The sequence below is a fragment of the Staurois parvus genome, unplaced genomic scaffold, assembly GCF_062004578.1.
Source record: "Staurois parvus isolate SC_StPar_1 unplaced genomic scaffold, SC_StPar_1.0 ptg002875l, whole genome shotgun sequence".
Lineage (NCBI taxonomy): Eukaryota > Metazoa > Chordata > Amphibia > Anura > Ranidae > Staurois > Staurois parvus.
The window spans coordinates 1-59,274 of record NW_028320671.1 but is presented as its reverse complement, the minus strand read 5'-3'; the positions used below and the strand labels follow the sequence as shown (position 1 = coordinate 59,274).

The window sequence follows — 59,274 nt, the reverse complement described above, 5'->3', positions numbered from 1 at the left end:
CTGATGAAGAGGCACTGATAGACACTGATGAGGAGGCACTGATGGACACTGATTAGGTATTGATGAGGAGGCACTGATGGACACTGATTAGGTATTGATGAGGAGGCACTGATGGACACTGATGAGGAGGCACTGATAAACACTGATGAGGAGGCACTGATAGACACTGATGAGGAGGCACTGATGGGCACTGATGAGGAGGCACTGATGGGCACTGATAAGGATGCACTGATGGGCACTGATTAGGTATTGATGAGGAGGCACTGATGGACACTGATTAGGTATTGATGAGGAGGCACTGATGGACACTGATGAGGAGGCACTGATGGACACTGATGAGGATGCACTGATGGGTACTGATTAGGTATTGGTGAGGAGGCACTGATGGACACTGATGAGGAGGCACTGATGAACGCTGATTAGGTATTGATGAGGAGACACTGATGGACACTGATGAGGAGGCACTGATGTACACTCAGGAAATGCTAAAATAAAGCGAGCGCTCATACAAGCAGCAGCTAGAACACTAAAGGAATCACATGATCCTCGTATCATAATAAATAACAGTGCAGCGCTATCATTAGTATTATAATAATAGGATTCATCAATGCCTTGAAGTTCATATAGTGGATCTCAGAAGCAGCATCGATGGTAAATAAATGAGTTAATAATGAAAGATATAAAAGTTCATGTAATACATCTAATGTGCGGACCAGTAAAACCTCCTCTGCTGGAATACGCTTGTGACTGGTAAAATAGCAGAAATGCGCAATCACCGCCCGTGCATTAGGAATGCGCATATACAGTTGTGTCCAAAATTATTCAACCCCCAATGCTGTAAAGGGGTTTAGGGACTATAGTGTACATTTGGAATTGTATTCAGAATCAAATCCTACAAGGACGTTGTAACTACCCAAATGCAACTAAAATGACATCAATTGTTTATGTAATACAGTAGTAAATGGTTCTTATGTGGTTTCTTCATTGCCACAATTATTCAACCCCTTAAAGACTACCACTCTGAAGAACAGAGGTTCATACAGGTGCTTTCCATCAGGTATTGAAAACACCTGTGGATGTCACCGAGCAGCAATCAAGCATAATAAGCACCAATTAGGCAGCTTTAAAATGACTGTGATACTCAGCTCCTTCTAGACATTTACTGGTGTGGTTACAAACATGGTGAAGGCAAGAGAATGGTCCAGGAAGACAAGAGAAGAGGTGATTTCTCTTCACAGGAAGGGCAATGGCTATAAGAAGATTGCAAAGATGTTAAACATACCAAGAGACACCTTAGGAAGCATCATTCGCAAATTCAAGGCAAAGGGCACTGTTGAAACGCTACCTGGTCGTGGCAGAAAGAAGATGCTGACTTCGACTGCTGTGCGCTACCTGAAGCGTAGAGTGGAGAGAAGTCCCCGTGTGACTGCTGAGGAACTGAGAAAAGATTTGTCAGATGTGGGTACAGAAGTTTCAGCCCAGACAATAAGACGCACACTGCGTAATGAAGGCCTCCGTGCCAGAACTCCCAGGCGTACCCCCTTGCTGTCTCCAAAGAATAAGAAGAGTCGACTGCAGTATGCCAAAAGCCATGTGGACAAACCACAAAAGTTGTGGGATAGTGTTCTGTGGACTGATGAAACAAAATTAGAACTGTTTGGGCCCATGGATCAACGCTATGTTTGGAGGAGGAAGAACAAGGCCTATGATGAAAAGAACACCTTGCCTACTGTGAAGCATGGTGGAGGGTCAATCATGCTTTGGGGCTGTTTTGCTTCTGCAGGTACAGGGAAGCTTCAGCGTGTGCAAGGTACCATGAATTCTCTTCAGTACCAGGAGATATTGGATGGAAACGTGATGCAGTCCGTCACACACCTGAGGCTTGGGAGACGTTGGACCTTTCAACAGGACAATGATCCCAAGCATACCTCCAAGTCCACTAGAGCATGGTTGCAGAGGAAAGGCTGGAACATTTTGGAGTGGCCATCGCAGTCACCAGACTTAAATCCGATTGAGAACCTCTGGTGGGACTTAAAGAAAGCAGTTGCAGTGCGCAAGCCTAAGAATGTGACTGAACTGGAGGCCTTTGCCCATGAAGAATGGGCGAAGATACCCGTAGATCGCTGCAAGACACTTGTGTCAAGCTATGCTTCACGTTTAAAAGCTGTTATAACTGTAAAAGGATGCTGTACTAAGTACTAAGATTGAATGTCACTTGGGGGTTGAATAAAACTGATAATGCTGTGAGCACAGAAAAGACATTTGTGGTTATTTCATTATAACTGTTATGTTATATTTGTCTGACCTACAAGTGCCTCTTTAATGTAAATGTAAGCAAGATGACTGAATGATCAAAAGCAATGTCAAACTGGCCAAAACACTCAATTTCAGTGGGGGTTGAATAATTTTGGACACAACTGTAATAATCATCAACTGAGGTGGAGAACACGGGATAGATAGCAGGACATCCCTCTAGGATATGGATCATCCAACTTGGGTGAAGTGATGTACAGCAGGGCTCAGAGGTCGCCTTAATGTCGGATCAACAGCCTGGATAGACGGATTCTTTCCTCTGGATAAAAAATGCTGCTGTGGATCTGAAACCCTCAATAAAGGGTTAAAAACAAAGAGGGAGCGCCCATAGTGTAGTAGGTAATGCTTTATTCCAGCATAAAAATGTAGAATGGGTACAAGTACAGGTAGATGTCAAAATTGAATAGACAGGGATAGTGTACTGACCCTAGAGTAAAATGGCCGCCGGACCTCCTTGCGGTCGTGGCAGTGTATGACGTCACACGTGCTGTCGGCTCCTCCTGAGGCCTTTCGTGCTACGGCACTTCATCAGAGGGGAGGCCAACAGCCCTGTGACAGATATCGGTGCATAAATAGCCGCGTCCGCGCATGCACGTCGGATCGCCGCCATCTTCCCGAAGGATGGGGAAATGCGCATGCGCGCCCATCGAGACACCATTTTGCCGTGGATATTTCTCTTAGGACTAGATCAGGGGTTCTCAACCTTCCTAATGCCGCGACCCTTTAATACAGTTCCTCATGTTGTGGTGACCCCCAACCATAAAATTATTTACCCAGTAATTATAATTCATGAGTGTCGTTTTACCTCCAATACTGCTGCTTTCAACACAGTAGCTGCTTTCAACACAGTAGCTGCTTTCAACACAGTAGCTGCTTTCTACACAGTAGCTGCTTTCAACACAGTAGCTGCTTTCAACAGAGTAGCTGCTTTCAACAGAGTAGCTGCTTTCAACACAGCAGCTGCTTTCAACACAGTAGCTGCTTTCAACACAGTAGCTGCTTTCTACACAGTAGCTGCTTTCAACACAGTAGCTGCTTTCAACACAGTAGTTGCTTTCAACACAGCAGCTGCTTTCTACACAGTAGCTTCTTTTAACAGAGTAGCTGCTTTCAACACAGCAGCTGCTTTCTACACAGTAGCTGCTCTTTACACATCGGAAATATGTGTTTTCTGATGGTCTTAGGGGACCCCTGTGAAAGGGTCGATCGACCCCCAAAGGGGTCGCGACCCACAGGTTGAGAACCACTGGACTAGAGGCTCCACAAACTGCTGTCCATACAAGAAGGATGAGACTTCAGAGTACACAAAGAGTGTGACAGAACCCAGGGGGGAAAAAGATGAACCTAGATGACGGTGAAAGTGATCATTATCATCAATTAAGGGGATGATAAAAATACCAAACCACCCCTCAAGATACATGTACATACGGTATTAACTGTTTGTGATAGTCAGACATGTTACTGTATGGATGTTTCTTCTTACACGGCATAAAAGTTGCTCTGTAGTACATATTAAAAACAAATAGAATACATTAATAAAATATAGATGCCATAAAATAATGATAATGTAAAAGTGAACAAAACATATATAAAATCAAAAAGAAAAAATTATAAAAATAAAAGGTTAAAAAACACAATAAGATACCCTAAAATATAGAATAATAACAAAAGATGATAATTCATAAAAAATATGTATATCATAAAATCTATCCATCTCACATCGGAAGGGATGGGATAAAAGTAAAGACCTAATATGGAATGAGCGAAATACCACAGTCTAGGAGACTAATAATTGGACTCTGTATATAAATGGCCAGAAACTATATAAATAAACATAGGCCAATAGAATAGGTATTAATAAATAGATAAATAAATGAATAAATAAATGAATAAATAAATAGAGGTCGACTTGAATTAACTGTTAGCAATAAAGCAGGTAATATCAAGCTCTATATTATGACCCGTCTATTCAGTTTTGACATCTACCTGTACTTGTACCCATTCTACATTTTTACGCTGGAATAAAGCATTACCTACCACACTATGGGCGCTCCCTCTTTGTTTTTAACCCTTTATTGAGGGTTTCAGATCCACAGCAGCATTTATTATCCAGAGGAAAGAATCCGTCTATCCAGGCTGTTCATCCGACATTAAGGCGACCTCTGAGCCCTGCTGTACATCACTTCACCCAAGTTGGATGATCCATATCCTAGAGGGATGTCCTGCTATCTGTCCCGTGTTCTCCACCTCAGTTGATGATTATTATATGCGCATTCCTAATGCACGGGCGGTGATTGCGCATTTCTGCTATTTTTACCAGTCACAAGCGTATTCCAGCAGAGGAGGTTTTACTGGTCCGCACATTAGATGTATTACATGAACTTTTATATCTTTCATTATTAACTCATTTATTTACCATCGATGCTGCTTCTGAGATCCACTATATGAACTTCAATGCATTGATGAATCCTATTATTTTAATACTAATGATAGCGCTGCACTGTTATTTTATTTACACTGATGAGGCACTGATGAGGAGGCACTGATGGGTGGCACAGATGGGCATGGATGAGGAGGCACTGATGGGTACTGATAGGTGGCACTGATGGGCATAGATAGGCAGCATTGATGGGCATGGATGAGGAGGCACTGATGGGAATTGATGAGGAGGCACTGATGGGCACTGTTGAGGAAGCACTGATGGGTGGCACAGATGGGCATGGATGAGGAGGCACTGATGGGTACTGATAGGTGGCACTGATGGGCATTGATAGGCAGTGTAACGGAACCGGAACCCAGACCGCACTGGGTTTTCCGTTATAGCACAACTTCCCCTGTCCGAACACCATCCACGGACCACACCCTCGAAATCCCTCAGGAAAAAGACAGCACCCAGCTCTTAAAACAGGAAGCCAACTGCTCTTTATTTTACACAAAACACAGAATATATACAGAGGGCGGGGAAACACAACCAGGAACAGGAAATACATCATCACCCCTCCCCATCCCACCCAGACACAGAACAATGGGATGAAGCACATGGTAAAGGACATTGACCAACCCCCACACCAATACACAAAGAGTACATCCCATAATAGTTGGCTGGACAGGAAGACACAGCACAATGGGGGGTAGCACATGGCAAACAGACAATGGACAGCCATGTGGCCTAGACAAAGGAACACACACTATACACAAGACTGGGACATTCACATACACACCCTGTACCCCTAACAGGCACAGGGTGGGTTAAACATAATGATTTGGGGAGATGATACAGAGGTCCCCCCCACCCCCAAAAGTCACTCCCGTCACACGCCAAATATAAGCATTTCTCATCCAGTGTTTTTCTAGCGGTTTCTGTGTTTCTAGTGTGCATGGAACCTCATGGAGATACCCGCCACCACTGAATGTCCTCCATTTCTCTTTGTGGTAGGGAAACTGCACCAAGAAGTATCATAGAACAACACCCGGCATGTATGAGGAAGCACTGATGGGTGGCACAGATTGGCATGGATGAGGAGGCACTGATGGGTACTGATAGGTGGCACTGATGGGCATTGATGGGCATGTATGAGGAGGCACTGATGGGCATGGATGAGGAGGCACTGATGGGAATTGATGAGGAGGCACTGATGGGCACTGTTGAGGAAACACTGATGAGGAGGCACTGATGGGTGGCACAGATGGGCATGGATGAGGAGGCACTGATGGGTACTGATAGGTGGCACTGATGGGCATAGATAGGCAGCATTGATGGGCATGGATGAGGAGGCACTGATGGGAATTGATGAGGAGGCACTGATGGGCACTGTTGAGGAAGCACTGATGGGTGGCACAGATGGGCATGGATGAGGAGGCACTGATGGGTACTGATAGGTGGCACTGATGGGCATTGATAGGCAGTGTAACGGAACCGGAACCCAGACCGCACTGAGTTTTCCGTTATAGCACAGCTTCCCCTGTCCGAACACCATCCACGGACCACACCCTGAAATCCCTCAGGAAAAAGACAGCACCCAGCTCTTAAAACAGGAAGCCAACTACTCTTTATTTTACACAAAACACAGAATATATACAGAGGGCGGGGAAACACAACCAGGAATAGGAAATACATCATAACCCCTCCCCATCCCACCCAGACACAGAACAATGGGATGAAACACATGGTAAAGGACATTGACCAACCCCCACACCAATACACAAAGAGTACATCCCATAATAGTTGGCTGGACAGGAAGACACAGCACAATGGGGGGAGCACATGGCAAACAGACAATGGACAACCATGTGGCCTAGACAAAGGAACACACACTATACACAGGACTCAGACATTCACATACACACCCTGTACCCCTAACAGGCACAGGGTGGGTTAAACATAATGATTTGGGGAGATGATACAGAGGTCCCCCCCACCCCCAAAAGTCACTCCCGTCACACGCCAAATATAAGCATTTCTCATCCAGTGTTTTTCTAGCGGTTTCTGTGTTTCTAGTGTGCATGGAACCTCATGGAGATACCCGCCACCACTGAATGTCCTCCATTTCTCTTTGTGGTAGGGAAACTGCACCAAGAAGTATCATAGAACAACACCCGGCATGTATGAGGAAGCACTGATGGGTGGCACAGATTGGCATGGATGAGGAGGCACTGATGGGTACTGATAGGTGGCACTGATGGGCATTGATAGGCAGCATTGATGGGTATGTATGAGGAGGCACTGATGGGCATGGATGAGGAGGCACTGATGGGCACTGTTGAGGAAACACTGATGAGGAGGCACTGATGGGTGGCACAGATGGGCATGGATGAGGAGGCACTGATGGGTACTGATAGGTGGCACTGATGGGCATTGATAGGCAGCATTGATGGGCATGTATGAGAAGGCACTGATGGGCATGGATGAGGAGGCACTGATGGGCACTGTTGAGGAAACACTGATGAGGAGGCACTGATGGGTGGCACAGATGGGCATGGATGAGGAGGCACTGATGGGTACTGATAGGTGGCACTGATGCGCATTGATAGGCAGCATTGATGGGCATATATGAGGAGGCACTGATGGGTACTGACAGTCGCACTGATGGGGCTGCACTGATTATCAGCACATGAGGAAAAGACTGCCGATAACCGCCTTGACTGTTTACCATGTGATCAGTTGTGATTGGCTCTGTACTGCGATCTCTGATCATCTATATCCGAAAGACACAGCGGTCACAGAATGCACCCATTGTGCACTGCAGGAGGCTCACAGGGGGCGGGGTCTGGGGGGACATCCTCCCAGAACTAGCCAACCACGCTGTAGGCATCTTTTGGCCATAGCACAGCTGGCAAATGGTTATAGAGGAGGGGGAGGATGGGAAAAAGGCAGAACATTCCCTTTGGCGCGGAGTTCCTCTGTAAGCTGTTCACACCAAATTCTGTACACAATATACTACTTTTCCCCCGCGGTGTGCGATGTGCGCCATTGCTGACCTACACTGAGAAGGGGGTGCTGATTATGATATTGATCTATTTATTGATGTTTGTATTATTATTTATTATTGCCACGTCGGGACGCAGCAGGGCTCTGCTCTATGGCTGCATACACACTAAGCAACTGCTTGTGGCCCCGGAATGCCAGCCACCATAGTACCGGGGGGGGGTGATGATTTTTTTTTTTTCAACACTGATTGCTTTTCCAGCCTTTATGGGTGTAAAAGCAATCATTTCTCTTTCTCTCTGGCTGCATCCCTGCAGCCACTAAGAAATACTGTGTGAGCTGTGATTGGTCACAGCTTGTCACATGGTACAAGGCTGTTGTGAATGGCCCTGTACCATGTGATCTCTGTGATCATTCACAGATTTCACACGTAGTAAGCAATGATGTCAGGAAGTGACATCTTGCTTACTACTATTCATGTGATCACTGATTAGCCAATCAGTGATCACATGCATCAGGACCTCACACAGAGATCCAGTATAGCGATCAGTGTTCCACTGTGTCCAGAGCACACAGTGGGCATCGGATCGCATTGCCGTGCACTCCTAGCGAGCGCACAGGCTGAAAATGCGGGCGCCATTTATGAATGGCAACCCGCTGCTGCACTGCTCCCATCTGGCTGTTTATATACATGGACCGGACGGGAAGGGGTTAATTACACAAGCTGAAGTTAGAAGCTGATTGGCTGCCATGTACAGCTGCACCAGATTTCGTTTTTTTTTTTGTTTTCCATTGTTATTGAATATATAAGTATAATATTGTGATATATTGATTGTATCGTAGATTCATATTTATTTCGCTATACATTGTAAATTCTTCTGTTGGCGAGGATCCTGATGAAGCCGCGGTAGCGAAACGCGTAGATCCTGTACGCCTTCCTCCTTTCATCCATCATCAGCACAGATACATCTTCACATGTTGCATACATACCAGCATGTAATATGTCCGATGATATACTGCACATTGCTCGAAGATTGATGTTTGAACATGGTTATGGAGTGGTATTTGGAATAAATTGGTCGATATATTTTTTATCTATCAATTTGTGGTTATATATATTACATTTTGGTCCCTTTTTTATGTTCCACTCTTTACCTTGTTTGGAAGATGGAATAATTTGGTTCTTATGGACCAGCTTTTGTACTCTTCAGTTTTAGTAAATCTACCCCAAAGTGTGCATGGGGGGGGGGGGGGGGGCAGTATTAATGCATGGGCAAACCTGGGCAATGCCAAGGGGCCTCAAGTGCATGGGGGCCCCATAACAATCTTGCATTACATCATAGTTGCCAACTGTCCCAGACTGGTCAGGATAGTCCCGCTTTTTACCAAGGTGTCCCGGGATGGCCTGGGCAGCATCCCAGAATCTGTACTATGCCCTACTGATCTCAATATTGTGCCCTTTTGCCACCACCCTCCCTTTCCCCATGCCGTGCCCTTCTGCCCCCTCCTTTTCCCCAGACCATGCCCTACTGATCCCAATATTGTGCCCTTTTGCCCCCCCTCCCTTTGCCCATGCCGTGCACTTCTGTCCCCCCCCTTTCCCCGCACCGTGCCCTACTGATCCCAATATTGTGCCCTTCTTCCCCCCCCCCCCCCTTTCCTCACACCATGCCCTATTGATCCCAATATTGTGCCCTTCTGCCCCCCCTCCTTTCCCCACACTGTGCCCTTCTGCCCCCCCCTCTTTTCCCCACACTGGGCCCTACTGATTCCAATATTGTGCCCTTCTGCCCCCCCCCCCCCTCCTTTCCCAGCACTGTACCCTACTGATTCCAATATTGTGCCCTTCTGCCCCCCCTCCTTTCCCCACACTGTGCCCTTCTGCCCCCTCTTTTCCCCACACTGGGCCCTACTGATTCCAATATTGTGCCCTTCTGCCCCCCCTCCTTTCCCAGCACTGTACCCTACTGATCCCAATATTGTGCCCTTCTGCCCCCCCGTGACAGGAGTCACTTTGGGTGGGGGGCCCATAGAACCCAGCTCACTTTGGAGAGGTGGGGAGACCCGTCTCAGCTCCCCATATCCCTCTTATGTGTAAGTGCCCCTGTGCCTGTGAGGGGTACAGGGTGATCTGTCCTAATATTGGGGGGGGCTTTGTCTTAGACTGTGTAGACATGTATAGGAGATAGGTGGGGTGGGGGGTTGTGGATTGTTTAATGCCATGTGGTTGCATCCCATTGTTCTATTGTTTGTTTGGCTTGGGAGCAAACGATTATGGGATGTATGTGTTTATGTGTATTAGCTTAGTGAGGGGGTGTCTCCAGCAGCCCTCCCTCCTGATGGGACTGTCTGCTGGTGTGCCTCTTGTTACTAAATGTAGATTGCCCCGCCCTGTGTCATTATGCAGGGAGGGGGGATTGTCCCGCCCTGTGTCATTATGCAGGAAGGGGGGACTGTTCCCTGAGTGTATGTGTATCTGTGTTCAAATAAAGTAGTCTCCCTCCTGGTTTACTTCAAGACTGGTGTTGTCTGGTCTTGTATGGTCAGCGGTGGTGTCTGTTGTCGGTGCTCGGACGGGGAAGCGGTATTCTAACGGAAGTACTCAGCGCAGTCTGGATCAGTTCTGTTACACCCCTATTTCCCCGTACTGTGCCCTACTGATCCCAATATTGTGCCCTTCTGCCCCCCCCCTTTTCCCCACACCGTGCCCTACTGATCCCAGTATTGTGCCCTTCTGTTCCCCCCCTTTCCCGCACCCTACTGATCCCAATATTGTGCCCTTCTCTGTCCCCCCCCCTTTCCCCTTTTCCGCACCCTACTAATCCCAATATTGTGCCCCCCCCTTTCCCGCACCCTACTGATCCCAATATTGTGAACCCCCCCCCCCTACTGATCCCAATATTGTGCCCCGCCCCCCCCCTTTCCTGCACCCTACTGATCCCAATATTGTGCCCTTCTGTCACCCCTCCCCTTTCCCCGCACCGTGCCCTACTGATCCCAATATTGTGCCCTTCTCCTTTCCCCGCACCGTGCCCTACTGATCCCAATATTGTGCCCTTCTGTTGCCCCCCCCCCTTTCCCCCACTGTGCCCTACTGATCCCACAATTGTGGCATTCTGTCACCCCCCCCCCTTTCCCTGCACCGTGCCCTACTGATCCCAATATTGCGTCCTTCTGTCCCCCCCCCCTTTCCCTGCACCGTGCCCTACTGATCCCAATATTGCGTCCTTCTGTCCCCCCCCCCCTTTCCCTGCACCGTGCCCTACTGATCCCAATATTGTGGCATTCTGTCACCCCCCCCCTTTCCCTGCACCGTGCCCTACTGATCCCAATATTGTGCGCTTCTGTCCCCCCCCCCTTTCCCCGCACTGTGCCCTTTGTGTTGAATAGACTTTTATTTATGACACGTTTTCTTAGTACTTTCAATAAAATTTAACAATAATACATATATGTTTAATTCTATCAGCTATTTACACTAATTCTTGGGAGTAGCAGTGTAAATTGGGGCAGGCTGGTGGGGGCCCCCGTGCATTACTTTGGCCAGGGGCCTATGATGCTATTAAGGGGGTACGGGGGGGGGGGGGCAGAAGGGCTGCTGATTCTGCAGAGACGCTACTCGCTCCTGTAGATGAACCCTTAAGGCTCCATGTACACTGCGTCTGATAAAGTGACATTCAGGAGCTTTTCTGTGTTCCCCCCCAGCAGCCCCTGAACTCCCCCTAATGTTCTCCTGTCCATGTACACATCGCCGTTTACAGTCATTTACAGGCAGTTGAGTTTACAGTCATTTTTTGGAACGCACAAAACTTGAGTTCAGGAGTAGATTTTATCAGTGTTTCAAATGCCAAACACTTGTAATCGCGGCTAATCGCATTTATAAGCATTTGGAAAATTTGTTTAACTCTTCCATTTCCAGATGCTGTCCAGAGCCTTTTTTTCTTCATGAAAAATGCATGCAAAGCGTTTTCCCGGCGCTCAAATGGACCCGGAACACCATACTCTGAGGTTTCACATGAAAGAAAATATGTTAGACACGACTGCAATAATTTCTGCACAGAAATGAGCCGGAACATCCAACCACCACAAAAAATAAAAAAAAATAAATAATATAGCTAATCTCAACAAATACTGCTCTCCCTGCTTTTGCTCTCCCCACTTCTCTCAAAATGTCTGAAATAGTTCATTTTTTACTGGTTTTCAGTGCTTTCTGGGCATTTTGGAAGGTCTCCTGAGGTTATCTTTAAAAAACACTTCTAAACGCAAACGCTCATAAACGCGCTATGCAAATGTGGCTAAACAGACATTTTTTAACCTCCGTTTTCCAGCAGTCAGTTTCCATCGTTCAGAAGTGTCCCGTGTACATGGAGCCTAAGTGTCCAGAAGCCGACATGTGAACATGAAATGAAATGATCAGAAAAACAAAACAACTTTGTAAACATTTTATTTCCTCACAATGATCTTGTTACATTGTAGCAGACTGAGGGGCCATATATGGGAAGATCCATTTCAGACAACTCATGGCAACCAAATCAAATTCAGACTGATCCTTGGAAAATGAAAGTTGTAACTTGATTCATAGGAGCGGATTCCATTTTCCCAACAACAGTTTTACAAATGCCAATGAATACAAAAAGATGTGTGGCAGCGTGGAGACATCAGATTGTTTCTGTGGCCTCGTCCACCCCAGCACATGGAGGTAAGGCAGAAGTGGCCTTTTTAGTGGCACCCCAATACATCTTTAGCAGGGAACACAGGAAACGAATGCAGCGTGTTCCGTATATTGTGTTGGATAACGAATCATTATAAATGGCTGCCACAACCTGCTGCAATAACTCTCACAACGTGCGCTGTGGTGAAGTTCATCCTAAAGGTCACAAACAATAATTCTTCCCTGAGATTCCAAGAAAATATTAATTCAAATATCACTTGTTTTGAACTGCAAAAAATGTGGTACTTTATATTTATGGTGTTTGTGTCTAGAGTGGGTCTTGCCCCAAAGAGCTTACAGTCTAAAGAGAAGAAAAAGTGTTGTGTCTGCAGTGTGCAGGATGGATATATCTCAGTAGATCGGATACATGGAGGAGAAGATTAGAGTCAGCTGGGAGAGGCTTGAGTGGAGTCACTGGTTTTCCAAATGGTATGTGGAGCTGAGAGGGTGAAAGAACCTCCAGAGCCTCATCTATTGGGCCCCTGGAGCAATGTGTGGTCACTGGCGGCACAAACCAACTACAGTACATGGCACTTTATCTGTTGTCACCGTACATTGGGGAACCGTTTTGTCACAGATATGGTTTGAATTTTCTGGGAGAAGAGACAACCCCAACCATGACTATTCCATGGAAGACTGATGGACTCATCATTATTGGCAACATGGAGTTGGTTCTGTGTAGTTACATGGTGTCTGATGGAAGATGAAGTTCTGCTGAAACCACCATGTCACCTATAATACACTATTATTGGAAACGTGCAACTGGTGATGCCGCAGGGGACAACTTTGATTGCTCTCCACTCCACCCTTCCCCCACCCCAGCCAGAAGCAGCCAGCTTTTTCCCATCTGAGGCACAGTGAGTGAAGATTGGAGTCCCAGAGAATGAGTGCAGCACATGAGGAGTTGTGGAGCAATGAGCCACGGAGATCCCAGAGAATATATACAATGGGAAGCTAGGACCTTCACCTCCTCGTCACTCTCTGGTCCTTCACAATGGAGTTCATGTGTGCTGGTTTCCTCTGGAATGGAGTCCCTGTGTGCTGGTTGCCTCTGGAATGGAGTCCCTGTGTGCTGGTTGCCTCTGGAATGGAGTCCCTGTGTGCTGGTTGCCTCTGGAATGGAGTCCCTGTGTGCTGGTTGCCTCTGGAATGGAGTCCCTGTGTGCTGGTTGCCTCTGGAATGGAGTCCCTGTGTGCTGGTTTCCTCTGGAATGGAGTCCCTGTGTGCTGGTTGCCTCTGGAATGGAGTCCCTGTGTGCTGGTTGCCTCTGGAATGGAGTCCCTGTGTGCTGGTTGCCTCTGGAATGGAGTCCCTGTGTGCTGGTTGCCTCTGGAATGGAGTCCCTGTGTGCTGGTTGCCTCTGGAATGGAGTCCCTGTGTGCTGGTTGCCTCTGGAATGGAGTCCCTGTGTGCTGGTTGCCTCTGGAATGGAGTCCCTGTGTGCTGGTTGCCTCTGGAATGGAGTCCCTGTGTGCAGGTTGCCTCTGGAATGGAGTCCCTGTGTGCTGGTTGCCTCTGGAATGGAGTCCCTGTGTGCTGGTTGCCTCTGGAATGGAGTCCCTGTGTGCTGGTTTCCTCTGGAATGGAGTCCCTGTGTGCTGGTTGCCTCTGGAATGGAGTCCCTGTGTGCTGGTTTCCTCTGGAATGGAGTCCCTGTGTGCTGGTTTCCTCTGGAATGGAGTCCCTGTGTGCTGGTTTCCTCTGGAATGGAGTCCCTGTGTGCTGGTTTCCTCTGGAATGGAGTCCCTGTGTGCTGGTTTCCTCTGGTATCAATGTTTGATGCTTGCTGTAGACAAGTGATGACGCCACACTCTGACAATATTATATCCCGATCAGACCAAGTGACACTAAAATGGGCATTTCATGAGTCGCTGTCCTGGAGATTTGTGTGATCCTCGGACACAGTCATAGGTCATCACTGGAAGATGATGTGATATTCGGGGTAGGCCTGGATGTCATTAAATATCACAAACATTGAAGGGTTCTGGACGTCATCCGTCACGCTGTCATAGCAGTCGGTGGGGTTGGCTGCATTTTTGGCTGGAGGGGTTATTATCCCACGGCTTCCAACACAGTAGAGTCCGGTGAGAACGCGGGCCAGGTACATGTGTCTCTGTCTATTTCCATCAGGTTTGGAGTATGTGACATCAGCAGAGTAACGTGCATTTACTGCAAAATAAGTTCCATTTCCATAAACAGCAGCTGTTTAAAAGAAAGACACGTCACAGGTTAATATGGGAGAATTCCAGAGGAGAGGTGCAGCAGGAGAGAAGGTCTGGAGGTGAAAATGAAGTAAGCCAGCATTAACCGCATGCCGCCCAGCCACTGTATATATATGGCGGCAGGGCGGCACTCGCAGGCAAAACCACATTTTAAAACGTGTGTTTTGTAAACAAATAGGGGGCGTGTGCGAGGCGCGCAGCCGCCCTATCTGTCCCACCAATCAAAACCGCAGATGTGAGTCGCCGGGTCACAGCCGGTCCTTAGCGGCTATCTCCTGGCGATCGGCGGCAAACAGCGACAGACAGCACAGCTGCAGTAGCTGTGCTGTCTGTCACTTCCCTGTCAGCTCGAGGATGAGCTGATCGAGAAAGAACAGTTTCTCTCTTTCTCGATCAGCCTTGTCCCGCCCAGTACACACCCCGCCCCGCCCCCTAGTAAAACACTCCCCCTCACTCCTATAACCCTTCCCTGCTAAATAAAGTTAACCCCTCCCTCCCCAGTGCCATTAGTACAGTGTCAGTGTTTTGTTTTGTTGCACTGATCACTGTATTAGTGTTTTTGGGGATGTCAGTGACCCCAAGTCAGTACCCCCCAATGTCAGAATGTCCGCCGCAGTCCCGCCATAAGTCACTGATCGCCTCCATTATTAGTATAAAAAAAAAAAACTAAAAATCCCAGTATCTTTCCCGCCATTTGTAAATGCTTTAACTTTCACGTAAACCAATTAATTTACACGTATTGGGTTTTTTTTTTTAGCAAAGACATGTCCCAGAATGCATTTTGGCAGAAATTTATGACTAAATTAGATTTTTGCATTTTTTTTTACTGGACATGTTTTATAGCAAAAAGTCCAAAATATAGTTTTTTTTTTCCTCGAAATTGTCAGCCTTTTTTTTTGTAGCGCAAAAAATAAAAACCGCACAGGCGATCAAATACCATCGAAAGAAAGGTCTATTTGTGGGGAAAAAAAGGATGTAAATTTCATTTATGTACCGTATTGCATGACCGCGCAATTGTCCGTTAAACTAGCGCAGCGCTGTATAGCAGAAAAATGACGTAAATTGCAGTATCTCTCCCATACTTTGTAGACGCTATAACTTCACACAAAGCAATCAATATACACTTAGTGGGATTTTTTTTACCAAAAACATGGAGCAGAATACATTTTGGACTAAATTTATAACCAACTTTGAGTTTACTGTATATTTTTTATAGCTGAAAGTAAAAAATATTGTTTTTCTTCAAAATGTTTAGCCTTTTTTTGTTTATAGCATGAAAAATAAAAAGCGCACAGGTGATCAAATTACACCGAAAGAAAGCTCTATTTGTGTGAAAAAAAGGACGTAAATTCCGTTTGGGTGCAGCGTTGCATGACCGCGCAATTGTCAGTTGAATTAGTGCAGCGCCGAGTAGCAAAAAGAGGCGTGGTCATTAAGGGGGGTAAATCCTCAGGAGGGCGAGAGGTTAAGAAACAACAAACCTGATGCAGCAAAGAAGAGCCCGGCTGTACTGGGGTTGATGCTGTAGATTTTTAAAGCCCAGCTTTGTTCTGGATGCAATGGGGGGGGGGGGGTTACATAATTTGTCAGGTTTTAGTACCTGCTGCAGTAACTGGGTTGTAAGGCTCTAGATTCTGTTGTAGGCAGATATACCAGTTCATTGTATTGGTCCTTATTGAATTCAGGCAATACACTGGTCATGGCACCAGTTGAAAGTATGTTAAATCTCAAGGCACCCCAGTGTAAAATGGGGGTCTCCCCTTACATCAGAGTCCCCCCTTCTCTTAACAGTCTCCTATCACATCAGAAGGCTCCCCTTTCATATTAGAGTATTCAGTCTACCCCCCTCTTTCTTATCAAGAGTCCTCATCCCCTCTCTTCATATCAGACTCCTCAGTCCACCCTTTCTCATCAGAGTCTTCGGTCCGCCTCCCCTTCACTTCAACATCCTCAGTATCCGTTCCACATCACATAAGAGTCCTTAGGCCTCCCCCCTTCACATCAGAGTTTTCAATCCCCTCCTTTTCACAGTCTTCAGTCATCTCCCTCCCCTCTTACATGAGATTCTATGAAACCACCCTAACCTCTAACCCAACGCCAACCCCTAACCCTCTAACCCCAACACCAACCCCTAACCCCAACGCTAACCCCTAACGCTAACCCCTAAGCCCAACCCTCTAACCTCCTAACCATAAGCCCTATCCCCAACCCTCAAACCCTAACACCTAATCCCCTAACACCTAATCCCTAAACCCTAACCCCCAACCCTCTAACCCTAACACCTAATCCCTAACCCCCAACCCTCTAACCCTAACACCTAATCCCTAATCCCTAACCCCCAACCCTCTAACCCTAACACCTAATCCCTAACCCCCAACCCTCTAACCCTAACACCTAATCCCTAACCCCCAACCCTCTAACCCTAACACCTAATCCCTAACCCCCAACCCTCTAACCCTAACACCTAATCCCTAACCCCCAACCCTCTAACCCTAACACCTAATCCCTAACCCCCAACCCTCTAACCCTAACACCTAATCCCCTAACCTCTACTCCCCAACCCTCTAACCCTAACACCTAATCCCTAACCCCCAACCCTCTAACCCTAACACCTAATCCCTAATCCCTAACCCCCAACCCTCTAACCCTAACACCTAATCCCTAACCCCCAACCCTCTAACCCTAACACCTAATCCCTAACCCCCAACCCTCTAACCCTAACACCTAATCCCTAACCCCCAACCCTCTAACCCTAACACCTAATCCCCTAACCTCTACTCCCCAACCCTCTAACCCTAATCTCCAACCCTAACACCTACTCCCCTAAACCCTATCCCCAACCCCTATCCCTAACTCCAAACCCCCCAATCCTAATTTGGAACTGGAGTAGGGAGGAGGATTTGTGCTCGGATAAGAAATTTGAGGGGTAGAGCATTTGTGCTAGGGGGATTTTCTTTTTTTTTTTTATGGGGGGAGGGGTGATTTGTGCTGGGGGAATATGGGGAGAGATAGGATTTGAGCTGGGGGGGAAGGGGGTACAAAGATTTGAGCACTGGGAGGGGGATTTCAGTAGGGGGGGTAGATTTGTAAAGTGAGGATGGGGGAATTTATGCTTAGCGGGGTAAACTTGCAAATTCATGATTTTTTTTTGGAAAGGGGGGGATTTTTGCTGACACAATGCTCATAATTTTTGGGGGAGGGGGGTGCTAAATTTGGCATGTTCGCCCTGGGCTATAGATGGCCTTGTCCCGGCACTGACTGGAGGTGAGAGGAAATTTCCCCAACGTGGACACAGGCAGATACAAACACCTGGGAGATATGGTCTGGTATGTGTATAGAAGAGTCAGCTCTGCTGGCCAGTATGAAATCCTCAGATAATCCAAAGGAAGGTACAAACCTTTATACAATGGGATCCAATTTGCTGCAACAATCAACATGCATACAATGATACAAACACATCCACATCTTTTCTTGTCAACATTACAGAGCTGGCTATTAAGCTGTAATTGTTCCTCTGAGATCTCTCACCATGTCTCCCTGCGAAGCTCCGGTTGAATCCATTTCTATTGACATGTTGGATGGAGTCAAAGTCGGTCCCATGGAAAAGCTCTCTCTCGTTGTTGGTGGAACCGTTCTTGGAGTCGATGCTCTGCTTCTTGATCTGGTAGGTGAGCCAGTAAGTTGGGTTCTGTACACGCAGAATCTGGGAGGACATACAAAGGCTCAGATGTATATAATGTTCTACCAGCTAGTAGACAGGAGAGGACCTCTTCTATGAAGAAAACATGGACAGGTCAAGTATCAAACAGCTCCAACATGGAGGTATGGGTGGAATATTCTATTGAAGGTCTATATCTTCCCATTCCATGCCAGTCGTTCATTTGAATGTCCAGTTCTTTACACTGTACTGCCAAACCTGAACCTAAACTCCCGGTGAACCATTTCAGCCCCGTACGCTCCCCCCCCCCCCCCTTTCCTGACCAGGCCATTTTTTGCTATTCAGCACTGCGCTATTTCAACTGGTAATTGTGCGGTCATGCAACGCTGTAACCAAATGAAATTGATGGCCTTTTTTTTTCCACACAAATAGAGCTTTATTTTGGTGGTATTTGGTCACCATTGGGGTTTTTATTTTTTGTGATATAAATAAAAAAAAAGGTCAAAATTGTATAATTGTAACCACCGGGTAGTGCCGTGGATACAGTTGAATAACTCAGTGCCACTTCCTATAACTTAGAGTAGTGGTCTTTAAACTACACACACAGCCCCCCCCCCCCCCGTGTTAGTACGGCCAGAGCGACATACCCATAGGTCATTCTGCCGGTACCAGTACATTGCTCTGCCTGTAGCTGCCGCCACCATGACAAGTATGACGGATGGTTGGATTTTTCATCCTCGGTTTGCCCTTTGCTGGAGAATCTTCATACTCTATGCAGTAGACTACAAGTAGTGGACATGGCCTTCACATCTGGCTACGAAGTTGGAAATTTACCTCCAGCCTGATCACAATTACTCTTTGGCTAAGCTTTGGAATCCTGAGATGAGCTTTGCCTGATAACTGACCATCAGACTGCGCATGCTGTTCTGTTGCAGTATTTTCTACTGTTGCCCTAGGAGATCCTTGAAGGGTCCTGCATCCCTATATCTGTTATATGCTGCCTTTCTAGAATTTTGGCCCGCTTCCAACAGATCGGCACTTTACATCAGTCAAGCCTATATGAGAAGTTACCAGAGGAGCCTCTACCAGAGGATTTATCTGGTGTCACCCAGTAGCAGTGTTAGCTTGCTTCTCCAGGCAAGTCAAACATTTCTCCCTGGTGACATAGAGGGTCATGGCACATACTCAGCACCAGTCGCCAGTGTCATGTTGGTGTGTCCAGTCCCTACATATTGTTACCCAGAATTCTATCACTGACAGCTGACATCATTTGTCACAATGTATTGGGAGACGTTACCTTCAGTATTTGCTTCGTGCAGCTTTTTTTTAATTTCTGTTGTACGGCAGAGTATTCAGGAGTTCCTGGAAGGACTACTTCTTCCATCTTACCCGTCCAGTGTGATGGTAATCCAGGAGTGTGCTCATCTGAAAGATAAGATGTGCAGCCAGGAGCCAAAGAAAAACAAAACAAGTAAAACCCTGGTGCTCAACCTCACTGAAAGCATTGACATGGAAGCCAATAAGAATAGCTGAATGTAGAGAAGATATTTCTGAGGTGCCCTCATACCCTCAGGTCTCTGGAAGCTGATAAAGCCACCAAATCCTACCAGAAGATCAGATCGTCCACCTTATCCCAGATGGTTATCTTTATCCTGCCACATTCCCTCCATGTCTCTGCAATGTAGGAAATGGTAACTAGCCATAGACAGGTAGATGCGCCACCAGAAGTGATGGAAGGTGAGATATCTGGCTGCCACTGAATTTATTGAGCTCATCTTCTGGGCGTCTGAGCAAAGGACCAAAAAATCCAAGCTGGCTTGCGTTAAGGCCTGGAGGATCAGGTTAAGTTCAGGCTGGAGGGCTCTGCAGACCAGGCCTACCACCTCCCCCTGGTTCTGGAGGTCCATGGAAACTTCCAGAAACTAGTGGGCGGAGATACAGAGGAAGGAATCTGATTGTTTATGGGAATCTGACAAATTCTCAGGCAGGAGGCCTAGCAGGGTGGTTGGGTCAGCGCATAAATATTGAGGAGCCTGGCCAGCAAGGGTTGTTGTCAGTAAAAGGCCTGAAAGAAGTCTCATCCAAAGCAGCAGGATAAAAAAAAGGGACAGTGTGAGTACCTCTACAGCCCCAAGGCCTACAAGGGAGAGGTCTGCCAGATGCAATATCCAGCAAGCTTTCATTAGGACAGTTTCACAGCTAACACAAATCCTTTACTCTGGCACACTCTTCAATGAGGACAGGTGGGCTGGTAGTTACTGCAAACTTGGGGCTTTGAGAGTTTCATCCAGGGGACATAGTGCTCCTGAAAAAGTAACACTGCTGGAGTAATGTTACTGCAGGAACAGTCAAAGGGCAAACATTTTTAAACCGACTACATGACAATTTTATAGTACAGTTCAGAAGGGTCCCAACTAGGAATGGTGCTCTGTTGGACCTGGTAATCTCAAAACATGCGGAGCTTATTACAAATGTCCATATAAAAGAACATCTGGGTAGCAGTGACCATAACATGATTTCATTTATTGTTAGCTGTAAACAGCGAGCACAGGAAAAATAAAAATGCTAAATTTTAAGAGAGCTAAGTTTCCAAGGCTGAGAGCTGCTCTCCAAGACTTAGACTGGGAATATTGGCATCGATGAACAAAACACAGAAATGGGAGTTCTTCAAAAAAGACTGTATGTGACCACACTGCAAAATATATTCCCATGGGCAACAAGTATAAAAGGCTAAAAATCAAACCTATGTGGCTTACGGCCAAAGTTACAAAGGCGATAGATAAGAAAAGAACTTTTATTAAATATAAAAATGAAGGAACGCGATCATCATTTACACCTTACAAAGAATAGGACAGAATATGCAGAAAGGAACCCAAAACATTCTTCCAATATATTAATAGTAGAAAGGTCCGGTCCCAGCATGTAGGCCCTTTACAGAACCATCTGGGGGGGGGGGGTGGACAAAGAGAAGGCCAATGTATGAAATCCCTTCTTCTGCTCTGTGTATACAAAGGAGCATGGGGGGGCTCTTGGTCCATAATGGGCGTGGTACTGACACCCCCCAGATGATTCACATTGGCTCACAATTGATATGATCCAGAAATATTATAGAATAGAATAAAGGTGAATAAAGCCCGTGGACCGGATGGCAGACACCCACGGGGCCTTACAGATTTCAGCTCTGTCATCTCACAGCCATTGTTTCTCATTGTTAGGGACTCTTTAATGACTGGCATAGTACCACTGGATTGGTGTAAGGCCAATGTTGGGCCAATATTTATAAAGGGGTCAAAATCTTTACCAAGTAATTATAGACCTGTTAGTGTCACTTCTATAGTTGGGAAGATACTGGAGAGTTTAATAAAAGACCACAGAGAGGAGTTCTTGCTGGAAACAAATATTGTAAGCCACGGACAGCGTGGATTCATGAAAGACAGAAGTTGTCACACAAATCTGATTTCTATTTATGAGGCGGTGAGCAAAATATTGGACAGACGGGTGGTGGTGGCGGTGGTATACTTGGACAGAGGGGTGGCGGTGGTATACTTGGACAGAGGGGTGGCGGTGGTATACTTGGACAGAGGGGTGGCGGTGGTATACGTGGACAGAGGGGTGGCGGTGGACGTGGTATACGTGGACAGAGGGGTGGCCGTGGACGTGGTATACGTGGACAGAGGGGTGGCCGTGGACGTGGTATACGTGGACAGAGGGGTGGCCGTGGACGTGGTATACGTGGACAGAGGGGTGGCCGTGGACGTGGTATACGTGGACAGGGGGGTGGCCGTGGACGTGGTATACGTGGACAGAGGGGTGGCCGTGGATGTGGTATACGTGGACAGAGGGGTGGCCGTGGATGTGGTATACTTGGACAGAGGGGTGGCTGTGGACATGGTATACTTGGACAGAGGGGTGGTGGTGGACGTGGTATACTTGGATTTTGCAAAAGCTTTTGACACAGCTCCCCACACACAGCTAATGTGTAAGGTAAAGTCTACAGGATGCAAAAATCCGAATGTAAATGGATAGAAAACTGGCTAAAAGATCGTATTCAGAAAGTAGTGGTTAATGATTCATACTCTGAATGGTCTAGGGGTGTCAGTGGGGGACCCCACGGTTCAGTGTGATTAGTGGGGGACCCCAAGGTTCAGTGTGATTAGTGGGGGACCCCAAGGTTCAGTGTGATTAGTGGGGGACCCCAAGGTTCAGTGTGATTAGTGGGGGACCCCAAGGTTCAGTGTGATTAGTGGGGGACCCCAAGGTTCAGTGTGATTAGTGGGGGACCCCAAGGTTCAGTGTGATTAGTGGGGGACCCCAAGGTTCAGTGTGATTAGTGGGGGACCCCAAGGTTCAGTGTGATTAGTGGGGGACCCCAAGGTTCAGTGTGATTAGTGGGGGACCCCAAGGTTCAGTGTGATTAGTGGGGGACCCCAAGGTTCAGTGTGATTAGTGGGGGACCCCAAGGTTCAGTGTTATTAGTGGGGGACCCCAAGGTTCAGTGTTATTAGTGGGGGACCCCAAGGTTCAGTGTTATTAGTGGGGTACCCCAAGGTGCAGTGTTATTAGTGGGGGACCCCAAGGTTCAGTGTGATTAGTGGGGGACCCCAGGGTGCAGTGTTGGGACCTTTACCTTTTAATATATTTATAACCATTATCGGGTGTGAGATTATAAATCCCATTCCAGTCTTTGCAGATGACACCAAGCTGTGCCGGGAATAACGTCCTTACAGGATGTATCCAACTTACAAGCCGACCTCAATGCTCTGTGTAATTGGGGGACTATGGGGCCAATGAGGGCTAATGGTGATAAATGTAAGGTTCTGCACTTGGGGGCTAAGAATATGCATCATACATACTAGGAGGGGGTCAATGGTGGAGAAGGATCTGGGGAGGGGGGGGTCAATGGTGGAGAAGGATCTGGGGAGGGGGGGGGTCAATGGTGGAGAAGGATCTGGGGGGGGGGTCAATGGTGGAGAAGGATCTGAAGGGGGGGGGTCAATGGTGGAGAAGGATCTGGGGGGGGGTCAATGGTGGAGAAGGATCTGGGGGTTCTGGTAGATCACAAGCTTAATAATGGCAGCAATGCCAAGCTGTGGGTTCTACAGCGAGCAAAATCTTGTGTTAGTAGAAGTATAGACTCCAGACTGAAAAATGACCCCCCTCCCCCCAGGTACAAATCATTACTAAAACCTCATCTGGAATATGCAGTTCAGTTTTGGGCTCCAATTCACAAAAAGTGAAGAAAGTACAGAGAAGGGCAACCAAACTGATACGAGGCATGGAGGAGATCAGCTATGAGGAGAGATTAGAGGAACTGAATGTATTCTCTACTGAGAAGAGGAGATTAAGGGGGGATATGATCTCCATGTATAATACATAAGGGGGGATATGATCTCCATGTATAATACATAAGGGGGGATATGATCTCCATGTATAATACATAAGGGGGGATATGATCTCCATGTATAATACATAAGGGGGATATGATCTCCATGTATAATACATAAGGGGGATATGATCTCCATGTATAATACATAAGGGGGAATATGATCTCCATGTATAATACATAAGGGGGGGGATATGATCTCCATGTATAATACATAAGGGGGGGGGATATGATCTCCATGTATAATACATAAGGGGGGGGGGATATGATCTCCATGTATAATATATAAGGGGGGGATATGATCTCCATGTATAATACATAAGGGGGGATATGATCTCCATGTATAATACATAAGGGGGGATATGATCTCCATGTATAATACATAAGGGGGGATATGATCTCCATGTATAATACATAAGGGGGGATATGATCTCCATGTATAATACATAAGGGGGGGGGGGATATGATCTCCATGTATAATACATAAGGGGGGTTATGATCTCCATGTATAATACATAAGGGGGGGATATGATCTCCATGTATAATACATAAGGGGGGATATGATCTCCATGTATAATACATAAGGGGGGATATGATCTCCATGTATAATACATAAGGGGGGATATGATCTCCATGTATAATACATAAGGGGGGATATGATCTCCATGTATAATACATAAGGGGGATATGATCTCCGTGTATAATACATAAGGGGGGATATGATCTCCATGTATAATACATAAGGGGGGATATGATCTCCATGTATAATACATAAGGGGGATATGATCTCCATGTATAATACATAAGGGGGGGATATGATCTCCATGTATAATACATAAGGGGGGGATATGATCTCCATGTATAATACATAAGGGGGGATATGATCTCCATGTATAATACATAAGGGGGGGATATGATCTCCATGTATAATACATAAGGGGGGATATGATCTCCATGTATAATACATAAGGGGGGATATGATCTCCATGTATAATACATAAGGGGGGATATGATCTCCATGTATAATACATAAGGGGGATATGATCTCCATGTATAATACATAAGGGGGATATGATCTCCATGTATAATACATAAGGGGGGATATGATCTCCATGTATAATACATAAGGGGGGGGGGGATATGATCTCCATGTATAATACATAAGGGGGGGGGATATGATCTCCATGTATAATACATAAGGGGGGATATGATCTCCATGTATAATACATAAGGGGGGATATGATCTCCATGTATAATACATAAGGGGGGATATGATCTCCATGTATAATACATAAGGGGGGATATGATCTCCATGTATAATACATAAGGGGGGATATGATCTCCATGTATAATACATAAGGGGGGATATGATCTCCATGTATAATACATAAGGGGGGTATGATCTCCATGTATAATACATAAGGGGGGATATGATCTCCATGTATAATACATAAGGGGGATATGATCTCCATGTATAATACATAAGGGGGGATATGATCACCATGTATAATACATAAGGGGGGATATGATCTCCATGTATAATACATAAGGGGGGGATATGATCTCCATGTATAATACATAAGGGGGGATATGATCTCCGTGTATAATACATAAGGGGGGATATGATCTCCATGTATAATACATAAGGGGGGGATATGATCACCATGTATAATACATAAGGGGGGATATGATCTCCATGTATAATACATAAGGGGGGGATATAATCTCCATGTATAATACATAAGGGGGGATATGATCTCCATGTATAATACATAAGGGGGGATATGATCTCCATGTATAATACATAAGGGGGGGGGGATATGATCTCCATGTATAATACATAAGGGGGGATATGATCTCCATGTATAATACATAAGGGGGGGATATGATCTCCATGTATAATACATAAGGGGGGGGATATGATCTCCATGTATAATACATAAGGGGGGGGGGATATGATCTCCATGTATAATACATAAGGGGGGGGGGATATGATCTCCATGTATAATACATAAGGGGGGGATATGATCTCCATGTATAATACATAAGGGGGGATATGATCTCCATGTATAATACATAAGGGGGGATATGATCTCCATGTATAATACATAAGGGGGGATATGATCTCCATGTATAATACATAAGGGGGGATATGATCTCCATGTATAATACATAAGGGGGATATGATCTCCATGTATAATACATAAGGGGGATATGATCTCCATGTATAATACATAAGGGGGAATATGATCTCCATGTATAATACATAAGGGGGGGGATATGATCTCCATGTATAATACATAAGGGGGGGGGATATGATCTCCATGTATAATACATAAGGGGGGGGGATATGATCTCCATGTATAATATATAAGGGGGGGATATGATCTCCATGTATAATACATAAGGGGGGATATGATCTCCATGTATAATACATAAGGGGGGATATGATCTCCATGTATAATACATAAGGGGGGATATGATCTCCATGTATAATACATAAGGGGGGATATGATCTCCATGTATAATACATAAGGGGGGGGGGGATATGATCTCCATGTATAATACATAAGGGGGGTTATGATCTCCATGTATAATACATAAGGGGGGGATATGATCTCCATGTATAATACATAAGGGGGGATATGATCTCCATGTATAATACATAAGGGGGGGATATGATCTCCATGTATAATACATAAGGGGGGATATGATCTCCATGTATAATACATAAGGGGGATATGATCTCCGTGTATAATACATAAGGGGGGATATGATCTCCATGTATAATACATAAGGGGGGATATGATCTCCATGTATAATACATAAGGGGGATATGATCTCCATGTATAATACATAAGGGGGGATATGATCTCCATGTATAATACATAAGGGGGATATGATCTCCGTGTATAATACATAAGGGGGGGATATGATCTCCATGTATAATACATCAGTGGTTCATATAGAGAACTCGGTGTAGTTATTCCCCCTGAGGTCATCGCAGAGGACAAGGGGGCGCTCTTTACATCTGGAGGAAAAGAAATGTAATCTCCAAACACGGAAAGGTTTCTTCACAGTAAGAGCTGTGAGAATGTGGAATAGACTCCCTCCAGAGTTGGGTGTGGCCAGCTCAGTGGATTGCTGTAGGAAAGTCCTGGATTCTTTCTTGGATACACAGAATATAACTGGATATAACATTTATAGGGAAAGTTGATCCCGGGAATATCCGATTGCCTCTCGGGGGATCAGGAAGGAATTTTTTCCCTGCAGGAGCACATTGAATCATGCTTTGATGGGTTTTTTTTGCCTTCCTCTGGATCAACTGTGGGTGTAGGATAAGTTTTTTTTTTTTTTAAATGGATGAATTGGATGGACTTTTGTCTTTTTTCAGCCAGACTAACTATGTAACTATGTACTGATCCACAAGGGACTGATGCCACTCCACAGGGAGTACTGTCCAGGATCCAATTTTTGTGTACCTAGCGAAGGACGTTTGTTCTCAAGATGTTCATACCAAGTCAAGTTGGGCATCCCATAATCTGCCTTTCCTATCCAAGTTGTTTTCTCTCAATAAAACAACAAAAACAAGCCCACGGACTGGTCATTGTCTCTGTAAGAAAGTTGGAAAGTGTGTGTTGCCTGGCTGTGCAGGAATAGGGGGGCCCAAAAACTCAGCAGCTCCTAAGGGGGTAGCACTACAATAAAAATGACTGAAACCTATAGATCAGCCATGGTGTGCCATTGGGTATAGCTATAGGAAAGGCAGGACAGCCCAGGACAATGTACTATCTCCTGTGGAAGGAATGCTCCAGCTGTCTTGGTTGAGGTGACTCTTCCCAGCAATTCCAGTTGGGTTTATATAATACAATGGAAAAATTAACATGAAGAGACATATTACCATGTTTCATAACACGTTGGATCTGAATTTGGTTTCCATACTTGTCTGTGGCCTTTTCTGCTTGTACACTGACAGTATATTGGTGTCCTTGGATCTGGATTGGGATCTGGACCTTGTTGTCATTTTTTGCCTCTTCCAGCTCCAGGTTTGTCATCTTGTCGAAGGGAACCATAGCTCCTCCATTGTTATATCTCCATTCCACCAGATTACTGGTGAACTCTGCTTTCCGCTCCTTGTTCTTCCTGTCTTTTTCCTGGTTTAAAATCATTTCAATCTCCCCGGACACAAGCAGGACGTCCCGGATGAGGCCCACAATCCGGATGGAGGGGTCGGGTGGCTTGTAGATGACAGAGACCTGAAACTTTTTCTGGAGGTCGGAGATCTTCTGCACCTCAACTTCTTCTAATTCGGAGATACATTCCTCTCTGATCACCTTCTCAGCATGTTCATTGTCGATCAGCTGCTGTAGCCAAGCCTTCGTCTTGTCCACACTCCTTTTATCTTCAGCACACAAGCTGAACACCACAGGCTCAATGGCGTCCATCAACCGGAGGGCGGTGAGCTTCTGAACTTGCTTTGGTACTTTTGGTGGCCTAATATATTCTACAGGAGGAAGAAAAGAAACAATGGCGTCACAAACTGCTCTGAAAGTGGAAATATACATTGTGAACAAATAGTTTATGAAAGGGATGTAGACCAGGATTGGGTAACATGGATTTCTGCTGAGGAGCTGTGAGGATGTTCTGTATAAAGTTCATTTGATATTTAATGCTTCACCCATTACAGTAGATGGAAACTTAATCCCTAGAAGACCAATCTGTGAAAGGGATTTCCGGCAAGAAGAATCGCAATCGGGAACGCGCATGCGCATAGGAATTCCCGCAGAAGAATTGAGTGTTTGCAAAGCCAAAATGTTTCAGGGGCTGCAACTCCTTCATCAGGGCTTAGGAGAATAAAGCAAAGATTATGTATGTATGTATGTATGTATGTATGTATGTATGTATGTATGTATGTATGTATGTGGACTCAGTCATCAGTATACAGTTGGACGTTGTTGGAAGTTAGCAGTTGATTCATTACTGACTGAGCTGTGTATCCAGCATGGTGGGCAGTGTGCCCCTCCTCCCCATATCGCTGTTCAACCACACTGCTCTGTAGGAGATGAATAATTATCATTGGTTGACAGCGCCGGTCTCTGCCACCAGGCACTTACCTGAGACCAGTGCATGTTAACACATATGCCTGGAAAAGCTCTACACCCTACACTAGCTCCCAGGAGAGGGGGCAGGAACAACAGCGCAGCCTAGATCAGAGATGGTGATATCAATGTTCCGGGCATGCTCAGTAGCATCATTGGGGGTGGAAGCAACAGAGAATACTAGACCAATGATGGTGGAATCACCCAAGATGCATGGTGACAGCAGAGGGGGCAGGAGCAACTGAGCACACTAGATCAGTGTAGATCAGGGGTTCTCAACCTTCCTAATGCCGCGACCCTTTAATACAGTTCCTCATGTTGTGGTGACCCCCAACCATAAAATTATTTATCCAGTAATTATAATTCATGAGTGTAGTTTTACCTCCAATACTGCTGCTTTCTACACAGCAGCTGCTCTTTACACATTGGAAATATGTGTTTTCTGATGGTCTTTGGGGGTCGAACGACCCTTTCACAGGGGTTCCCTAAGGGGTCGAGACCCACAGGTTGAGAACCACTGGTGTAGATGATGTCAGGTTGTCTGATAGGTGCACCCAAACTTCATGGTGACAGCACATGGGGTGGGAGCAACAGAGCACTGCAGACCAATGCGGATTACTTCAGCATGCCTGACTGGTAAACCCAAGATGCATTATGGCCACAGAGGGGGCAGGAGAAACAGAGCACACAAGACCAGTGTCAATGACATCAATGTGTTCAACAAGCATGCCTGAGATGCCCAGTCACAGCAGAGGGGGCAGGAGCAACACCACAGCCTAAATCAGAGATGATGATGTCAATGTTCCAGGCAGGTGTACCTGACATGCTCAGTGGCATCACTGGGGGTGGAAGCAACAGAGAACACTAGACCAATGATGGTGGAATCAGCATGCCCGGCAGATACACCCAAGATGCATGATGACAGCAGAGGGGGCAGGAGCAACAGAGCAGGATCAATGATGTTGACATCAGCATGAACAAAAAACATACCCGAGATGGACTGTGACAGCGGTGGGTGCAGGAGCAACTGAGCACGCTAGATCATTGAAGATGATATCAGGATGCCTGATAGGTGCACCCAAACTTCATGGTGAGAGCACAAGGGGTGGGAGAAAGAGCACACAAGACCAGTGTCAATGACATCAATGTGTTCAACAAGCATGCCTGAGATGCTCAGTCACAGCAGAGGGGCAGGAGCAACAGAGCTGTGCTTGATCTACCAATCAGGGACACAAATTGGGCTTCCGGCAGGGGAGGAGCTGATAGGCAGCAATAGCAGAGATTTACTGCACAATCGTTCAGCATTCAGGGATTAGCATCTCTACATTAATCATCAGACCAGCAGTAGCCCAGATGAAGGGGGTGGAGCTAAAGCCCCCAAAATGCTTTTGATTCTTAATTTCTCATTGTAATAAATTTGTGTTCGGACAAGAATATCGGGTTTTGTCATTTCAGTTGGTGGCTCTTCCAAGATCCTGAGCTCCTCCTACACACAGACATGTTTCTTCCCGATTCTTGTTCTGTTGGCCGCCCTGAACTCTCACCCCACTCACCGCAGACTCTAGTGAAGAGGGATTTGGTTTCGGGCACTTCAGGCAGGGCGGTCCCCTCTCTCTTCTTCATGCTCATGTAGAAATCGCTCAGCAACTGTTGCTGGAATAGAACCACTTTCACCGTCCGAAGAGAACGGACCGATTTAGATTTGATGAACTCCTCCAAACCATCCAGGATTGAGGCGGCCGCTGTGGAGGCGGCTAATCCCCCCGCACCTGTATCAACGAGACGAAACGTTCACCATAGATATCTACTGACCACAAAATGTAACTTTTCTTTCATTAAACGTAACGGTAAAAAACATTACAGAGAGGAATCGGACCTCCGGAGTCTCTGCTGCACATCGGATGAGGCATAGCTCCCAACTGTCCCCGATTTCGAGGGACTGTCCTTCATTCACAAGTCCTCCTTTCCTCCCCATTTGTCCCTCATTTTGGTCTGATCCATATAGTTGTATATAAAACACACTATTTATCTATCAAAAAGTGTTTCCCAGCGCCAAACCTTTCATCCAATTTCTAAATTGCTGCATTTGTAAATTCCAACAGCCAATATAAAAAGGAATAGTAGTGGTAAAAAAAAGCACTAGTGGGTTTAACCAATCATTTTTTGTACAATTCTGCTTTAAGGTGTGTGTGTGTGTGTGTGGGGGGGGGGGGGGGGGTGTTATGGGGTGTGTCCTATTCCTGCATATTTTTGCTAGTAGGTGTCCCTCATTCCAATCTCAGAAAGTTGGGTGATATGGATGAGAGTCTTCCACTGCTAAGTGCACGGATGGTGGGAACCAATGGGTAGCACTGTGGCTAAGCGGTTAGCACTTCTGCCTGTCAGTACTAGAGTCATCGGTTCGAATCCAAACCACGGCACCACTTGCCTGGAGTTTGCATCTTCTCCCTGTGCCTGTGTGGGTTTCCTCCGGGTACTCTGGTTTTGTCCCTCGCTCCAAAGACATGCTGGTAGGATAACTGGCTCCTGTCTAGATTGGCCCTGGTATGCAGTGCGGGGACAAGGTCATCTAGAGCCCAGGGAAAACATGCCAAATTGAACCCCCCCCCAAATATCTGAGCATTGTATGTCAGCAAAAATCCCCTCTCCCCCCCCAAAAAAAATCAAGCATTAAGTTGTATGCCTTCCCCAAAGCATACATTTTCCTCTCCTTCTAATCTTTGCTCCTCCCAGCTCAAATCCTCTCTCCCCCCATATGCCCCCAGCACATATCTCCCCCCAAAAAAAAAAAAAAATAATTCCCCCTCAGAGCACAAATCCACCCCCCCAAATTTTCGCTCCTAGCAAAAATACCCCCAATCATTCCTACTAGCACAACTCCCCTCCCTCCTCGACCATATCACATTTTTTAGCACCCCCTCCTAGCATAAATCCTTTTCTTCCCTCTCAAACACAAATCCTCCAAAATCACCACTCCTAGCACTCCTTCTTAAATTTCCCATCCCTGAACAATTACTACCCCCTGCCAACCCCCCACATTCTCCATCCCAACACAAATCTCCTCCCCTCAATCTCCTTGTGGTGCCCCCCCACTCCACATAATACCACCAGTGCCCAGGGACAGGATCTGGGGGGCCCCTTGTTAAAGAAGGCTTCCAGATTGTGATAAGTCACCCCCAACATCCATCGGGCCAGGGTTGTGGGGAAGAGGCCCTTGTCCTTATCAGCATGGAGAAAATGTGCTTGGGGGGGGGTGCTTTGGGGGGGGGGAGCCCCCTACCCCAAAGCACCCCTCCATGTTGAGGGCAAGAAGCCTGGTATGGTTCGGGGGGTGTCATTCATCCCCTCCTTCCTGGCCTGCCAGGCTGCTCAGATCAGGGTCTGGTATTAATTTTAGGGGGACCCAATGCCATTTTTTTTTAAACTTTGGGCGTGGGGTTCCTGTCAGATTCCATACCAGACATAAGGGTGTGACCCCCACACTGTTTTTTTTTCTAAGTATTAATTGCTAAAAATCTTTTGGATTACATTCAGCTGTCATCGGGGAAGCCAGATGACAGCTGATGAGTCATCCGTTGTTAAGGACGCGGTGGATGGTGGCCGCCTGCTCCTTAACAACCAAAATGTTCACGCTCCTAAACACTGCTGAACACCGGCACAAAGACGCCAAATATAAGCATTTCTCATCCAGCGTTTTTCTAGCAATTCTGTGTTTCTAGTGTGCATGGAACCTCATGGAGATACCCGCCACCCCTGAATGTCCTCCATTTCTCTTTGTGGCAAGAAAACTGCACCAAGAAGTATTATAGAACAACACCCGGCTGACAATCCCACGAAGCTTGGAAGATGTGTAGAACCCCTTCCTGTGCTGGGAACCTCCCAGACTAAGTCAGGTGGTTATTGGGTGCAGCTGAGAGGAGAACTTATTGTCATCTTTCACATGCAAGCAAAACTGTCTGTGATTCATTGATCATACCTGTTCCCAGAGCGGGGAAGGTGACAGAAGAGACCTGGCGCTTCTCGCACTCCTGTAGGACATCCAGGACAATATTCTTGATAACTGATGAATTATTTGCTCCCGTCACATGAAGAATCCATTTACAATGTCTGATGTTTCCAGAATCGGTGACGATGAGTCCCTCATGAGGTTGGGCACCTGCCAGAAATGGAGACGTCAGCTAGTAATGTATCTATTCCTGCCTAGCACTAACTAGCCTGGAAAAGGTCCCTTCTCCCTCGCTGCTGACTGAGCTACGTCAAAAAAAATGTGTATACGTACCTACACTATATTGTCAAAAGTATTGGGCCTGCCCTCCAAATCATGTGATTCAGGTGTTCCAATCCCCTCCAAATCATGTGATTCAGGTGTCCCAATCCCCTCCAAATCATGTGATTCAGGTGTCCCAATCCCCTCCATGGACACAGGTGTATACAATCCATCCCCTAGGCATGCAGACGGCTTCTACAAACATTGGTGAAAGAATGGGTCGCTCTCAGGAGCTCAGTGACTCCAAGCGTGGTCCCGTGATAGGTGGCCACCTGGGCAATAAGTCCATCCGTGACATTTCCTGGCTACTAAATATTCCACGCTCAACTGTTAGTGGGATTATAACAAAGTGGAAGCCACTGGGAACAACAGCCACTCAGCCACCAAGTGGTAGGCCACGTCACATGACAGGGTGGGGTCAGCGCATGCTGAAGCGCACAGAAGTCGCCAACTGTCTGCAGAGTCAATAGCTAAAGACCTCCAAACTTGGTGTGGCCTTCAGATGAGCCCAACAACAGTGCGTAGAGAGCTTCATGGAATGGCTAGTGATGCAATGTGTGGCAAAACCTGGGTGTAGGGACTTAAACATCTGCTGACCTCAGATTGGCTGCCAGGGGTCACCTGAATGCAGTGTGGCCAACCAGAACTCTGCCAAGGGAGCAGGAAACCATAGAGAAACCAGGTTTCTCCTGACTTCCTCTCCAGCTGCGCCACCTACAGTGTAGAAAGCAGACTGCACCTGCCTACACACCAATCTGCGATAGCATTCTGACCACTGGCAGGTAAAGTGAACAATACTTTACAATGGTTCCGGAAAGTGGGTGGGATATATTAGGCAGCATGCGGTCTTAGAAGTCGACGCGTTGAAAGCAGAGAGACTTTTACACAGGCACAGCCACAGGAGGGCAGGGCTGTGTACAGTCAGTGAGGAGCCCACCCTCTACCCTATAGGAAGGCACATAGGATGTGGACCGCTAGGATTGTGGGAGGTGTAGTTTGGACTGAGCAGGCTTGACGAGCTGGAAGGAGGAAACTGCAGATCCAATAATGCAAAGAGGAGAGGGGGATGAGGAGGAGAAGTGTGGAGACTCCCTGACATCAAGGATAATGAGGTTACTACAACATGTGGGTTCCACAGCTTTAGCACCTCTCATCCTGTTCTTGGACAATCAACATCTGCCTTGACACTCAATGCTGATTGGATGAAGGTGTCTCTATTCCCTGTGGGGGTATAGATTTAGACACTGGGGGTAATTTCCTGACACTCATAGCTGAAGAAGCTGCAAAATGTCTTCAACAGAACAAGTCTAGTTGTACGTGGCAATTTATTACTAGCTATATCATGACCTGGATAAATGAGAACCTCAACAGACATAAAAATGTACACGGCCTGGACGTCACTGGCACCTGGTGAGCGTCCATCGGCTGTAATAACCCCAATACAGAAGACCATCTTCCTCTACAGTATATCTTCCCTACAGGGCTGTCATAATGCATGGGGCCCCCCAGGATAATCTTGCATTAAATTATACTTGTCAACTGTCCCGGATTTGCTGGGACAGTCACGCTTTTTACAAAGCTGTCCTAGGATGACCCGAGCAGCATCCCAGAACATGGACTGCGCCCTCCTGATCCCAATATCGTGCCCTCCCGACTACCCCTGTACTGTAATGTGCCCTTCTGCCTCCCCCCCCCCATACCATGCCCTTTGTGTTGATTAGCCCCATAATTAATAAATCACTTACTGAATTTCTAATAAATGTGTTTAATTATATCAATTATTTACACTTTAATTCTTGAGAGTGGGTGTGTAAATTGGGGCAGGCTGCAATACTTTGCCCAGGGGCCCATGATGGCAATAAGACGGCCCAGCTTCTCTATGTCTGCCACACTCTGTTGGTGCATTGGGGGTTATTTACTAAGCCTGGAGAGTACAAAATCTGGCTCAACTCTGCAGATTTCAGGTTTTATTGCCCAAGCTTAATTGAACAAGCTGAAGTTAGAAGCTGATTGGCTGCCGTGCAGAACTGCACCGGATTCCGATTGCTCCAGATTTAGTCAATCTCTCTCCTCCATCTATTTTTTACACATGCCAAAGCAAAAATTTACAACCACGATAGTCCAGTGCAGAGCTTTACCCAGTTTTGCAGCAGATGATACAACAGATGGTCCAGCAGCTTCCAGAATCGCTTTCGAAACTCCTAGAAATAAAAATATAAAACACAATGTGGCTCAAATCACAAAGCTTCAACACAAGGTCAAGTGTCCTCATGTAGCCATGTGACTGGAATTTTCAAATCTTATTATACTCAAATGAAAATGGCTTTCTGAAAATAAGAATCCTTTATCCTGGTGTGTTAAGTTTGTGAATTCAGCCCAATGTCAGCTCAACAGAGAGCCGAACCCACCAAAATTCATATTCTCTCATCTACAAGTCATTGCAGATATACTGTAACTCATACAAAGCCCTTCACAATCTGAACTCTATACATTCCCTCACCAGGTCCCAAATACAACCACGCATGACCTCCCCCTCTCCTCCATTCACGTTCTCATACTCCTCTACCTAGAACTTCTCTGGGATTCCCCTCCACACCCTGATCACCTCTGTGGGATTCCCCTCCACACCCTGATCACCTCTATGGGATTCCCCTCCACACCCTGATCACCTCTGTGGGATTCCCATCCACACCCTGATCACCTCTGTGGGATTCCCATCCACACCCTGATCACCTCTATGGGATTCCCATCCACACCCTGATCACCTCTATGGGATTCCCCTCCACACCCTGATCACCTCTATGGGATTCCCCTCCACACCCTAATCACCTCTGAGATTCCCCGCCACACCCTGATCACCTCTGTGGGATTCAAGTACGCTCTTCACATTCCTCCCCTCAGACAAGGTTGTAGTATTTTGTATGCTATACCCGTCATTGGCTCATTGTCTGCATTATTTTATGTGTACTACCAACCTGGGTTCTATATATGACTCTGAATGCAAGAAAAAGTCTGTAACCCCTTAGAATTTTTCTTGATTTCTGCATAAATGATATCCAGTCTACACCAACCAGCTATAACGTCATGACCACTGGCAGTAAAATAACATTGATTACCTGGTTATAAAGGCATCTGAAAGTGGGTGGGATATACAGCATCTCCCAGAAGCGAGTCCCCACTTCGATTCTCTCTTTTCATGTGACAACACTGAAGAAATGACACTTTGCTACAATGTGACGTAGTCAGTGTACAGTTTGTATAACATGGAAATTTGCTGTCCCCTCAAAATAACTCAACACACCACCATTAATGCCTAAACCGCTGGCAACAAAAGTGAGTCCACCCCTAAGTGACAAGGTCCAAATTGGCCCAATTAGCCATTTTCCCTCCCCGGGGTCATGTGCTTTGTTAGTGTTACAAGATCACAGGTGTGAATGGGGAGCGGGTGGGTTACATTTGGTGTTATCGCTTGTGACGAACCGTCCCTTTGTGATAACATTTTGCCCTTTCTGTTCCGGTTTTCTCCCCTTGGTAAGCGGTCTGCCCGTTCTCCCCTCGGTAAGCGGCCTGCCCGTTCTCCCCTCGGTAAGCGGCCTGCCCGTTCTCCCCTCGGTAAGCGGCCTGCCCGTTCTCCCCTCGGTAAGCGGCCTGCCCGTTCTCCCCTCGGTAAGCGGCCTGCCCGTTCTCCCCTCGGTAAGCGGCCTGCCCGTTCTCCCCTCGGTAAGCGGCCTGCCCGTTCTCCCCTCGGTATGCGGCCTGCCCGTTCTCCCCTCGGTAAGCGGCCTGCCCGTTCTCCCCTCGGTAAGCGGCCTGCCCGTTCTCCCCTCGGTAAGCGGCCTGCCCGTTCTCCCCTCGGTAAGCGGCCTGCCCGTTCTCCCCTCGGTAAGCGGCCTGCCCGTTCTCCCCTCGGTAAGCGGCCTGCCCGTTCTCCCCTCGGTAAGCGGCCTGCCCGTTCTCCCCTCGGTAAGCGGCCTGCCCGTTCTCCCCTCGGTAAGCGGCCTGCCCGTTCTCCCCTCGGTAAGCGGCCTGCCCGTTCTCCCCTCGGTAAGCGGCCTGCCCGTTCTCCCCTCGGTAAGCGGCCTGCCCGTTCTCCCCTCGGTAAGCGGCCTGCCCGTTCTCCCCTCGGTAAGCGGCCTGCCCGTTCTCCCCTCGGTATGCGGCCTGCCCGTTCTCCCCTCGGTATGCGGCCTGCCCGTTCTCCCCTCGGTATGCGGCCTGCCCGTTCTCCCCTCGGTAAGCGGCCTGCTCGTTCTCCCCTCGGTAAGCGGCCTGCCCGTTCTCCCCTCGGTAAGCGGCCTGCCCGTTCTCCCCTCGGTAAGCGGCCTGCCCGTTCTCCCCTTTGTAAAGCTGTATATGTTTAGCAGCTGTTATGTAGACAGACATTCTACACGGTTTGTTTAGGGTAATGGGGACTTGTAGTCTTTCGCTTCTCTAGATTTCATACTGTGCCGATTGCTGTTCTGCTGTTGAGTTTTGTTGTGGGTGGGGAAAACCAGGTGCCAGACTGTCTGGTGGGGGTGAAGGGGGCAGGGATTACTGCCAGCATGTGCTGTATATACTGAGCTGTGTTCAATAAAGATTCATTCATTCACCCTACACAAAGTACCGACTCGTGGTTTGGGATATCAGGGAAGGATTGTCTTTGAGCTCTAATACCTGCCTTGGCAGAGCGCTGGAAGACTTGCAGGACAAGGGGACCATTGGCTGAGATGCATCGCTACGCATGAGGAAGCCCAGGCAGAACGGTTCCGCCACAACTGGTTGGCAGCGGTGGGATCTTTCCTCATTGCGGAGAAAGTCCAAAACACCAACTGGGACCCCATCTTTTTCACGGAGACGTCCCTGCTCAGCCAGATGAATGTACGAGATCTCCAGCTCTCCAAAGCCTGCTTGTCACTCGGGGAGGTATTGCTGGCTCCAAGACCAGAGAGGAACTGTTGGCCGAGAATATGGCCCTGGACCAAGTAGATGCGCACCCCGCTTCACCTGATGCGCTCTCCGCTACGCCAGAAGTGAACTCCGCTTCACGGGAGGAGTTGGTGGAACAGAGCAGATCATCGGCCCCTGAAACGCCAGGCCCACTTAGCACCATACGGAGACCACTATACCATTCGGATTTAAGACAAGAGGTGGAGAGGCGTTTGGCTCTGTTCGGCAATGCTCCCACCCCCGAACAGATTTCCAAGGCCCTGGACGATGCCACCCAACTGCGGCTTAGTCACTCCCGGTCATCAACCGAGGGCTCGGTCTGGGAGGGGATTACCTCCTGCCTTCTTCAGACTGCAACCGGACCAAAGAAAAATTCCCTACGCTGCTTTTAAAACTTTCTCGGAGGCGGATGGGGACATTGACAGCTTTCTTCAGGACTTTGAACGGTAGTACACCATCCATGGTGTAGCAGCCTAAGACCGGGTCCCCATTTTAAGCAGCAAGCTAACCGGTCGGGTTGCAGATGCATTCAGGTCTGTACCCGACAGCTACTGCTTGGATTACAATTATGTTAAGGAACACTTACTGGCTCGCTACGCTCTCACCCCAGAGGCGTACCACTTAAAGTTCCAGGCACTCAAGAAGAAACCCTAGGACACCTTCACCGAATGGGGACAACAATTACAACATCAAACACAAAAATAGTGAAGCGCTAAAGTGAATCCCTATATACACACACAGTGCATATAACATGAGACGAAAAACATACCTCATAAATAAAATAAATCTGTGGTATAAAATAATAAATAAATCAATAAAAAAAAAAAAAAAAAAAATATATAAAAAAATTAGAGAAAAAAAAATGAATCTTTCCTTGCCCTTAAATGTTTCTTCAAATCAATCAGTGATAAAAAATTGAAAATCCATAATAATGCGAATAAACAGTGATACAAAAATAAAATCTGTGTTAATTAATATTCAAAAAAGAATATATATATATAAGTGATAATTCCAATGATATATGTGACAACCTAACAGAATATAAATAAAAAATTCATAAATTGTGATTCTCAATCAAATAAACGTGATTAATATTAATTGTGAAAAAACCAAACATTAAACTATTAAATAAATGATCCACTAAATCTTGTGATGTTTAAATATGAAAATGTGTCCACAAATGTGAACAAAAACAGTCCATGCAATAAGGTGAAAACGACACTCAGTGTTCTTCACTTCTAGTGCTCAAAACAGAAGAAATCCTCCAATGGCAGCAATGCCTGCTCACCTCCCCAACTCGACCCGCAAAGGGCCACAAGGCTATAACTCTCCTCCAGGTAATCCTTTGCTTCCAAGCAGCTCAGTAAGGAATCACAGGACCTCCACTCCACCTCCTTTTAGTTTTACTTGGTTGTTTACCAATAGCAGGGATGGATTACTCCTAAGAAATCCAGTTAAATTCCCGTACTCTTTGATGATTTCTCTATCTTCAGTGGAAAGTAATATATACCAGCCTAAAACCTCCTTTCCATCAATTTCAACAGAACCATATTTTTCCACCAGTTCACACACCTGCCTTTTCAAAGCATTTCTCTTCTCAAGCTTGCATTTTTTACAGGATTTATCTCTGCCAACAGCGCAACTCTCCCCACACGTGCACCAACGATGGCCGACCAGCCGCGCTAAGCAAAGCTCTGTAAGCCCGCCCAGGAGAAACACGAGAAATCTCAACCAATCAACGCCCGGCAGGAGCTGGTTTCATTCAGAAGCCAGCTCCTGCCGGGCGTTGATTGGTTGAGATTTCTCGTGTTTCTCCTGGGCGGGCTTACAGAGCTTTGCTTAGCGCGGCTGGTCGGCCATCGTTGGTGCACGTGTGGGGAGAGTTGCGCTGTTGGCAGAGATAAATCCTGTAAAAAATGCAAGCTTGAGAAGAGAAATGCTTTGAAAAGGCAGGTGTGTGAACTGGTGGAAAAATATGGTTCTGTTGAAATTGATGGAAAGGAGGTTTTAGGCTGGTATATATTACTTTCCACTGAAGATAGAGAAATCATCAAAGAGTACGGGAATTTAACTGGATTTCTTAGGAGTAATCCATCCCTGCTATTGGTAAACAACCAAGTAAAACTAAAAGGAGGTGGAGTGGAGGTCCTGTGATTCCTTACTGAGCTGCTTGGAAGCAAAGGATTACCTGGAGGAGAGTTATAGCCTTGTGGCCCTTTGCGGGTCGAGTTGGGGAGGTGAGCAGGCATTGCTGCCATTGGAGGATTTCTTCTGTTTTGAGCACTAGAAGTGAAGAACACTGAGTGTCGTTTTCACCTTATTGCATGGACTGTTTTTGTTCACATTTGTGGACACATTTTCATATTTAAACATCACAAGATTTAGTGGATCATTTATTTAATAGTTTAATGTTTGGTTTTTTCACAATTAATATTAATCACGTTTATTTGATTGAGAATCACAATTTATGAATTTTTATTTATATTCTGTTAGGTTGTCACATATATCATTGGAATTATCTCTTATATATATATATATTCTTTTTTGAATATTAATTAACACAGATTTTATTTTTGTATCACTGTTTATTCGCATTATTATGGATTTTCAATTTTTTATCACTGATTGATTTGAAGAAACATTTAAGGGCAAGGAAAGATTTTTTTTTCTCTAATTTTTTTATATATTTTTTTTTTTTTTGATTTTTTTATTGATTTATTTATTATTTTATACCACAGATTTATTTTATTTATGAGGTATGTTTTTCGTCTCATGTTATATGCACTGTGTGTATATAGGGATTCACTTTAGCGCTTCACTATTTTTGTGTTTGATACTTTAATACTTATTGGTTAAGGCAAAGTGATAGCAGCTGTTAGGATAGGGACTTATCCATATTAAGCGCAGGAGGATATTCCCATTCAACAATTACAACATGCAGCCCGCAGTTGGGTCCGAGGGTGTCAGATCACCAAGCTGGAGGAACTGTGGCAACTGCTGTTACTGGAGCAGTTTTACAATGGACTTACAGGGGATGTTAGACATTGGGTCCAGGACAAACACCCCCTAACCTTAGCTAACACTAGTCGCTGGGAAGATGAGTACCTGGACAACAGGAGGCTAACTGAGCCCGCCATTCCCAGACCACCCACACCTTCCAACCCAAAGCGACCTGGCCCACACTGTTATGGCTTCAACCAAACAGGGTAAATCTGAATTCATTCAATCCACCAAGGCCCCAGACCAGCCAACTCCCTCGGGGCACTTCCAACTGACCCACCACCCCCTATGGCCGAGCCTCTGCCTACTCCCTACAGGACCACCCCAGTGACACCGCCTCATGGAGGAATTTTACAACTGAGGATGAGGACATTGGGGTCTTTCACGAGGTTAACCCTCTCCAGCCTGCCACCCCGGACACTCGCCGACATCACCAACAGGTTGTCCATATTAACGGCCAAGGATTATGGGACACTGGGGCCACACTTACCCTAGTACAACCCCAACTGGTACCAGACTGGGCCAAGACCGGGTGGTCTGTGGCCATACGGGTAGTGGGAGGCCATGTCTACCAGATTCCTACCGCAAGGGTTCATCTGGACTGGGGGCCAGGGACGTTGAAATTGGAATAATGCAGAACCTGCCGGCTGAGGTTCTCCTTGGAAATGATCTGGGAGTCCTGGTATCCACTTTTTGGCACAGAGACCCCTGCCGAAGCTCATCCGGTCACCACTCACCACCAGACTAGAGAGCACGCTGCCGCTCCGGTAAGGGTGGAATACCCATCCCTTACTGATCTTTTCCCTGCCCTGACCTGGAATTCCCCCACTGATTTCGCTAAAGAAACATCCAGTAACTGGACCTTAGACCCCTATAGACTAAGAGCTGGGAGTGATCCTGGGGGATTGGGAGATGTGAGGTATGAGTGGGACCAGGGCAAGTTGTACAGGGTCCACAGGGAAGTGGGGGTGGGCGCTGCCCAAATACCTCACCAGCAGATGGTAGCACCAAGGAAGTATCGGCATGATCTCCTCCAGATTGTGCATGATATTCCCCTTGCTGGACCCTGCATCACTTAACCCAGAGTTTCTTCTGGATTGTTTTTGAGCTCTAATACCCGCCTTGGTAGAGCGCTGGAAGACTTGCCAGAAAAGGGGACCATTGGCTGAGATGCATCGCTCCGCACGAGGAAGCCCAGGTGGAACGGTTCCGCCACACTCTGCCTCACTCACTAACGACCCCTGCCCTGAACGCGGCCTCACTTACTACCGACCCCGGAACTCAGCCTCACTTAGTACTGACTTCTGCACTCTGTGCCCCCTTAAGCCACAGCCAATTTTCAGCACAATGAGAACCACTCCCAATATTTGCTGCGGGGTGCTGCATGGCACCTCACTTTTTCACAGACATAAGAGATCAACTTTTGATCTTGCCCACTGTTTTCAGAAAACACTCCCATATGAACTTTACTGAGCAGGTGTCATGGGCCACCACTGATGCAGGGGCATTTTTCCCTTACAGTGACACCACAGGCTCAGGGCATTTTTTCCTACCAGTGATACAACAGCATTTTCCCCACAATGACAACACCAATGCAGAGAAATGTATCCTTCCAGTGACACCACTGGCCTAGGGGCAACCTTTTTCTTTTAAGTGACACCACTTATGCAGGGGCATTTCTTCCTTCCAGTAACACCATCAATATTGGCATTTTTTCCTCACACTGATGCTGGGGCAATTATTTCTACATCACCATCAGTCCCATATTTTACTGCAGATCAAACATTGTACTGTTATCAAACTCATATGTTTCGGTGCAGCGTGCATTGCTTTTAAACCAACCCCATCTCCTATTTCTCTGTTTAGGAAGGGGGGGGGGGCACACAATTTGCATCTTCGCCCTGGGCACTGTATGGTCTTGTCCTGCCACTGACTATGAGAGTATCTTTCCATGTCATCACCGTGCATCAGGCTATGGGCTACACCCCATTTTCAGGCATTATGGCCCTGTGACGGGAGTGACTTTTGGGGGTGGGGGGACCGCTTGGTCAGCTCATGTCCCCCTCATTATGTTTAACCCACCCTGTGCCTGTTAAGGGGTACAGGGTGTGAATGTGAATGTCCCAGTATTGTGTATAGTGTGTGTTCCTTTGTCCCTGCCATGTGGTTGCCCATTGTCTACTGCCATGTGTCCATTCCTTTGTTCTGGGCCACATGGCTGTCCATTGTTTGTTTGCATGTGCTACCCCCCATTGTGCTGTGTCTTCCTGTCCAGCCAACTATTATGGGATGTACTGTTTGTGTATTGGTGTGGGGGTTGGTCAATATCCTTTGCCATGTGTTTCATCCCATTGTTCTGTGTCTTGGGTTGGTTGGGTTGGTTCCCTGTAGCCCGTCCCACTGATAGGGCGGGCTGATGATGTATTTCCTGTTCCTGGTTGTGTTTCCCCGCCCTCTGTATATGTTCTGTGTTAAAATAAAGAGTTGGCTTTCTGTTTTAAGAGCTGGGTGTTGTCTATTTTCCTGAGGGATTTCAAGGGTGTGGTCCATGGATGGTGTTCGGACAGGGGAAGTTGTGCTATAACGGAAAAACTCAGTGCGGTCTGGGTTCTGGTTCCGTTACAGGCCCCTTAGCAGTGGTCCTCTTGTTGGCCTCCCCAGAACTCACCACCAGCACATCGGTACAGGAGCATTGGGACCGGATACAAAAAAACAAGTGGAACTGGAGAGACATAAGGACTTGGCTGAGGACACTGTTCTAATTGAACTGCCATTGTGATCAGGAGACCGGGTGTTGGTGAAGAACCCAAAAAACGAAAGAGGTAGCAAGCTGGAGCATACCCCATACTGGGTGGAGAAGCAAACCTTTCTTCTGGTGCATGATGTGGTCTCAGAGGGCCCTGAACCTGTCAAAAAGCAGCTCCATCGCAGCCCGTTGAGGCGATGTATGCTAAGTGGGGATTGCTCTGCTAAGCCTGCCAGAGACCGAGAGGACCAGAGCTCCTTATATATTCCACCAGTGTATCCAAAGTATCCTTTGATTGGTACGTGCCACCCCTTGAAAAAAAAAAAAAAGCCTCCGCCCAACATGGGTTATGAAGATGCTAGTCCCGTGCCTGGTGGACAGCCTAGAATCCTCAACTTTACAGGCTGCCAGCCCTGCTGAGTCAATGGACTCTAGCACAGATGCAGGGGACACTGCTGACACTGTTTACCCCCAGCCTCCTGAGGCTTTGAAGTCCCCAAGACAGTGGAGTCCATTGCCCAATTTGGTCTATTCATGGACCACTACCTGCAAAATATTCTGATTATGTTGTTTGAAGATTTTCTTGCATTCATATCTGAGTTGATGATGTTTTTAGAACGTTCTTGTTTTGTTTTATGCCATGGACAGCATCTGTTAAAGAGGGTGGGAATGTAGGAAGGTGCTGTCTACAGTCTCCACTGCAGGTGCCGCTAGCCCATAGTGGCAATGCAACTGGAGGAGGAAGTTGGGAGAAACTAGGTTTCTCTATGATTTACTTAGTCACCTGGAGCAGTGATCTGGTTGGATGCACTGCATCCAAGTGACCCTGGCAGCCATCTTGGGCCATGCAGAGTCTTTTTAAGTCCCTGCTCTTGGGTCTTGGCACGCGTTATGTGAGTGACTACTGTAGGGACAAGTTCCTGAGGAGTAAGGCCTATGTCTGCCTCTTCAGTAAGCTCCTCTTTGGGTTGGACCAGCCAGGCTGCACTCTGTTCCCCTTGACAGATGCTGCCAGAAGCTTGGACCCTCATACCACTGACTCTGCTCTGAACTGTTGGAAGGGCCCTAGTTGGGTGAGCTTTCCCACTGGACTTGTTTGTACGGTTATACAAGTTCTGCAATACATTGTTTTTGCCAATCCAGGACACCACGCTGCCCCTACCAAACACATAGAGACCCTACCACACAACTTACAGGACCTAAAGGATCTGATACTGACAGCTTGGTGCCAGATATCACAACATACCTTCAGAGGTCTAATGGAGTCCATGCCTCGATGGGTCAGGGCTGTTGTGTGGCTGAACGGTGTATAATCTGATATTTGGATTTTTGGGGTCAGAATGAATTACCTGTACACAGCGTGAAGTTTTGGTTGGAAGAATTTACAATGACTTCGGTCTCCTCTGTGGTTATATTGCCGATCTTCACATGAAAAGTGATAGAACCAATCTTCATTTCATGAACACCGAGTGATGGGTTTGTTACCGTCCTAAAGAATGCTGCAAGACAGAAAGGAAAGGGATGATAAGAAGAATAGGGGATAAAAGAAACCCATGTCCCCACCACTGATGATCAGCTGTGCATGGAAAGATTAACACGATGGCCTGGCAACTGCAGAAAGTTGAAATCTCCAGAATCAGATACCAAGATAACTGATCATCCTGTATAATATTCTCATCCTCCTCTTCCATCCATCCCCACTTTCCTTCACTCTCCTCCTGCTCCTTTTCCATCCATTCATCCACCCCCACTATCCTCCCATCTGTCATCAACCTTTTTCTCCTTCATCCCCACTTTCTTCTCCTCGGTCATCACCTCTTCCATCCATACCCAATCCCCTTCCTTCTGTTGTCATCCTTCTGCAATATCCTTCCCCATTTTCCACGGTCATCGTCGTCCTGATCCATCTGCACTCTCCTTCCCTCTATCATCCTCCTCCTTTTCCATACATGCCTCTCCATTCAACATTATCCTCGTCTTGTATCCTGGACAGATTATATAATATAAAACTAGTTATATTTCTTACAGGTTCTTAAAATTACACACTAATAAAATCCCACTCCAAAATTACACATCCACTAGAATACACAGTAGAGCCAAAATTATGTAGACCCCCTTCCAAATGATGGCGTTCAGCTGTCTCCAGTGAAGGGTCCTGGTAAACCTCCATCATAAAAAGACATTGTAGACAATTATGCTCTTCCAACCTTGTTCTGACAGCTTGGTGAAGACCCTTTTCTGTTCCCCCATGACTGTGCCCCCAAGTACAAAGCCAGCTCCATAAAGACATGGATGACCAGGATGGTGTGGAGAAACTCGAGTGTCATGTATAGAACCCTTACCTCAACTCATTGAGATGGCTTGGAATGCCGATGGTGAGCCAGGTCTTCTCATCCAACATCAGTACCTGACCTCACAAATGGGGGCAAATTCCAACAAACATTCTCCAAAATCATGTGGAAAGTCTAACCAGAAGAGTGGAGACCGCGAGGGGAAGGGGGGTGTACAACTCTATATTATTGGCCATGATTTTGGAAAGGAATGTTCAACAAGCTCATATAGGTGTGATGGTCAGGTGTCCACAGACTTTTGGTCATACTGTATATATTAAATTAGAATCTGATATGAAGCTTCCGTTGTATGTTATCTGTGGAATAGTTCTGAGGAATAAACTCCTTATAGCAGACATAGATTCATATTATATAAAACGTACTTGATCCAGTCCCAGCTGATTGCCTGATGGTGACCACACTAGTGGCAGCATCTTTGAAGTTTTCCCATTGACTTGTAAATGCCTGTAAATACAAAACACAAGAAAATGTCCAGTATACAGCAAGAAGCAAATATCTGAGACACATCTAAGGTGACTTTGGAACCGAGGTTATGGTGCATATGGGGTCTTTACTCTCTTTTTACTCCTCCTCCCTTGGTGTACGTGCTTACTAATGCCTGAGACCACTTGATGCTCTGCACTACAAGTGCGTAAAGAGCTTCATGGAACGGGTTTCCATGGCCGAGCAGCTGCATCCAAGCCCTCCATCACCAAGTGCAATGCAAAGCGTCGGGTGCATTGGTGTAAAGCACGCCGCCACTGGACTCTAGAGCAGTGGAGATGTGTTCTCTGGAGTGACCAATCAAGCTTCTCTGTCTGGCAATCTGATGGACGTGTCTGGGTTTGGCAGTTGCCAGGAGAACAGTACTTGCCTGACTGCATTCTGCCAAGTGTAAAGTTTGACGGAGGGGGGATTATGGTGTGGGGTTGTTTTTCAGCAGTTGGGCTCGGCCCCTTAGCTCCAGTAAAAGAACTCTTAAAGCGTCAGAATACCAAGACATTTTGGACAATTTCATGCTCCCAACTTTGTGGGAAGAGTTTGGGGATGTCCCCTTCCTTTCCAACATGACTGCACAAAGCAAGGTCCATAAAGACATGGAGGAGCCAGTTTGGGGTGGAGGAACTTGACTGTCCTGCACAGAGTCCTGACCTCAACCCCATAGAACACCTTTGGGATGAATTAGAGCGGAGACTGCGAGCCAGGCCTCCTCCCCCGACATCAGTGCCTGACCTGACAAATGTGCTTCTGGAAGAATGGTCCAACCTTCCCATAGACACCCTTCTAAACCTTGTGGACGGCCTTCCCAGAAGAGTTGAAGCTGTTATAGCTGCAAAGGGCGGGGCCAACTCAATATTGAACCCTACGGACTAAGACTGGGAGGCCATTAAAGGTCATGTGTGTGGGAAGGGCGGGGCCAACTCAATATTGAACCCTACGGACTAAGACTGGGGGGCCATTAAAGGTCATGTGCGTGGAAAGGGCGGGGCCAACTCAATATTGAACCCTACAGACCAAGACTGGGAGGCCATTAAAGGTCATGTGTGTGGAAAGGGCGGGGCCAACTCAATATTGAACCCTACGGACTGAGACTGGGGGGCCATTAAAGGTCATGTGCGTGGAAAGGGCGGGGCCAACTCAATATTGAACCCTACGGACTGAGACTGGGGGGCCAATAAAGTTCATGTGCGTGTAAAGGCCGGCGTCCCAAGACTTTAGGCAATATGCATACTTGGATACTAACATTTAATCTGCGATTGCCTCTTCAGGTTCAGGAAAGGATTTGTTTCCCCTGCAGTTTGGATCATGCTTTGTTGGGAATTTGTGCCTTCCTCTGAATCAACTGTGGGTATAGGATTATACATTTTTCCCTTTTATGGTTGAACCAGATGGAATTGTGCCTTTTTTCAACCAGACTAACCATGTAACTATGTAACTAACATTCCTAGGCTGCCCAGGAATACCTCAACAGTTAGAATTCCATTTCTGGAGGGTCCCATTATTGGTAGGATCCTTTGTGGAAACACTCACTGGTTAATGCAGGCTACATCTTCTTGTGTGGACCGTAACCTTCCCCCATGTGGTCCTCCTGTCTACCCCTGGACCGAGCCTTTCCCCTTTTATGTATCACAAATGGAGGCAAGCCTAGAAAAAGCCCAGGAAGCTGGCAGACCCATAGTTAATCCTTCCCCACCTAGACAGCCCAGAATCCCTACCTTGTAGTAACCAAACTTGGTGGCTGGGTCTAGTGGGATGAGGGAGAAGACTTCTATAATCTTGTGCATAACAAGGAAACCATCTATAAAGTGTCTCTGGTAATTATGTTTTTGTCTGTAGCCATCATGCACATTGTCCTGTCTGTGTATCCTGTCCAAGCCTGAACTATCATCTCCCCTGTTATTTGTCAACTGACATTGCTGCAGAATGCAAGGCCGGAACTCCTCATCCCTTTGTTATTCAAATGGAACTCTCCTTACAGGTCCTGCACAGCACCATCTCCATGCACCTATTGATGGCTCTATGCCAGCTGGAGACGAGGAACTGGACACCTCACCACCCCGATGGCCATGTGGGAATATTCAACCTCTTGACCAAGAGCATCACTATAAACATGAAGTCTCCGTTACCTTGAAGGTGTCCCTGTCACTGGGGTGAATGACCAAATGAACTTCTTGAAGACTTTGTACTTTGTTTTTGTGGCTAAACTGGAAAATCTCATCGAACATCACTAATGCAACCAAATCCTTTGAAAAGCCAAGATTGCCAGTTCCAATAGCTGGGAATGATATTGACTTCCACAGATTCTTCTCTGCCAGCGCCAAACAGTTTTTGATAATTGTGCGAAGAATCTGAAATAGAGAGTCTGAGATTGACATGTAACTCTGGGCAAGATAAAGAAAATGACATTTTTAAATCTAAATTCTATATTACTTTTCTCCCTGGGGACTAAAAAGGGCTTAGGAGAAAAAGCAGCCATCTTGGGTACACTAAGGTGAGCCTACTGACCTACCAGCATGTCTTTGGAGTGAGGAAGGAAACCAGAATACCTGGAGGAAACGAAACTCAATGCAAATAGTGTCCTGGTTGGGATTCAAACTGAAGACCCCAGTGCTGCAACAGATCTCAACACAAAATGGCCCAAATATGTGTCTAGGTGGCCCCCATTGGCAGTATTGAAAATCTACTTCATAAAAGACAAAAGTGGAACTTCAGACAATCTTTTTTTCTGAAGATAGTGGTAGTAAAGGGCTAGACCCTCTTGGGTGTGGCTTGACTTCTGTGACGGTAGTGACTTTGCGTGGGGGGCCCATAGAACCAAGCTCACCTGGAGAGGTGGGGAGACCCGTCTCAGCTCCCCATATCCCTCTTATGTGCAAGTCACCCTGTTCCTGTTAGGGGTACAGGGTGATCTGTCCTGATATTGTGTAGACATGTATAGGTGGGGTGGGGGGGTTGTTCATTGTTTAATGCCATGTGGTTGCATCCCATTGTTCTATTGTGTGTCTTGCTTGGGAGCAAACTATTATGGGATGTATTTGTTTGTGTATTGGCTTGGGGGGGGGGGGGGGGGGTCTGCTGATGTGTCGCTTGTTGCTAGATGTGGTTTTCCCCACCCTGTGTCAATATACAGGGAGGGGGGAAATGGTTCCCTTAAATGTATATATCTTGTATCTGTGTTAAAATAAAGTAGTTATTTCCTGGTTTCCTTCCAAGACTGGTGTCTGGTCTGTGTTCGGACAGGGAAGCGGGAGTCTATCGGAAATACCCAAGTGCAGACGGGGTCTGGTTCCGTTACAACTTCCTTTTAAAGATCCACATGAAAAATATTCCTTCAATTCAATGAATTTTCACTTTCCAAGGAAATTTTCACTTAGCAGAATGAAGTAAAGTTGTGCTGACTTCAATCATCCAAGCATGTTCCAGCAAAAATCCAGTTTTTTATTTTTCCTTGCATGTGATTGGGTATTCTTTGCAAAGAAAGATTTTACCGCATTCACTAAGCTAAGTGAAAATTCCCTAAAGGCTTTAGTTCTTTAGTAAAGCAGCCTCAATATATTTCCCACCACACTCTGCAGGCCTGAAGGTACCGTTTCCGATGTTCCTTGTCCGCTGTCCCATTGAGGAGCCACAACATGAAGAACCTCTTGACAGTTGAGATTGCAGCTGCTGGTGCTGAACACGGATCCTGGGGCCCCCAGAGTGCCGAGATTCGCATTGTTCAGGAGTTGCTGCATATTGGATCCTGCCCGCCTCAGCAAGGCTTTGGATACGGCACCAATATTCAGGTTCAGATCGGCTCCTACACTGTTCACAATGACATCCGTCTGCCAGGGGAAGAGATGACAAACATTACCAAGTGACTATTAGTTAAAAGAATACATTTCCTAAGAGTTAAGTGGTCTGAATTTGAAATATTTTCAATAACAATCTTTATCATTCGGATTTGTTTGAGATCTGGAAAGAAAGAGAAGCAAAAATATGAAAAACTATTGGTACTTATTATAATGGATATGTGATGATTATTATCCTTCTACTGTTATTAGGGCATGAATGTACACATGTAAATGATACCACATCAGTCCTTTCCAACCGTTTTCTACGGAGGAATCCTTGCAATAAGTGTGAGGTCTCAGGGAACTTCAGCTAATAATTTCTATATTTACATATAATCCTTACATTGGTGGTCATTGGGAAGAATCCCCCTTACAGATAGCTAAAAAGATCATTGGTGTCAGTGGTTACTTATCTGAGAGGCAGAAATTGTTAATCGATCAAAGAACCCCCCCAGTGTCCTCCGGAAGAACCCTAGGGATCTACTGAATCCAGTAACAGCAGCACTATATTCTGGCCTTACAGTAGTGGGATGGTAACTTTTCTGTCAGGTTTCCTGTGCTGTCTGGGTCCAGCTGTGGAGATTCTCTTAATGTCCAATTTAGAGAAAACAATATCCAAAATAAGACACAGCATGTAAACAGATTTGGAAACAATGAGAACCTCTCTTATGTTTTATTGCTGTGTCCCTGTAGGCCAGATTCCCCCCTACTTCCTACCATCAAATATGGACAGAAATAAAAACATAAGAGGTTCTAACCCTTCCCAACTCTATCTGAATCATAAAACTCTTTGGTGGAGTCCCACTTTAGCAGGAAATGCTGATGAATCTACATACCGAACAGTCCTCAATGTTCTTCTGAAGCAGCTTGATCTTCAGTCCTTCCTTGGTCACCACAGTGTTGTCATTACCTCTATTCACTGGCTCTGGTGGGTTCTGTGCCGCTCTTGTGGCCGGCTGGGGTGCCATTGCTGTAGATGGCATAGCACTCCTTTGGTTACCAAATTTGGCCTTTGTAGCCTCAGAGAAAATCTTGACGGTTTCATCATTCATGTCTACAAGATGGATTCTCTGTAAAGTGCTCTGTTGTCCCGGCGTCTCTACGTAGTCCCGTATAGCTTCCACTATGTTTTCAACACATATTTTTAGGGGAAATCCAAAAATACCAGAACTGACAGCGGGGATCGCTATTGAACTGTGACTCTTCTCGGAGGCCAGCTGTAAACTGGTGGTAATTGCCCTCCGTAGAAGCCGTTCACATCTGGAGCGTGAATTTACATCCCATTGGGGACCGACTGTATGTATTATTTGTTTGCACGGCAATTTCCCTGCGTCAGTAATTACTGAATCTCCAGTGGACAATTTTCCATCTTTCCTGATAATCTGATCGCAGTCATCTTGGACTTTACGTCCTGCTGCATCCAGAATAGCTTTTGCCAAACCCCCATTATGTTTCAGATCTTCATTGGCTGCATTAACAATGACATCTACGTTGTGACGGCACAGGTCATCTTTATATACAGAGAGGGTCAAACCATTAGAAAGAGCTACTTGCAATTGGGATTTACTAAATAAATTATCTTCTTCACCCTTCTCCTCTAAACGTATCACACAATGGAAGTTTGTCCTTGCGGTTGTAGCATGCACTTCTTCATTGACCTTACAAAACTTTTTGGCTCCTGGTTTCTCAATACGCAGAGTATCACTGTGAAGTGAGTGCAGAATGTCCCTAATTACATGTGCTGCCTCTTGAACCTTCACCCGTGGGCCCGACAGGCATATGCTGTTCTGATTCTTTGTTACATTTACATTTTCCTTCATCTTCTCCAAAATTTCCTTCCTTTCCTCCCAGATGAATATCCTCTTTGCTGAAGGTTGAACTCCAATTTCTGTCTCCATAGTAGTGTTCTTCTCCAGAAAGTCGCTGACTTGTTGGCAACACTTTAGAACATTTGAAGTCAGGCCGGCGATGACCACGTTGTCCTCCATTCCAGAAGAAGATTCCTCTATCAGGACTGTGATTTTCTCTACATTAAATGACTGAAGCAGATGTGACTGGAGACTTCTCCACTCAGGAGATTTCAGAAGTCTTTTGTCTTTAACTAAAAGTTGTCTACGAAACAGTTTTTCCGTAATTTGCTTTTCTGCCGCAGTCAAGTCTTCCTTGGAATGAGCCATCAGTTTAACAATGTCATCCTCAATTTCCAGCAGTGCGTTAATGTTGTGACGTGCAAAGAGCAGACAGGACAGCTCCTCGTTATCGGTGGATTTCAGGAACTGGATGAGCTGTGGATTCATCTGGATGGATTTACTTTTCATTTGTTGCTTGATGTTGAGTATCTCATATTTGGCGGTGAGCACTTCATTACTCAGTCCTGATAGACGGGCCTTCCTTGTTGGCACATCATAGTCAATCCTCAGCTCTGGAACCTTGTCCAGGATCTTCTTCTTTATGCCGCTGTTGCACATGATCTGATAGAAGGCTGGAGACATCTGTAGGGTCTCAGTCATGGTTTGTTGCTTTCTTTGTACTTGTTTAACGGTTTCCTCTACCAGTTGTCTGAATGTCGGGTCAATCTTTGTAACATCCTTGGACATTCCAGCCAAGAAACTTTCTTTAAACCAAAGTCAGGTTTGATGAGGACTTCATCATAGGTGGAGCTGCTGACATGTTCTCTAATAGCTTCCCAGACCGACTGATCCATTTTGTACTCTACTACGCTGAACTTTCCTATGAGAAGTGAGAATTCATTATAAACCTCTTCCTTCCATTTCGGTACAATCTTTGCCACAGACCTGCGATGGGTGGACAAGGTAGGAGGGAAGATGAGTTGAAGGACAGGATTCTGACAGTCTTGATCTGGCCATTTGATCTCACAGTGTTTATTCTTCATCTTCACATCTATGTTGTTCTTTAGTCCTTCATTATTACAGATATGTTGCAGTATGTATGGACTGATATTAAACTCTACAGGCTTTGGTATTTCTATACAAGGTCCATCCTTCCCATACAGTGCAATATCCAACAATGGGTAGTAAGGGTATATGGATATCTTTTTCTTGGAAAGCACATGATCCTTCTTCAAAACTCTTTTAACATCTGGAAGAGAAGGAAACAAGCAGAAGGTTCACCGAGATGCTTCACCTAATACTCACATTTAGTTTGTTGAAGTTGTTGACCAAAAATCATTTATTTTTCTGAATGGTGACACAAATAATGTGGTGGCTTAGTGGCTTTGGAGTGGAGAGGTGTGGGGGTTCATTCTTCCCAGGGCTCATTCTGAATAATGTATGTCCTCTCTGTGTTTGCATGGCTTTCAAAACCCAGTTCAATAACATGTTACCTCAGCAGTTACTAACTGACTATTTCAGTGACCTATGTACTCCAGAATGTGCTGCTGAATACATTGGCCATCAATAAATACATTTCAGCAGTAGTAAGTTTCTTAAGCGAACAAAACAAAAAAGGTTTTTGTAATCTGTTGGTCAACAATGAATATTACATAGTAGATCATTTGACTGATAAAAAAAGTTGATATCTATGTCAAATGAAGGCAGTTCATAACCAATCCCATGGCCCAAACCACTCATGATCAAACTGGAGCACTGTTTGAACACTCTGATGTTGTCCACAGATGGTTCTATCCCTCCTTGATGTGCGCTTGGAACAACGCCAAACCATTCAGAGCTGTTCCTAAGTGGCACCAACCAACAAGCACTTCCAACATATGAAGTTCTGCTCTGTACCCTCTGTGAACTCACCTGCCGTGTCCTGAAATGTGATCAGTGCTGCTTTTCTTCAGATATCATCAAAATATCCTTTACTCTTCCTCTTCCCTGTTTCGGGTTCTCAAAGAAATCTGCCAGATGCGTCTCAGATATGTTTTCCGGTATATTCTCCACCTGACACTTTGGGATTCTTCCAGAGACCTTGCCGTCAGCTTGAAGCGAACCACTCTGAGGTTACTGGAGAATGTTGTGATGAATCTCGGAATATCTGGAGAAAAACAACAACAACAGGACATTTTCCTCCAGTTTAATGGCATACAGTAAGTACAGTTGTCTAATCACGTTACTGAAAATGGGAGCCTCCCTGCTGAATGGCTTATGAGTGAACTTAGTGAACATGAAGCCTGAGTGATTCCAGCAGGTGCAGTCTGTTTCCTCCACTGTAGGTGGCATTTGACCGGAGCGACACTGCAGCCGGACAGGAAGTCCGGAGAAACCTGGTTTTTCTATGGTTTTCTGGTCCCCAGAGGCAATGTTTAGGTTGGCTATGCTGCATGTGACCTCTGGCAGGCATCTTGGGCAAGTAGAGCCTTTGTAAGTCCTTGCCCACAGACTTTGGCACGCATCCGCAAAGTGGCTAGTGTAGGGAAGGAGCATCCGTCTGTCAGGGAAAGTGATCAGCGGCAAAGAAAGGCTCCGGGCAAGTAAGAACAGGCTGGGGACCAGACTCCATCACAGGCTTCTAAACTATGACTGAACTAGCCAGGCTGCATTCCACCCTCTGAGACAGATGCAGTCAGTCCATTCTTACCTGCTGTATTTCCGTACTGCACAGAACTTATTCTTGGTGTGGCATTCTCCCACTGGACTGTCTGTAAGTTGAGTATTGTCTTCAATACACGTTTGGACTGCATGCTGCACCTAACCACAGACACTGCCCTTTTGCTGTTCCCTATTTTTGGACAAACAACGTTCTTACAAAGGTCATTGGCTGGAGCTTGTAGGCCAATAATATAAGCTGTGAGCCTCACTCCAAGCTCAGTATCTTAATGAAGGGCAAATCATAAAAACTGGACCCACCAATATCACATGTGAAGGTGACAACAGCAGATTGGATCTCCGGAATTATCTCCACATAGAAGTCCGCGTCCTCAACCTTCTCACTGGCATTCTCCACCAGGAGGTTTAACATCTCAAGAGTGTGGCTGTTCTTGACGTTCTCGATGAGAACCAGAGAGGACGGGGAGGCTTCATCATCTGGTGGGGCTGTAACACAGCAAAACATATTCCCGGGAAAGTCTTTTAGAGTGATAATTTTGATATACATCATGATGAACTAAATTACTTAAAAGAACATTCTGAGGGTCATCAGCAGAGATTGTGTTACTTTAAGTTGCTGAGTTCATTCACCAGGACAGGATGAAAGTTGGTAACCTCAGAATAGAGCCATGGTTCCTTCTAAATGTAGAGGACCAAACAGAAAAGAAAGGAGGAATATATACATAGAGGCCTTCTGGGAGGATCCAGCCACAGCTGCCCAGGCACATCCAGTTGTGGGAAGATTCTGAGACATCTAAATTTTACTGGACACACTGGAGGGAATATATCTCCATCCCGGGACTGACCCTGAGCACACTGGAGGGACTGTATCTCCATCCCGGGACTGACCCTGAGCACACTGGAGGGACTGTATCTCCATCCCCGGACTGACCCTGAGCACACTGGAGGGAATGTATCTCCATCCCGGGACTGACCCTGAGCACACTGGAGGTAATACACCTCCATCCCGGGACTGAACCTGAACACACTGGAGGTAATACACCTCCATCCCGGGACTGACCCTGAACACACTGGAGGGAATATACCTCCATCCCGGGACTGATCCTGAGCACACTGGAGGGAATGTATCTCCATCCCGGGACTGACCCTGAACACACTGGAGGGTAATACACCTCCATCCCGGGACTGACCCTGAGCGCACTGGAGGGAATGTATCTCCATCCCGGGACTGACCCTGAACACACTGGAGGTAATACACCTCCATCCCGGGACTGACCCTGAGCGCACTGGAGGGAATGTATCTCCATCCCGGGACTGACCCTGAGCACACTGGAGGGAATGTATCTCCATCCCGGGACTGACCCTGAACACACTGGAGGTAATATATCTCCATCCCGGGACTGAACCTGAACACACTGGAGGTAATACACCTCCATCCCGGGACTGACCCTGAGCGCACTGGAGGGAATGTATCTCCATCCCGGGACTGACCCTGAACACACTGGAGGTAATATATCTCCATCCCGGGACTGACCCTGAACACACTGGAGGGATTATATCTCCATCCCGGGACTGACCCTGAACACACTGGAGGGAATATACCTCCATCCCGGGACTGACCCCTGAACACACTGGAGGGAATATATCTCCATCCCGGGACTGAGCCTGAACACACTGGAGGGAATATACCTCCATCCCGGGACTGAGCCTGAACACAATGGAGGGAATAGATCTCCATTTTTGGGCAGATGCTGAACTCATTGGAGGAATTATATCTCCCTAATGGCATGAAAACTTGGAATGAGGGACAGGGTGGATAAGGGGAAATCTTTCTAATGGAACCCTAGATTTTAGTTAAAATCAAACAGGTTCAAATCCTTTCCCAACGTCCAAAATTAGAAAAACATTTTTTGACTTGACACTTGAACTAAAATTGTTACTGCAAATATCATAGATTAGTGAATTGGGTCTATTATTCAAAGAGGACCTTCCATGAAAAGTCTCTATGGTTTCCTGGGTCATTTGAGCAGGGTTCCGGTAGCCTATGCTGTGGACATATGACCCTTAGCTGCCATCTTGGGTCAGCAAGGTCTATTTAAGTCGCTGCCCAGGTTTTGGTGTGAATTTTGCGACTGGCTTGTGTAGGGAGAGAGATCTTGCTTGCTAGGCAGAGTAACTAGTGTGATGGGAGTCACTTTGGGTGGGGGGCTCATGGAACACTGTTCACTTTGGAGAGGTGGGGAAACCATCTCAGCTCCCCATATCCCTCTTATGTGTAAGTCACTCTGTGCCTGTTAGGGGTACAGGGTGATCTGCCCTAATATTGGGGGGGGGGGGGTTGTTGATTGTTTCATGTCATGTGGTTGCATCCCATTGTTCTATTGTGTGTTTTTCTTGGGAGCAAACTATTATGGGATGTATGTGTTTGTGTGTATTGGCTTGGTGGGGGGCGTTTCCAGTAGTCCTCCCTCCTGATGAGACTGTCTGTTGGTGTGTCTCTTGTTACTAAGTGTAGATTGCCCCGTCCTGTGTCATTATGCAGGGAGGGGGGATTGTTCCCTTGAATGAATATATCTTGTATCTGTTTTCACATAAAGTAGTCTATTTCCTGGTTTACTTCAAGACTGGCGTTGTCTAGTCTTGTATGGTCGGCTGTGGTGTTGGTGGTCGGTGTTCGGACAGACTGGTGTCATCTAGTCTTGTATGGTCGGCTGTGGTGTCGGTGTTCGGACAGACTGGTGTTGTCTAGTCTTGTATGGTCGGCTGTGGTGTCGGTGTTCGGACAGACTGGTGTCATCTAGTCTTGTATGGTCTCTGTGGTGTCGGTGGTCGGTGTTCAGACAGACTGGTGTCATCTAGTCTTGTATGGTCGGCTGTGGTGTCGGTGTTCGGACAGACTGGTGTCATCTAGTCTTGTATGGTCGGCTGTGGTGTCGGTGTTCGGACAGACTGGTGTCATCTAGTCTTGTATGGTCGGCTGTGGTATCTGTGGACTGTGTTTTGACAGGGAAGCGGTATCTTAACTGAAGTACCCAAGTGCAGTCGTGGTCCGGTTCCATTACAACTAGCAGTAGGGAAAGGTTCCTGATGAGGAAGGATAGGGTAGGGTCTCACTCACCTGGAAAGAAGCTTTCCCTCTTGGAACCGGAGAGGCCGCACTTCGCCCGCTGAGACAGACGCTGTCGGCATCCCGCCTAAGCCACAATTGTGACTACATTGAACTGTGAGTTGTTTACCTAAGAAGCGCTCTCCATTAGGCTGTTTGTAATATTGGAATTCTGCTGGCTGATAGCTAAAAAGAGTTGCAAATTTGAGTGGAGAGTGAAAAAGTTTAACTTTTGACTGCTGGTGCTTGTAGTTTTATTTTCTTCTTTGGGTCTTGCTAAAAAGCTTTTATTTTTTAAATCACTTTTTCTGTCACTTTTTAAATAGCATTTTATTTCTTCCTTTGTCTTCAGTCTGCTAATTAAGAGTAGGGGTTAATTGGTCAAAGGTGCTCCAGGTATTATACAGTATAACTTGCTGTAGAGCTCATTCTTGAGTTTGCCTGTATTTTGCTTGCTGGACCTTTGACTAAGTGGAGTTAAGAAACCGGAGTGGAAAACAGGAGATCATAACAGGAGTCTACTAACCTATAAGTGACAACTGATATTTCCTATTAATATCATTTTGTGCAGTGGACAGTGTGACGCATGAATGCGGCAATAGCTCCAGGAAGTGATACCGCTGCGACAGATCTGAGTGGGTTGCCCTTCTGGAGCAGCAAGTTACGGAACCGACAATCTTGAAAGGGGTCTTTGTGAAAGGAGTGGACTTTGGGTGGGGGGCCCATGGAACACAGCCCCCATTGGAGAGGTGGGGAAACCCCTGTCTCAGCTCCCCATATCCCTATTATGTGTAAGTCACCCTGTGCCTGTTAGGGGTACAGGGTGATCTGTCCTAATATTGGGGTGGGGGGGGTGTTCATTGTTCACTGCCATGCGGCTGCATCCCATTGTTCTACTGTGTGTCTTGCTTGGGAGCAAACTATTATGGGATATATGTGTTTGTACTGGCTTGGTGGGGGTTTCAGCAGCCCTTCCCCCTGATGGGACGGCCTGCTGATGTTTTTCCTGTTACTGGGTGTATTTCCCTGCCCTGTGTATATATCTTGTATCTATGTTAAAATAAAGTATTCCACTTCCTGTTTTAATACGAGTCTGGTGCTGTCTATTTCGTCTGGCGCTATTTCCTGTATGGTCAGCTGTGGTGTCTGTGGATCTGTGTTCGGACAGGGAAGCGGGAGGCTAACGGAAATACCCTATAGTGCAGTCGGGGTCCGGTTCCGTTACAGTCTTCTGCTCTCTGAGCG

The 59,274-nt window shown here is 46.4% G+C and overlaps 1 protein-coding gene across 1 annotated transcript; it reads right to left on the bottom strand.

Moving 5' to 3' along the window:
* Positions 1-13,775: 13,775 nt before the first annotated feature.
* LOC149428989 (protein mono-ADP-ribosyltransferase PARP14-like) lies at positions 13,776-55,057 on the bottom strand. Its single transcript, XM_089666863.1, is given in 14 exon segments — positions 13,776-14,649; positions 18,198-18,372; positions 19,625-19,752; positions 27,612-28,214; positions 30,363-30,578; positions 32,786-32,965; positions 35,215-35,277; positions 45,101-45,250; positions 46,465-46,546; positions 48,709-48,930; positions 50,170-50,406; positions 51,252-53,026; positions 53,029-53,514; positions 54,955-55,057. Coding segments are annotated over 14 exon segments (4,707 nt in total). The 3' UTR covers positions 13,776-14,362.
* Positions 55,058-59,274: the final 4,217 nt, after the last annotated feature.